Source organism: Cajanus cajan, chromosome 6 (genome assembly GCF_000230855.2).
Source record: "Cajanus cajan strain Asha chromosome 6, NIPB_CcT2T_4, whole genome shotgun sequence".
Classification (NCBI taxonomy): Eukaryota; Viridiplantae; Streptophyta; class Magnoliopsida; order Fabales; family Fabaceae; genus Cajanus; species Cajanus cajan.
In genome coordinates, this window is record NC_138522.1 from 63724400 (window position 1) to 63785493 (window position 61094).

The 61094-nt window shown below is 31.7% G+C and overlaps 8 protein-coding genes across 10 annotated transcripts in view; 4 read left to right on the forward strand and 4 right to left on the reverse strand.

The window, feature by feature from the left end:
- Positions 1-2569, reverse strand: part of LOC109808880 (transcription factor UNE12) — a 4484-nt gene extending 1915 nt beyond the window's left edge. The window contains exons 1-3 of the mRNA XM_020372047.3: positions 2063-2569; positions 924-1043; positions 738-803 (exon numbers count right to left, since the gene is read on the reverse strand). Coding sequence (XP_020227636.1) covers positions 738-803; positions 924-1043; positions 2063-2554 — 678 coding nt within the window. The 5' untranslated portion in view covers positions 2555-2569. The remainder of the gene's footprint in view (positions 1-737; positions 804-923; positions 1044-2062) is intronic.
- A 4764-nt stretch (positions 2570-7333) lies between these two features.
- Positions 7334-9106, forward strand: LOC145958813 (uncharacterized). The gene is made up of 4 exons (XM_083076361.1): positions 7334-7649; positions 7722-8396; positions 8472-8819; positions 8991-9106. Exons 1-4 carry the CDS (start codon positions 7334-7336, stop codon positions 9104-9106), a joined length of 1455 nt encoding a protein of 484 aa, XP_082932487.1.
- Positions 9107-14575: 5469 nt separating this feature from the next.
- Positions 14576-19646, forward strand: LOC109809372 (tryptophan synthase alpha chain). Its single transcript, XM_020372658.3, has 10 exons — positions 14576-14742; positions 15127-15326; positions 15649-15795; positions 15868-15933; positions 16812-16920; positions 17302-17378; positions 17741-17818; positions 18944-19021; positions 19219-19278; positions 19374-19646. The coding sequence occupies exons 2-10, from the start codon at positions 15141-15143 to the stop codon at positions 19506-19508; spliced, it is 936 nt and encodes a 311-aa protein (XP_020228247.1). The 5' UTR covers positions 14576-14742; positions 15127-15140; the 3' UTR covers positions 19509-19646.
- Positions 19647-20077: 431 nt separating this feature from the next.
- Positions 20078-26177, reverse strand: HAG1 (histone acetyltransferase of the GNAT family 1). Its single transcript, XM_020372473.3, has 13 exons — positions 25473-26177; positions 24932-24996; positions 24464-24544; positions 24258-24329; positions 23621-23789; positions 23291-23334; positions 23034-23133; positions 22555-22623; positions 22182-22230; positions 21194-21312; positions 20897-20990; positions 20590-20731; positions 20078-20519 (listed from the first exon to the last, which is right to left on the reverse strand). The coding sequence occupies exons 1-13, from the start codon at positions 25992-25994 to the stop codon at positions 20450-20452; spliced, it is 1596 nt and encodes a 531-aa protein (XP_020228062.1). The 5' UTR covers positions 25995-26177; the 3' UTR covers positions 20078-20449.
- Positions 26178-38767: 12590 nt separating this feature from the next.
- On the reverse strand, positions 38768-40513 carry LOC109808330 (uncharacterized). Its single transcript, XM_020371283.3, has 3 exons — positions 39905-40513; positions 39620-39815; positions 38768-39531 (listed from the first exon to the last, which is right to left on the reverse strand). Exons 1-3 carry the CDS (start codon positions 40289-40291, stop codon positions 39050-39052), a joined length of 1065 nt encoding a protein of 354 aa, XP_020226872.1. The 5' UTR covers positions 40292-40513; the 3' UTR covers positions 38768-39049.
- Positions 40514-49180: 8667 nt separating this feature from the next.
- On the reverse strand, positions 49181-50095 carry LOC109809027 (uncharacterized). Its single transcript, XM_020372246.3, has 3 exons — positions 49740-50095; positions 49528-49644; positions 49181-49452 (listed from the first exon to the last, which is right to left on the reverse strand). Exons 1-3 carry the CDS (start codon positions 50070-50072, stop codon positions 49375-49377), a joined length of 528 nt encoding a protein of 175 aa, XP_020227835.1. The 5' UTR covers positions 50073-50095; the 3' UTR covers positions 49181-49374.
- A 217-nt stretch (positions 50096-50312) lies between these two features.
- Positions 50313-51615, forward strand: LOC109809028 (histone H2A variant 1). Its single transcript, XM_020372248.3, has 2 exons — positions 50313-50481; positions 51122-51615. The coding sequence occupies exons 1-2, from the start codon at positions 50368-50370 to the stop codon at positions 51416-51418; spliced, it is 411 nt and encodes a 136-aa protein (XP_020227837.1). The 5' UTR covers positions 50313-50367; the 3' UTR covers positions 51419-51615.
- A 63-nt stretch (positions 51616-51678) lies between these two features.
- LOC109806945 (beta-carotene isomerase D27, chloroplastic) lies at positions 51679-59528 on the forward strand. Of its 3 annotated transcripts, none has more exons than XM_029273400.2 (8): positions 51679-51817; positions 52757-52956; positions 53037-53176; positions 53763-53855; positions 57262-57323; positions 57731-57837; positions 58941-59125; positions 59232-59528. In XM_029273400.2, the coding sequence occupies exons 1-8, from the start codon at positions 51753-51755 to the stop codon at positions 59415-59417; spliced, it is 1038 nt and encodes a 345-aa protein (XP_029129233.2). In that variant the 5' UTR covers positions 51679-51752; the 3' UTR covers positions 59418-59528. The 3 variants fall into 3 exon arrangements, with proteins under 3 accessions (XP_029129233.2, XP_020225065.2, XP_029129234.2); XM_020369476.3 differs by having other exon boundaries at positions 58941-59033; positions 59232-59418; XM_029273401.2 differs by lacking the exon at positions 53763-53855.
- The last annotated feature ends 1566 nt before the right edge of the window (positions 59529-61094 follow it).

Consider the following 61094-nt stretch of genomic DNA (forward strand, 5'->3'; position numbering starts at 1 on the left):
AAGCAAGTTATCCTGGATTAATAATCCTCCCATTCGACAATAATGCCTACGTCAAAATTCCTAAAATGAAAGGGGGACAAATTGCAAAGGGTTAAGGGGACAAAACTTGTACAAAATTGTTTCAGCTTTAACAAACTCATTACTTTAACTAGACCATGTAAAAAACAAAAAAGCTACTTGATAAGCCAGAAGTGGTCGAATTTATGAATTGAAAGCAATTTTTCCATGAAAAGAACAACCTATTTTGTGAAACTTAAATTCGTAATAAAGTTAAAAAAATAATGACATCTGCTTTATTTTGTGTCTGTTTATTGTAAAAGGTAGACAAGGTGTACGAAATTCAACAGTGTAAATGGAGATGGTGAAGTGCTAAACAAGTATGTGATGAACAATATCCCTGAAGAAAGAAGACAGATCAGTCACATGCATGCCTTGAAAAAGTCACTTTTAGTAATGTTTTTGCTTTTTGCAATAATTGTGGAGTAATATCATTTTTGTTCACGAGAAATTTATCTACTGAAACACAAATGATCATTAATTGTGTTATTATCATGTCAACAGGCTGAAAACTAAAGGGAATGGTAATAAATACACATCTTCTGTAAATGTCAACTTGGTACTCTTTTCTTTTCTAACAAGTCATACCATAAATCCTAACTTCTCTAAAGACGATTTCTCTAGCTAAAAGACAAATGTAAGACCAAAATTAATAATAAAATGCAAAAGAAATCACATACCTTGTTGACACTAGGAACCAGTTCTTGCAATGCCCTGATTCTTTCTGCTATTCTTTCCCTGCGTAACTGCAATCCAACGGTAACATGGAAGACAAAATGAGCTACAGACTTAACCCCGTTTTAAAGGTCAAATATCATAACCAGCAAACAAACAGTCTGTATCCAAGCAAATATCTTAAAACTCACCCGTTCAGCTATGCTGTGTGGATCCGTAGCCTGCCCTCTTCTTGCCCGCACCCTAGGACGTATTGTGGGAGGATGTGGAGCAGAAGGCATACTAGTAGGCATGGGTTGCCCATGATAAACCTGCAATAGGGTTATGAATTATCAAAAGTAGAACAAATGCTGAACACTCCCCCTCTCCCTCCCAAAGGCAGAAAAACCCAGTAAGAATAAAAACAGCGTGACAACAGAAAACAATTTGTTAAAGGATTACTCAAAGTCAAGTATAGATATCCTGCATGATTTAAGAGGTTCAAAGATCATGGACAGTAACCACAACTGTCGACCCAAACGCATAAACAACCTAACTCACTAAATCACAAACCCGAAATATTCAAACCAATCAACGATAAGTATAACACTCCCAACAGTTCACTAAGCACAGTCCAGATCTAATCCTTATGCATAATTCATTCATCGCAAACCTATGCCTCATGTCAATTTACAAAGTTTGTAATCCAACTCACCCCCAAAGCCCCGCATAACAGTCCACACACTCCAAGTGCACAATTTCAGCGAGACATATTATTGATGTCTATAGCAAGTTGACTAGGATCAACAACCACACACGACTAAAATATCCATCCATATGAAACATGACGAATCTCATATTATAAATACTTTAATTTCAAATAAATCACCATTCAACTGCTTGTGAGCTTCTTAGGACCCCCAATTTTTCTTTTTCCTTATAAAATATATATAATCTTTAAAAAAATATTATATTATATAAATAATTTGAAGCATGTGTATTTAATTAGTTTGGCCACCTCAAAATATTTTGGGAAGATCCGCCACCGTGCTAGGTGTTGTGTTCATTAACCTTGGAAACGTTTCGTTTTGCTATATGTAAACGAAATGGTGGTAATTTGAACCAAGCAAAATGTAGTGGTGTTGTTTTTATTTTTGGTTTTGTCTTAACGTTTTCTGAAGCATCGAAAAAGAGTAAAGTAATTGTAAGCACATAAAACCTCTTCCTGAAGAAAAAGGTCTCAAGTTAAACCAAAACAGTTGAAGCAAAACACAAAGCTGAGGGTTAGAATCGAAGATCATATGGAAAAGAGGAAAGAAAAGGAGAATCGAAAAAGAAGTGGTTGCCTTACATTCTTAGCTCTAGCATCAACGACGTCGTCGCGAAAGCGCTTTCCGCTGGCGGAGGCTTCCTCGGGCTTCATGAACGCTCCTTTGCCTTGGTCCAGGCTCAACCCTAGCTGGTACACCGGCGCGTGGAAGGCGGCGCCGGCGAGGTGAGCGTTGGCGTCGGCGGAGTTGAGCTGGAGCATCATGGGAGGCGCGGCGGCGAGGGCGACATCGGCGGCGGCCAAGGCGGAGTCGGCGGAGGCGAAGGTGGGGAGGCCGAGGATTTGCTCGAGGAAGTCGTCGGCGGGAGCGTCGGAAGGGTTATTCGCCATGAGGTTGGACTCGGGCGAGTGAAGGGTGAGTTGCGAGAGCGAGTTGCGAAGGAAGAATCTACATGAAGAGGAAAGTGGATTTTTGAGGGTTTGGTTTGGTTTGTTTGCACCTTGCTCACTCGCACGTGTGCCTTTATCCTGCGTACAAACAACTTCCTTTTTTTTCTTAAAGGGTCTCTCCATTTTTGGTATTTACACCCAGGTCCACTCCTCTTTTCTTTCTCTCCTTTCCCATGTTTTTTTGTTCCTATTAACAACAACTACGTTTCTTTCCATTTTCTCTCTGTTACCTGAATTTATTTCTTATGGACCAAATTGCGTATTTCTTAAGGATTTTTATAAGATAATGATAAAGATTTTACTAAATTGCTGAAAAAGTGGTGAATATTGAGGTAAAAGAATAACAAAATATTAGAATTAAAAAAAATATTAATACAAAGAAAAAAATTTAGATCATAAGTTTACATTATAACTTTGTATTAACCTAATATTTTTAACTTGATAGATAGATAGTTAGCCTCCCAAAATAGACGAAAAAGGATGGTATGATCAACCCACCAATCCATCACAATTCACTTCATTAGCCTGGTGGACAAGGTGAGTTAGTTCGTCGAACCATTTTTTCTACTTTTAATATATGAAATGTGTAACAAATTTGAAACTTGAGTATTATGTATTAATGAACAGTCAACCATTATTAATAAAATGTTTATTACACACCTAAAAGTTGGTATAATATTAAGAAAGAAAACCTTGCATATAATAGATTATAAGTTTTTGAAAATTTAAAATAGTTATTTTTTTAAAATAATGAGATAATATTTTTTTTTCTTAGACTAAGTGCAATAGGTTTTTAATATGTTTTAATCTATTTAACTAATTTTGCTAATTTTGATTAGTATAAAAATGAAAAAAATTTGAATTTTCTTTTTATAGCCCACCTTTAAGCAAAATAAAATGGGATTTTCAACTTACTATCATTAGGTGAGTCAATTCGACTTATCTCAAATTTTAGCAAGTTAATTATATAATCAAGACTGTCAAAATGGGTCGACTTGGCCAATTTGACTTGACCTACAACCCATTTTTTAAGTTGGCTAACTTGACTCAACTTACTTTTAAAAATGTTAAAACTTTTCCGGCCTAACTCAACCCATCATGGGTTGGTGATCTAAAGGAGTCGGTCCATCAACTCATTTAATTAAGAAAAAACTTTAATGTAAAATAACCTCTATTTTAAAAATAAAAATTGTCAAATTAAATATCATACATACAACATTAAATTTAATTTTAAAAGTGTATAACTTCAAATAATCAAAATAAAAAGATAAAAAAAAAGTATTATCATTAAAGTGATTGTCCATCGATCTTAAATTTCATTAGAAACTTGAATAGATAAATTTATAACAATTTTATTTTATTTAACACCAACTTTATTTTTATTTATAAAAAATTCCTATTAAAATAATACAAATATAATAACAACCGATGAATTTAGTTAATAAAGGGTGTAAGTAGGTTAAATGAATAATCCTGTCCACGAATTCAACCTGAATGAGTTGGATTGAAACTTGAAAGGGGAGACAGGTTAAATTTTATGACTTAGTATAAATATATATTTTTTTCTCGATTTAACACCATAATCCACTTTAACAGTTTTTGACAAAGCCAGCAAAATGAAGCGGACAGGATAAAAACGGGTAGCCCAACCCTCTTCACCACCTTTACATACGGTGGGCTAGTTTTTTTTTTTTTTTTTTTTTAATTGACAAAATAAATGATTGTTTACTCCTTTTTCTAATTGATCCTACTTTTTTTTTTTAATAATTCGAATGGTATTAGCTTTTAATGCTACAATTTTTTTACGAGACTGGTATTACAAATATTTTTCATTAAAAACCTCCTATTTCATATTCATAATTATTTTTTTTGCAAGAATATTTATGTTAAAATTGGTTATTTACCTAGTTTAAAAAAAACTTGATAATATTACATTAAAAAATGAGCTTAATAGACACGTGATATCTATAAAAAAAACCTGTACTCCGTAAATGAATCAAACATTGTTTTTCGTATTTTTTTTAAGATGTGTTATAAAATTATAAGGCAACAGATTCTGTATACAATGGTTTATAAATTTTGTAATTTGTTATTAATGTAAAATATTATCAACTTTATTATTAAAAAATTTGACTTGTTACTTATACCGGAGTATTTCTTTTCAATCTTTTATATATATATATATATATATATATATATATATATATATATATATATATATATATATATATATATATATATATATATATATATATATAAAAAGATGCAAAGTTAAAAGAAGATCGATAATTTATGATTTAGTGATTATACAAAATAAGAATATAAAAAATTTATTGTTATGAAAAACAATATAAGAATATATTATTTATTTTAAAATACATTAAAAATAAGAATTTAATTAAAATACGTAAACAATATAAAGAATTTTGTATTCATATGAACCATCAAGTGACATGTATAATAAAATCATTAATGTCATCATAACTATTCTAAAATTCATGCCTAAAATATTTTTCAATTAATTAATAATATAACTTAAAAAAAGTTTAATTGAGAGAATTCTTATCCAGCATTAATTAAGTTAAATAAAATATTTTTTTTATAATAACAAGAACAAGATTTCAACATTAAATTTTATAGAAATTATTTAAATTTTTCGTCACTAAGACAATGTTAACGAGTAAATAAAAGGGATCGACATTTTACAAATGTCAATTTATGATTGAAATTCTATGAAAATAATAGTTTATATTTTATTTCTAACCATAAATCGAGTAAACTTACTTTGATAGAAAATAAAATAAAAAATATTAGTGTTTTACATCTATTGATCAAGGGCTTTTTGACCAAAGGGGGGTCGTTGACCAACTTATTTACGTAAATGGGGCTCTTTTGAAAGTATTTACGCCTTTGGGGCTGTTTATAACGGTGTCACTATGGGTCATAGCGACACCCATGCCACGTGGCAATTTTTTTTTTGGCCCACAATGGGCTGGACTGAGCCACATCAGTGTCGCTATGGGCTGGACCACCATAGTTGATGGACCAACAGAAATGATGTAGCCCATAGCGACACCATGTAAGAAAAAAAAGAAAAAAAACAAAAATAATTTATATGTAACTTAAAAATAATAAACTGAGTTATTTATTATATATTTATAAAAATAAAAATAAGTTGTTAAAAAACGTAATTTTAAAATATGTATTTTAATTATTTATAAGAGTGGCACTATGGCCTATAGCGACACTGTGTCGCTATAGGCCATAGCGCCACTAATTTATTTGTTTTTTTTTAAATTAATAACTTATTTAGTTTTATAATTTGTTTATTCTATATTAGCAGTTAAATATTTATTTGTAATTATAAACTTATTTTTTCTCTAATTTCTTTTGTTTTCTATATAAATTTTTTTCCTTTAAATTATTTTATCACGAATTAAAAAATGTATTTAATTATTTATCTGAGTGGCACTGTGGCCTATAGCGACACTGTGTCGCTATAGGCCATAGCGCCACTAATTTATTTGTTTTTTTTTTAATTATTAACTTATTTTGTTTTAAAATTTGTTTATTTTATATTTTTTCTCTAATTTCTTTTATTTTCTATATAATTTTTTTTCCTTTAAATTATTTTATCACGAATTAAAAAATGTATTTAATTATTTAAAAGTGGCGTTATGGCCTATAGCGACACTGTGTCGCTATGGCCCATAGCGTCACTAATTTTATTTATTTATTTTTAAATTATTAACTTATTTTGTTTTAAAATTTGTTTATTTTATATTAGCAGTTAAATAATAATGTGTAATTAAAAAGTTATTTTTTCTCTAATTTCTTTTGTTTTCTATATATATTTTTGTCCTTTAAATTATTTTACCACGAATTAAAAAGTATTTAATTATTTAAAAGTGGCGCTATGGCCTATAGCGACACTGTGTCGCTATGGCCCATAGCGACAATATCAATATATATACCCCGTCCTAGCTACGGTTTTTTCGCAGTTGAAATCATATATTTATCAGTTACGTTTTGGTCTGATTTAAAATTCTGAGCCAGTTACGTTTCTTTCTGATTCGGTGAGTATATTTTTGTTTTTGTTAAGATATAAATTGTAGTTATTTGCACTAATTAATTTTTTTTGTTGCAGATATTATGGATCAAATGATTGCTTATATTTACACTGGAAAGATGTATGAAGGTGCTGAAGGTGTAACATTTGATGGACCAAGAAAAGGAATGTATATTAAACGAGGTATCACTTTGGATATATTAAAGAGAAGGATTCACAACAATTTAGTCTTAACTCAAATCAAGTGATATTATCTGTAAGTTACAGATTTTTAGTTTCACAAGGTGATAACAACATATATTCTTCATTGGAATTGAGTGACGATGATGATGTACAATGCATGATAGAAGCATTTCAGAGCCAGAATGTGATGCCAATAATAGAGTTATATGCTGAAATAGGTATGCAATAATCTTCTACTTTTTCATTAGAAAATTTGTCAATTGAACGATCACCTTTGGTCACAAGAGACGAAGATGAAGATGACGAAGAACATGAAGACTATCATGTTTCATCATCATATGAAAGCATTGATGAATCCAATGAAGATGAAATTGATAATTGTGAACCATCTGATGATGAGGTGCAGCCGGATGTTCTTGTTAATAGTCCAATGGTTGAACCAATTTCAATGTATCCATCTACTGAAGGTAACATCTGAAAATTAAATTTGTCAATAATTTTTTATTTGTTTAAAATAAATTGTTGAAATTGATTTTATTGAAATTACTAAATTCATTATTATTAAAATAGGTGGAAGTCAATTTTGGGGTAATTTACCCCACTACACTAACATCAATTGGAATCATCCCGATGAAGAAGATATCCCAGGGATGGATGTCGGTAGTACTTGGTCAATTGGGCAAGATTTATATGTGGGGTTGGAGTTTGAGAATAAAGATGCAGTCAAGCAAAATGCAATGAGAATGCATCAAAGTTTTTATGTGGTTGAGTCGAAAAAGACTAAGTGGGTTGTTAGATGTCCAAATGCACATGATGGATGTGGATGGTACATGAGAGCCATTGAGTCAAAGGGATCTGATAAGTGGAAAGTGACTCAGTGGGGTGGACGTCATACGTGTTTGAACATGTCTTTGTCCCAAGATCATGCTAAGTTAGATTCTGAGTTAATTGCAACATTCATACAAGGTAAGTTATGCAAAGTTTATAGTTTATATTAATAATAATTTATCTTAGTGATTACTAATATTTAATATGTAGGAATGGTTAACCAAGATCCATCAATCAAGATTAGCCTTATCCAAGAGAGAATAACATCTCAAACTGGGTTCAAAATATCTTATAGAAAGGCTTGGATGGTGAAACAAAAAGCAATTGTTAACGTTTTTGGAGATTGGGAAGAATCGTATGCTTATTTACCTCGATGGCTGCAATACATTAAAGAAATTGCTCCAGGGTCATTTTACGATCTGTGTCATGATGAATTTTTTGTTGGTAATCGTTGTCATCATGGTTACCGTCAATTTCACAGATTATTTTGGACATTCAAGCCGTGTTGTGATGCCTTTAATTTTTGTAAACCGTTGATACAAGTTGATGGCACTCATCTATATGGCAAGTATCGAGGTACATTGCTCATTACTACAACACAAGATGGTAATAACAACGTTCTTCCTCTTGCATTTGCTGTGGTTGAAGGAGAAACATTACTTGCGTGGTCGTGGTTCTTGTCTCATTTGCGGTTACATGTTACAAACAAAGAAGGGATATGTTTAATATCTGATCGACATCGTAGCATTAAATCGGCCATTGACAATGAGGCAATTGGTTGGAGATCGCCAAATGCATATCACAAGTACTACATTAGGCACATTGCAAGTAATTTTAATACTCGATTCAAGGATGTGAAACTTAAACAAAAGCTTGTGAAGTTAGGTACGTATTGTTATTTTAAATTTTTTAATCATTTTAAAAAAAAATTATTGTGCATTATTTATAATTTCTATGCAGGGTATACACCGTGTAAGCACATTTTTTATCGCAATTTGCAAAAGTTTTGTGAATCTAGCCCTGATGTTGAAAGGTGGATAGGAGCGATATCAAAAGACAAATGGAGCATGGCATATGATGCAGATGGTCGAAGATATGGTCATATGACAACAAATTTGTCTGAATGTGTTAACAAGGTGTTAAAGGATTGTAGAAATCTCCCTATCACTGCATTAGTTCGGTCGACTTATACCAGGTGTGTTGAGTATTTTAGTAATCGTGGTAGTCGTGCTTTAGCCGATGTTTCATCTGGGAAGGTCTTCGTTTCAAAGTTGGTTGAAGCTTTGCAAAAAAATCAAGAAGAGGCTTGTTCCCACCAAGTTTGTAGATACGACATTCAATCTTCAAAATTTGAGGTTGAAGAGGCCTTTGATCCAATAACACAAACACGAGGGAAGAAATGGGTAGTCAATTAAAAGGAACGATACTGTCAATGCAGAAAGTTTACAGCATTTCATTATCCTTGTTCTCATGTTATAGCTGCATGTGGTGTTGTTAGCATTGATTACTACCAGTTTATAGATCCTGTTTATACCAATGATTATGTTTTAAAGCCTACTCTGGTCCGTGGGAACCAATCGGAAATGAAGACTTAATCCCTCCGAGTAATGAGGATTGGATACTTGTCCCAGATCCAGCATCGGTGCGCGGGAAAGAGAGACCAAAATCCACAAGAATTAGAAACGAAATGGATTGGGTTGAGAGCTCACAACGACGACCAAAATGTAGCATATGCAAACAAGAGGGTCACAACAGGCGCAATTGTCCATCTAAGTCTAATATTCAGTCGATAAGTTTTGAAGATGTTTAGAATTTTTTAAAGATAATGTAATTACTAATGTGTATTCATCATGGTCATTGTACAACATAATGCGGTTACTATTGTCTATTCATAATTATACAAAATCTATTCATCATCGTCTTCCTCATCTTCCTGATGATCATGCCCTCTAACAGTAGCAGGAGTTAGAATACACTGTCGTCGTCTTTCCCTTGCAGCCCTTTGAGGATTTCTTTGAACAGGTAATTGTTCTGGCTGCGATGGTGGATGACTAGCCTCCGCAGAAAATTGTGGACGCAAATCAACACCTGCAACGTCATATTTGACACAAATTATTAATATTCATGTTAATTATAAGAAGAAAAGAATAACAAAATAATAAAATATGACTAGACCTGATGTATAAGCACGAATGATATAATCATGATCATACGGAATATGAAAAGGTGCTTACTGACTCGATTGTGTGGCATCCTGTGGCATACTTGGCTGTGGAGTCATTAAAGGGGAATGTCCAAAAATATGATCCATCATTTCTGATGACATAGTTGGTTCCAGTGATGAGTCTAAACCAAGTGACTCACAGATATGTGTAGTAGTCATCGGAACTGATGTCTCAAAACCTGGTGGGCGAGGTGGAGTGTACCAATATGTAGATTGGGATTGCGATGGATAAGTGGGCTCTTGAGAAGGAATATAATATAACCCTGTTGCTCTGTCTGGCACTGTAGGGTACATATGATCCATCGCCTCAACTGTCGTTCTTCGTCTAGGTAACCCTGCAGCCTCCCTTGACTGTGGAGGAACATTGAAAGTCCCCACGTCATATGAACCAGGGGGAAGGGGTGCTTCCTCAGATGGCTCAACGAATCTAGACCTATAATCATCAGATATTGATAATAATCGATTAGTCTGCTCTGTGACTGCTTCCACAGAAAAGTCTGTCCTGCCATAAGGAGATGTCAAGTATGCCAAGCATTCAGTTACGTCTCCCTACATATAGAAAACAAAATAAAATTAGTTTACAACTTTATAATTTAACAAAATAATATATTAAAATATGAGTTGTAATATGCACATACCACAACTGAGTCTTTAACTTCATCAGGATCAATGTACAACTTCCCCTTTCTGCGATACCACCTCATGTATTCAGAATTTGGACCTAATAGTCCAACCTGTGGAGGAGTAGGTGCAAAGTGATATGCATATCGATTGGCCCAGTGCTCAAGTGTTGGACTTAATATTGTAGTCCAATCATCATCAGTCTTTCCCCGCAGTGTCAACGCATGCACATGAGCAGGAGTCACCGGAGGATTTGGAATTGGTTGTTGGCAACCAAATTGTCTCATCACCCTATCAGGCTGATGCCATTCACAAATACACAAAGAAAGTAAGGGGATTACAGAACCCCAAATACGAATCCCCTGTGTGCAGTCCTCGGGCATATGTTCCAAAGGCGGATATGGTTGCCAAATAATCTGTAAATAAAATAATTTAATTAGTTTATATTATAACTTACATAAACCCTAAACCATAAATCCTTAAATTTTAGTTACTTACAGATTTCCTGGTCAAACGATCAAAGAATTTGCGATAAAATTTAATATCATCGCTCATGCTTATTTTAGTAGCTGTGTTGGACCACCTGAAATCAAAATGTAAACAATTAATATCTCTAAAATTTATTGAATAATTTTTAAAATGTTAATATTTGAATTTGATCATACCTTAAACCAATAGGACTGGCTGGAGGAATAGGTGGGAAAGGAGAAGACAGAATGGTTGGGAATCGTTCCCATGCCCATAACTGCAATAAAAGTGTAAACCCACCACAACTTGGCGTTCTATAATCAGTAGAGGTGCATAAATTGCGATACAAACATTCAAGCACAGCTGCACCCCATGCATACGTCTTAATGGTCTGAAAGTCACCTAAGAACGCCAACCACCTCAATGAGACATAACTGGAAGATCTATCAGGAAACAGAAGCCCTCCTATAAACCGTAGTATCCAAGCTCGAGCATAAGGAAGCAACTGATGTAGCTCCTGTAGATCATCTGCAATCTCATTAAAATATGTTGCCAACCAAGATAGTTTTACCCGATGTCCTTTAATTTCTGACTGAGGTGGAACAACACCTAAAAAATCATGAGCTGCATAAAATAAAACAAATTATTTACCGATTTTTAATATTATAAAACACAATTACTGTAACAAAAAAATAAGACTTAAAGTATAGTTATTTTAGTACCCATTTCGAATATATTAGCACTGCCTCGACTTAACAGTGCTTCACCATCAACTGGAAGACCAACAATCATACCAACATCTTGGAGAGTAATTGTGCATTCTCCAAATGGCACGTGGAATGTGTGTGTTTCTGGTCTCCATCGTTCTACCAAAGCAGTTAATAAACCAGGACTAACTTTGATATAACTTAACCGAGCAATCCATCCAAATTTAGCCTGGTTTAATAACGGAACTATTTGATGTGGAATTCCGTCAATTCCATTGCGTGTTGGAGCAGCACGTCGTGCTAATAATCTCCTCTCATATTCTCTATTCCAAACATGTTGTGAAACATGTATGGATTGCAATAACAACAAATCATCCTCAACGGGTCCACAACTCACACGCATAGATGTAGAAGATGATGTTATCTATAACAAAATTTAACAACATATTATTTATATAAAATTAATTTTTAAATAAATTTACATTACATAGAATTAAATTAAAACAATTTATATTTTAAATCATTATTTAAAAAAAAAGATAAATTACACACAAATAATATAATTCATTTTAAAATTTAAATAAATTTTTTTAAACTAAATTTAAAAAACACCTTATTAAATTAAATGAATTTATAATTTAAATTAATTTCTTTTCTAAATAAATTTACATTACACAGAATTAAAATAAATAAATTTAAAATTTAAATATCATTATTTTTAAAATAAAGATAAATTATACAGAAATAATTTAATTCATTTTAATTTTTAAATATTTTTTTTAAATAAATTTAAATAACACGTTATTAAATTAACTGACTTTATAATTTAAATTAAATTATTTTGTAAATAAATATAAATTAAACTGAATTACACGAAAAAAAATACAAATATAACTAAATATATTACACAGATTTAAATTAAAAAAATTTAAAATTTAAATATAAATTTGTTTTAAAATTAATTATTTGAAATGGTATAGGCTATAGCGACTTCACAATGATTAAAGAAAAAAAAATATACTTATAACTAAATAATTACAAAAATTAAATTATAAAATTAAAAATTCAAATAAAATCAGTTTTTACATAATTTATTTAAGATGATATAGTCCATAGCGACTTTATAATTAAAAAAATATATACTTATAACTAAAAAATTACAAAAATTAAATTATAAAATTATAAATATAAATAAAATCAGTTTTTACATAATTTATTTAAGATGATATAGTTCACAGCGACTTTATAATAATTACAGAAAAAAAATTATATCAATGTAACTAATTAAAAAATTACAGAAACTAAAAAAATAAATATAACAAATTAAATTACAGAAACCAAAAAAAAAAAATTACCTCAACACGAATAACCCCTGCAGATATCCTAAATAAAACCGAAATAACCTGAAATAATAATTTAAATTAATAAACGTTACAAACAAATTAAAATAAATAAATAAATTAAATTTAGATTTAACCCAAAAAATAAAACTTACCTTCGGATGCCTTGTGGAGCCTGAACCACCGTGAGTGAGTGAATGAAAATGGGTGAAGGAGTGTGGGGACCAGAGGTTATATAGAGTAAAATTTGGGTCTTTTTACTGTTTAGGACCACGTGTCAACCTACAATTGACTGGATTTGCGGTAAATTGACACGTGGCTAGCGTTAATAAATTTTCTTAACCACCACCAGTGTCGCTATGGCCTATAGCGACACAGTGTCGCTATAGGCCATAGCGCCACTTATTTTTTTGTTTTTTTTTAATTATTAACTTAATTTGTTTTAAATTTTATTTTTTATTAGCAAATGAATATTATTTTCTATTTATAAGCTTATTTTCTCTGTAATTTATTTTCTTTTCTTTATATATATTTAATTATTACGAATTAAATCTATTTATTTATTTTTCACAGTGGCGCTATGGCCTATAACGACATAGTGGCGCTATCGCCTATAGCGACATAGTGTCGCTATAGGCCATAGCGCCACTTATTTAACGTTTAATTTTTTTAAATTATTAACTATATTATTTTTTTAATTATTTTATTTTACATTATCATATACATTTTAATTACTATTTTATAAACTTATTTTTTCATTTATTTCTTTATTTAATATATTTTTTACTTTTTTTTTTTTTAAATTTAAAATATGGGGCGCTATGGGCTATAGCGTCTTCATTTAAGCTGTTAGTGTTTGATATAGGAATTTCTGGGGCCTTGTACGAATGGGCTAACCTTTTCGTAACAATGGTATCAGAGCCTTGTTTACGAACCCGGTGTCTCGAGTTCGAACCCGGAGAGGGAAGTTACTCCTGATATTGGGGGAGTTCCGACTTCACCAAGCTGCCAGGTGTCAGCTTCTGAAGAAGGGGTTAACCTTTTCGTAACAATGGTATCAGAGCCTTGTTTACGAACCCGGTGTCTCGAGTTCGAACCCAGAGAGGGAAGTTACTCCTGATATTGGGGGAGTTCCGACTTCACCAAGCTGCCAGGTGTCAGCTTCTCTGAAATCACAAAAATGCCACGTGTCACTGGTGTCGCTACGTTATAAACAGTCCCAAAGGCGTAAATACTTTCAAAAGAACCCCATTTACGTAAAAAACTTTCCAAACAACTCCACTTTAGTCAAAAAGTCATTGATAAAGTCTTATCCATCATTATTCATTAATCACTTGAGAGAAATACAGAATAATTTTTTTTATAAGCTATTTTAAATACACTTTTTTGATTGATTAAAATTTATTAAGTCCGAAATTCTAATTAATAATTATTTTCATAATTTTAATTAATATAAAAAATGTGTTATATCATGGCCCCTGGTTTTCACCTACCGAATTAGCTGCATCATGTACATCACTTTGATCCCATTTCTAGCAAATTCATTCGCCGGCTGAATAGAGACAAAATAAGTAAAAGAAAATGAAATGCAAGGAATGAATGAGATTTAATTTTCCTGAAAGTGAAAAGGGTGAAGAACCTATCCATATTTAATTATTTTTAAAACACATTAATATATACCTTATTTAATTCCATATGTTTCAAAAACAGAGAGAGAGAGAGAGAGAGAACTGAATATTATATATATTATTAATCAAATTCATTAGGGAAAGGGGTGGGAAGTAGGAACACAATCACAAAACAAAAGAGAAGAAACCCAATCTTTGACTCTGCGTCTTTTCAGTTTCTCTTTCACTTATTTCGATTTTAAGGTACGAAGATTCTGCTTGTACGTGCGTTCATTTGGATTCCCTCTTCCCTTTCGCAACACACATTTTATTTTGGTTAGCATAAACTCTGGAAATGAAGTTTTGGTTTTTATTTGCTTCATTGCTTTAGCACTTATCTAATGGGTTATGGTTTTGGTGAAAAGCTTTGTGATTGTTCAATGGGGTTTCTAGAATGTTCTGTTTGTTTGTCAAACCAATGGCTACTGGGATAAACTGTGGATGTTGATGGATTGGGTGTGGGTGCATTGTTTTTTTTTTTCTTTTTCTTTCCATGGGGATTCATTTTCTCGTTCTCGGCAATGTAGTGGTGATGAGTTTTTCTTCAATCGGAAACCCTTATGCTTAATTTTGCATGTAAAATTTCAGTGATTCTCATTTTTATGGCTCTTGCATTGAAGTCAAGTTGCTTCTTGCAATTGAAGAAGCCTGAGGTTGGTTTCCAGGTTTGTTTTTCCTCCAAGAGAGCTATAATCTCTGTGAAAAGATACACTCCAATGGCTGCTATCCGGACCATGCAACCAGTGGGACTCTCTGAAACATTCAACAGACTGAAGAAAGACGGGAAAGTAAGTGCTTATTTTTCTAGTTGTCTGGTTCCATGCTTGCCTTGTTTTCCATTGTGTCACATTTCAACTTGAATAGCACTGTTTTGCTGATGCCTACTTGTTTTTTTTAGATGTGATTAATCTAATTTTCTGATTCCATTCTCTATGCTCTTTTAAATCAATGACCTTTCTCTGCCTGATTATAGTGGATTGGTAATTATCTTTGTATACGGGTTGGTTGGTTTTTTTTGTACCATATCAACTTTATTGCTAAGAGATGTGAGTCAGAGTAGTATTCTTGACTTCCAAATGATTAGTTTCTAAGAAGTATATTTGTGTTAAGGTGGCTTTCATCCCATATATCACAGCTGGTGATCCTGACCTTTCAACCACAGCAGAAGCGCTGAAAGTGCTTGATTCATGTGGGTCTGACATAATTGAGCTAGGTGTTCCATACTCTGATCCTTTGGCAGATGGTCCTGTTATCCAGGTTTGGTGCTTTCTTCTTTTTCTTGTGATATCTAGTACCGCCTGATTCTCACTGATGCATTTTTCTTCCCAGGCTGCTGCTACAAGGTCATTAGCAAAGGGGACCAATCTTAATGCAATTCTTTCTATGTTGAAAGAGGTGAATTTGCGCAACTCCTTGTCATTTATTAATGATAACTGTCAAAAGCTAATGAGTAATGAGCTCTACTGCAGTGATTAATTTTCATTTCTTCAGTTGACCAGTTAGCTGTGCAAATATCCAAAGTTGCTATTTGTTATGAAATTTGAATGAGTAATGCCTTTCCATCCTCTACCCCTGTTTTTACTTGAATAACCTGTACTGATTCAATTGACTTAAGCAATGCTCTATGGTACATCAATATATAGATACTGGAGATAACAGAAAATCAGGAAAGAATATCCATAAGTCTAGGAGATATGATACGCATATTCAAGTACAGCTAAATTATAGCTATTAAATACACATTATTTCGGGTACTAAATCAATCAATTGACCAACGGTAATCTACATGCTTAAAGGGAAAGGAGATGCTGTAAGACCCTAAGGTCTTTAAGCTCTTAACGTTAACTTGCTATTGGAATTTGTTAGGAAAAACTAACTTGATTGAATTTTACTTTTCTAATTAGCAATGCACTTATGTCTCAAACTGGTATAAATAATTTTTTTTTTTTGTATAAGATGATAGATAGATAGTTAACATCTGGTGCTGTTTCTCATAATGAGCTGCAAACATTTTTTATATTATACTTCCTGTTGTCTTGCTTGCAACTTTTCATTTCATTCTATTCATCTTATTTAAATTCATGAAAGTATGAGGCATTCCATCAATGTGAACCTTTGGAGGGATATCTTTTCTGTCCATTGTTACCTAGTTAAAACAATTATTCCTATTAATATGGAAGGGTAGTTCTAAAACCTTTTCTTGTTGCTTTGTCAAGTGTATCTTCTCTTGAGCTCTGTGGACTGATGATCCTTTGCAATGGTTGATTTGGCAGGTTGTTCCACAATTGTCATGTCCAATTGCACTGTTTACATATTACAATCCAATACTGAAGCGTGGTACTGAGAGATTTATGGCCACCATAAGAGACAGTGGCGTACATGGTAAGACTCAACTTCATTAATGTATTTCCTAATAGCTTAGTATTATGTTGTGCCATACTGCCTAGGGTCTATTTTCTAAACTAGTTCTATGATAAAGCAGTGTTGTAAAATGCATGGACATGATAAGGAAGCACTGACGCAGTTCCAAATACTTGCACTGTGTATTATATTTGAAGTTAGATTTTGTGGGTTTGCTAGTTTAAATCTTTATCATTATAAAAGAAAATGTCTCTTTGCTCTCCTGCCTAGTCCTGGTTAAAGCTCCTATATCAGCTTCATTGACATGGAAAATTATGAAATAAGATCTTGTTTGTATTTTGTCCCTTTTTCCTGTAGTGTGGTAATGTGGATAATATTATTTTCTTTTCCATATGTATGCAGGGCTTGTAGTCCCAGATGTCCCTCTGGAGGAGACAGAAACTTTAAGGACAGAAGCTAAGAAACATGGAATTGAACTGGTATGGTTACCTTTAAAATGATCTCTTGCTTTAGTTCTGGATTTCAATTGAATATCCTTATACTGTTCATAATGATAGAAAACTAGTAGTAAACCGTTTTTACAATAAAAATTTATAAATATGAAATCCACAAGTTAAGTGCAACAAAGGAGGCATGGTGGTGACTGTGGAGCCATGGAGTTTTGTTATGACTAACATGAATCTGTTCTATTGCTTATACTTTTGCAATATCACATAAATTTGTTAGTATATACTGGTTAACATTTTCTCTGTTTTATGTTTAATTTTGTTTGGGTAAATTAATCTGTGTACATGTATATATCTAGTTGATTTGGTATATTTGCTATTTTGATATCATTAAGGTACTCCTCACAACACCAACAACTCCAACAGACCGAATGAAAGCCATCGTTGATGCAGCAGAAGGATTTGTGTATCTTGTAAGAGCTTTTTTCAACCTTAATAACTTCTGTTTTGGGGCTCCTCTTCATAGTTTTCATATAACTCCATTGACTTTGACGTGCTAAGGTCTTGATTTAGAGTATGTCTGTGATTTTCTTTATATTTTCTTTCTCACTATTTCCAGTAACATAAATTAAATCCATTATCTGCTTATTTGTGTTTCATTTTTTCCAAACGGTTTATTATTGTACTTTGTGGATTAGAACTTAGAAGTTAGCTATTTACCAACTGGCTGCTATCCTGACATTAGAAAAGTGTATTTGCTTCTGCGTTTAACCTGATGAAATCAGAATAAATTTTAGATTTTCCTTTCTTGTCATGCATTAGGCACTTTGCAAGAACTCTGGACCCGTTATTGTTGGCTCATCTCCAAAGATACCAGTGTAGAATCCAAAATGCCATTGGCTTTAATTTGCATCTTTGTTTTATTAACTTCCTCTTTAGCCCTTTCTCTTTGCACTCCAAGGAGACTAAACTATTGTTTGTTTTGAGTTGGTACAGTTGCTTGTGACAGTATTTGTCTCTTCTATTTGTGTGGTTTAATCTTAACTGTTTTCTTGAAATCAGTATATGAATTATCAAAAGTAATGGTCAAAAGGTAAAACCCGGCAAAATCTTTTAGGATGATTTTGACTCTTATTTTGAAATATGAAGGTTGCTTTTTGAAGTATTCACTAGGCTGGATTAGGACTTTTTTTTTCAGGTAGTTAGCCAGTTATAGAAATTGATGATGATTATTTTTTACCTTATTTTGTGAATTTTTAGTGTTTTCTTATATTTTAGGTTTGTTTTTTATAATTATTTTTTAAGTTGTTCAAGTTTGGTCATATTATTGCATGTTGAAGTTTCCGAACATTTGATTTTGATATATTTTGAGACTAGAGCTTGCAGAACGCATATTTTTTACACAATTTATTTAGTTCACATGTCAAATTGGGTTTGAAAGTTGACAATGACAAGAAGTCACCTTCATCCCAACTTCTTTGGAAATAGGATACAAATATACAATGATAGTGAAAACAGAAAATGTCTTGCGTAACTGTCTCAGGCCAACATATGCTAACAAATGTCATTAACCATTTGTTAATTTAAATTATTTATAGGTGAGCTCAGTGGGGGTCACTGGTGCCCGAGCATCAGTTAGTGCTTCTGTTGAGTCTCTTCTGCGGGAAATTAAAGAGGTTTGTCTTTTTTAATCTTGGTCTCCACTCTAGTTGTATGATGTGGGTGTCTTCTGAAAAGTTCTATTCTCTTTCCTTCCTATTTTAGCCCCCACTCTGGGCCTCCCACTTCTATTCTCTTTATGATAAACCCATTGCATTTGGTTAATCTCAATATTTATACTTGCTGTTGAGTGTCTTTATTTATTGTTATTCAGGCAACAACTAAACCTGTGGCAGTTGGCTTTGGAATATCCAAACCTGAGCATGTGAAACAGGTTAGTTCCCAGTCCATATGTATATGATGCTAGTATGCTTCTACCTGAATTTGGTTAATAATCAATCAAATCCAAATCATAATACGTTGTTACAGGTAGCAGGATGGGGAGCTGATGGTGTGATTGTTGGCAGTGCTATGGTGAAGTTGCTTGGTGAAGCCAAATCTCCTCAAGAGGGGTTGAAAGAACTCGAAGATTTTACCCGCTCATTAAAGGCGGCACTTCCTTGAAAATAAGCTATTAGAACTCGAACTTACTGATTTTGGAATGAATAAGAATATGTCGTTCAATTTTATTTTATGTTTATGATATAGTTTTAATTTCTTAGTTACTGAAATAAATGTCCAATGTGGACAAATTTCGTTCAATTTTATTTGTTCTAGCTCACTTAGAGCGTTTTTGTGATAATTTTGAATAAATTTCGTTCATTCACTTAGAGTGCCCATTCACTTAAAACACTTAAGTAAGCCACTCTAAGCAAACTGATATGATCAACTAAGGATGTCGCCCAAGTAACTCACTCTAAGCGAACTAGGGTGATCAACTACGGCTGTTCTCCGACTTTGCTAATTTCAAGCAATGATTTTTTTAGTTCAAAGTGGTCTTCTATGTAACTCAAAACTATAACCCCCTTTGAGATTTGTAACTTCAAATTATTTCCCCATCTTATATTTCAACAAAGAAAAACAAAAATATCTAATATTTAAACAATTAAACCCTAAAATTGAAATTACTTATTGACTAAGGATTTTGTGATTAAAAAAAAAAAAAGATTTATAAACATAGAATATATTAATAATTATCTAAATTAAATAAAATATGTATACATATTTGACAATTATCATCTAACAAGTATCAGGTTACAGAAGAACATTCGGAACAGGGACAAGGATTAAATTTTCTGTTGAAACAAAATTCCAACGAAGAAAAATGAGAAAATGCAACTACTGCGACAAAACCAACCACCGGCTTATCACCTAGTTTTATCCCACGATAACGGTTCGCCCAAGCACAACATTAACAGGGTAACGCAATGTCATTGCTGCAGCTACACTAAATAGCATTGGCTAAATTAACAACTACTATAAGATAATACATTAGTTTGTCACAACCATGGGAAAAAAAATTAACTATACAAATAAATAACATTTGTGTATATTTTTAAGTGCCCCTACGGAATTTTAGAACCAGACTGAGACTGAAGACCTGCTTGCACTTTGCTTTGAAAGAAGTTGTCTAACCTGCACAAAAATCAATGGATGTAAGAAAACATCACAGGTAAACCAGAGAGGTGGAAGCACGAGCACATGCCTTGTAGCACATTTGAAATAAATGGTATCTGGAGAATTATAAGTGCGTGCATTCGAAATCATTCTTCTGACATCCGCAAGAAACATCTCAAATGTGACGTAATATTGCTCTGATTCCACCCTCTTAGACATCGTCTTCAAATCTGCGCTCACATTATAAACATATTATAGACATTAGACAATAAGACTTTTCATTGTTATATATAAAAATCTAGGTTTGGATTCAAGCTGTTGGTCATATGGATGAAATAATAATAATAAATATATATATAGGTGAATTTAACATGAAACATACAAATCATTCTCACCGATTGGATCTTTGATGATGTCATAATAATCAGGAACATCCCGTGCATCAACTGGTTCCTTGAATGGCCAAGAATCAGCGTGATCGTGCAGTGCCTGCATAAAAAAGATAAATCCGACAGTAAGAATTAATTTCTCAACCTTGTAATTATTCTGCCCACATGCATATTTTGATTTTGCCAAGAATAAGAATCAAATGATCAATGTGTGGAGTTTGCAGTGTTTCCAGTTGAAATTATGCCGAGTTAAATGAATGAACGGAAATTAAAGCAAATGTGAAGAACATCTAAGCAACTTGCCTTTAGAAGTGAACGCATAAACACAGACAAATGTTTTTGATTTGTAGCATTGTCGGCAGAACTACATAAACTTCTGAATCGTGAATGACCCCACTGATCAGGAGTCCATCCAGCCTCCCCTGTGGTTGCATTCAGTGATTCAACACAAACATTAACCAGCAAATTATCAAAGTAAGCGAAAATAAATCATCTCACTCATTAGAACAAAATTGATCATTTTTTTTCACAACATCCCTGTTGATAAATCTAATATGCTGTTATGAAATAATTAAATAAGATGCTAACAGCTGTAGTTAATTGAGGGTCTGTTAAGTTGTCAATTTAGAAGTTAGTTTCAACTGTTAGAATACTATAAATAGGAAGTTGTTGTTAGAATTCTCTACGGAAAAAAACTTGTAAACTCTCTGTATTTTTCTCCCTCTCATTAATAAGAAATTCAGACTCTTCGTGTTCTGGTAGCACCTAGAACTATTTCTATACATATCATATGCCATGTTTGGATGGAAGGTAAGGAGTGGGACACAGGGAGAACGAGATATGAAAAAATACCTAACCCTTGTTTGGAAGAATTTTAAGGAGGGAATGAGAGAGGAAGGGGAACTTCTCCCCATCCTTACTGCCAGAATTAGGAAATACCTAGCACAGGTTTCCTAGATCATAAGATCACAGGAAAACTGATCTAGATATGCAAAATCTAAAACAATAACAATTGAAGCTATCACAAATTTATGAGACAATGAAAAACATAAATAGTGACATGCCATTGACATTAAAGGGCAAAAAGGTTAGGCACAATGCATAAGGTTTTGGACAGAAGGTTGAAACCTTGCCATATATCAGGAAGTGTTAGCAAACCGAAATAAGATATGAAAAATATTTTTACACAAAGCACACTATCTTCAAAGACAGGTGATGCATAATTTATCCCAAAAGAACCAAAAAGAAAATATTGCAAAATTATTGAACTCATTAGAAATTAAGTACTTACTCAAACCAGGGATGTCAAGAATAATTTTTTTAGGAATACCAGCTTCATTCTGCATTTTGTGTTGATCAGGAGGGGAAAAAGTTAATATTCAACACGCTCAACGATTTTACTAATATATGAAATAAATAGTAAAATGTAACAATCACCAAAATAATAGATGATCCTCTACCTTTAGCCCCACACGATTTTAAGTAATAGCGAACATGCATGTGGTAAATGCAGTTTAATTGTGCAAATATGTCAAATACTTAAAATGCAATCTGCATTGAGTTGACCAAATTTAACAAAATTCACTTTATATAGGTAAAAAATTCTAAATTCTATACATGAATGATCAATGATGTAAACTCTCAAATTTGACAGTGCCTTGTACCTTCTGAAAATCAATTCCAGGATAAACGATGTGACAGTTTGACAGCTCCCTGATTTTTTCATCAATTGCCTACAATAATATGACTTAACAAGTCATGACATGGCAAAAATATGCGAAAAATGAATGACGAAAAGCAAAATAAGCAGAGAGATGCCTAAACAGCAGATAGAAATGAAGATAATGCATGCAAAAGCAAAACAAATATTATTACTATTCTACTATAGTTCTTAGAGGCAAAGTTTTTCACAACCCCTACACACCCTTTAGCAGTGGCTGTGCATAGGTGGTTAGATAAAAGCATATAACAAAGGACGAAAAACTCAAATTAAGTGAAATAGGTTAACACAAGTTTGCTTTAACTGAAATAAATATACTATATGTTCTAATACAAACTTAAATTAATACATCTTATCATGTGTTAATCTTGAGAATATCTCAAATAATGTAAAAAAATAACTAAAAAATAGGAATTATTAAACCTGTCTTTGACGACGGATCATAGTTGACAAATCAGTGTAAGGGAGCTTTGGATCTATCTTGCATTCCATGAGAATTCCTCCATCATAATCCTTTATATACCTGAAAGGACAATTATTTAAAATGAATCCTCAAAGATTATATACAACATACACAAATAAATAGTGAATGATATAATTATTATTCAATTGAGTATTAAAAGATATAAATAAAAATCCTTGAAATAAATTTCAGCCTAGATTATCAAGTACATTCATACCCTTGCCATCGATCTTTATCCAGGTGAATCTCTTTTGTAAAACCCTGAAAATCGAACTGAGCATCATTCCAGTATCCAAAACAAAATCTAATTAATGGAACAGATAGGCATAATCCATGTGGCCGAGTAGGTAAATTATTTGAAAAATGTATTTTTTTGCAATAAGTTGGAAAAAAATGCACTAAAAATTACTAGAAGAGTTATTTTAAAACCAAATAAATTTGTTTTCAGAAAGTAACATCTCTCAGACTTTTGCTACAGGACTCTGACTTATTACGTAAAAGAACCAACTATCCAGATGATAAGGAACTTAAATATAAATAATCAAACCTGTTTGATAAAATAGCCAACAGCATTATTGTCAGCATATGTGAGAAAATGTGTCAACCCATCTAAATCACGTGCAAACTGCTTTAAGTAATTCATCAATCTGGTACCATAACCCTTGACTTGCTCATCAGCTGTAATTGCACAAAAGGCTATCTCACCGAACTTCTGACTATCAATCATAATGGAAAACAGTATTAAAAGATAAAACCGTACATTAATCTAGCGAGTAAAGCTTTGGAAAGGGAGCAGGAGGAAGAAGATATCATATACAAGCAGGAAAGAAAAAATAACAAGGCAAAACAAGGAAATATAATATCTATTCACAATTATGGTTTTTCAATAAAAATATTAATCAGGCTAAATATCCCAGATTATTCGCTTACATCGACTTTGAGAAGCATTTTTACCTTATGCAGTCACTGTGGCAATTTATAATAAACAATGTAAAAACAATAAAAACAGACAACAGTTCCCCTATAAATTAGTTAATCTTTGATAATACCTATCGTAAGATTTCAGTTATCAGATATTAATACATTAACAATAATGAAATAATGACATAATATATAACATTTCCAAGACAAAAAAACAGAGACTTCTGAATCATGAGGAAAAGGATATGAATACAAATTAATACCTAGCATATGGACGATATGTAATGCCTCCAACAACATGATTACGCCTTATAACCATTACAGACTTGTGGCTCCTACAAATTTAACATAAAAAGGATTTGTGATGTTAAAAAGAGAGAGAAAACTCAAGTATAACGTAGAAAAACAGTTCAAAAGAACTTGTTCAGGAAAAAAAAAAATCTAGAATACAACAAATTGTTAATGTTACCTATCAAAAAGAAGTCTGACAATGTATTCTTTGGGCATATTGGGAAGTTGTCTAGCAAATATATTCTTCAATCCAATCAGCCTAAGGAACAAATAACAAAAGCAAGTATGGAGCTTGTTATTATTAATAATCATCTTGCCAATTTGAACATAAAAAAGAAAATTGCCAATGCGAATAAAATCTCATTTAGGCAGTTCCTATGATAAAGTATGACTCATCTGCAGGGATAGATGCAACAGGAGTGGGTAGTAAGAGGGGAAACATAAAAAAACATAAATTCTATAGAAACAGAGACTAACTTATATAAGCGATTGTTCTTATATAAAAACTGTCATGACAAATGCTCCAATAGTGAAACTGCATAAGAATTGTTCCTTAAATTTAAGAACTCCATAAGCAAACCCCCATTGGAGATCAGCGACACAGGCAGGACAACATAAATGTTAAAGAGAAAGGAGAAACACATACCAAATCATATGATCATCAACACCATCGTTCGAAATGCATACAAATTTGAGCCTCCCAGCTTCCTCCTAAAATAAGATCAACACAGTCACATCCCTGAGCATCTATCATCTTAAAAACAGATCGTAACAATGTATCATCTAAGTCACATCCATTGTTTGATTTGTAAAAATAGGAATCATTCGTAATGATAGAAAGCTTTTAGATTATAAAATGACTCTTTTATGTTTGTAAATTTCATCTTAATCATTAGCATCTTAAGGATAATATATTTATAAATAAACATAATATGGGAATTAAAAGTTACTACTGAGTCCGTTCTGTTATAAAATATTCGAACAATAGAGTGACATTCCATTTTCTACCACCAATGCAAACATAACCTAAATGTGAAAGCCCCCGAATACGAAACCATCATTTACATTGAACCAAATAATTATAGTCACTGAGAAGCAAGTAAATAATCATCGAGTCTGAGAACAATTCTAAAGCATAACATACAAATAATCAGCGATATTTTTTTCCACGAAAGCAAAGTGTTTACCTCCTTCTTGAGACTCTCTTCCCTGGCGGCGTAAGCCCCACTTGCTTGCATATTGTCAGTAAAAATCTTAGTGGCGTCCTCCTTGATCACAATCCCGGGGACGGAACCCGCAGTGGTAGTTCCGGCGTCCTTGGTGGCGTCGGAATTCTCAATTTTGACGGCGGAGTTATCGGACTTGAGCTTAGTGTTGCGGGGAGCGGAGGGAGGGTTGCTGAGTCTAGAAGCAGTGAAGGTGCGCATGGAGGATTCGTTGTCGTAGTCGTCCTCGTCGTCGTCGACAACGGCATCCTCGGAGTCGTCGTCGTCGTCGGAGTCGGCGCCGCGGGCGGAGATGCTCTCGAGGTCGTCATTGGAGGTGAGGGCGCCGTCGCGAGTGTCGGCGGAGAAGGAAGAGGGAGGGAAGGGAGGCGCGTGGTCCTCCGACGCGAGCGTGCGCTTGTGGATGGATGAGGTGGCGGAGTGGGAAGGAGAAGGTGACTGGGAACTGCGGGAGCGAAGGGGTCCTCCACCGTGCGTCTCCATTTTAGGGTTTTGCTCTGATCTTCCAATTTCTCACTCTCTTCCACGCCGGATTTATAGTTTCGGATCGGCGGAGTACTATATAAATATTTTTTTCATTTACTTATACTTTATTCATTGCTCTCGTGTATACAATACATATCTTTAGGCTCCGGTACTGAATTATGCAGATAGATAGATCAATCGGTAGAGAATATCTGTTACAATATTTATTTATTATTTAAATTTTTTTATACATAAAAATTATATTCAACATAATATATATGCTATCTCAATATTAAGATTGTGAGACCCGTAACCCTTTCTCTCCCCCTCCCCCTTCTCTTATTTTTCTTTTTCTTTTTCATTTCCTTTCTTGGCCGAGTTATGATTTTGGTGGTTGATCTAAGAGTTTGAGCTGATGAGAAGTAAGGAAAGTAACAAGGTTATTGGAGTCTTCCTCTTGAAGCATCTTTATTTCTTCTTCTTCTTTTTTAATCTTAGAGTAGTTCGGAGTTCGTCGTTCACTTCGTTTCGAAATAAGGGAAGTTAGAACTAGAATTTGTTGTACATTTTGGGTTGCATGTAGTTGGATCATTATCTGGGTTGTGATTTAGGGGCTAAATAGTTGAGTTGGGTGGGTTGCATGTTATTGGAGTTGTGGTTTTCTTGAATGAGTTGGGTAAAAATGGGTGATCATGGAGTTTGGATGCATGCATGTCAAAATTTTCGTGGTTTCTGGGTTGTTTGAACGAGTGTAGTAGTAATCATGAGTATAGATCATGTTTAAGGGGAAGATTGGTAAATAGAAAGAGAGGATCAAAGGTGAAATCCAAGGAATTTCAAAAAAATTTGAGACTTGTAGCCATGGTCGTGGTTCACAGCCATAGCCGTGGGAAAAAATGTGGAGGTAGAAACCTACAGCCATGATCGTGGTTCACAGTCATGGCCGTGGGGAAAAATGTGGTGGCAGAAACCTACAGCCATGATCGTGGAAAGAAAACTGAATTGACAGAAATTCAGCGCTAAAATGCTTATTTAAGCGTTGCAACGGTGATGGTAGATGACCGAATTTGGTCTTGAGGTCTTCATGAAAGTTGTAGCCTTGGATGTTATGCTAGAATTACCCAAAAATGAGGTCTAGAACTCCAGTTATGACCTTTTTAGTGAGCAAAAGTCAAGTTGTCAGGATTTAAGCTAAGTGTTGCGGTGTTGTCAGGATTTAAGCTAAGTGTTGCGGTTTTTATAATTTTTAACAAGGTTGATGATGGAATTAGGACTTGGTGTCTTCAAGAGAGTTGTAGGAAATCTTTTTATCTTTCATATGAGATAAGGATGAGAATGATAGGAGTATTATAACTTCATATATGTTGGTTTATGTGAAGGCTGTCATTTCACAATAAGTGATTTGGTTAAGTTGAAAGTTGTTTTAGGTACTTAGGTTAATTTATGTTATTTATGTCTGTAAGTTAGCATGATAAATGAGTTGTAAATATGTAGTATGAGTTGTATTACGTGATAAAAATGTTGTGTGGTGATATAGAATGATAAAATATTGACTAATGATGTTGTTAGACGTTAGTGATGATTTTGTGATGAAGATGGGATGTAAACGACATGTATGAGTAGCTATTATGTGTTGTGAATGTTGTAAGTGGTTAGAGATGATTGCATAGCATGGGTTTATGTATTTTGTGTTGAAAGATGATGTTGTGTAGCATGATGAGGATACTTAGTAGTGAGATGTGAGATGCATGTTGTAGTTAAGTTGTGAAGTTGTGTAGTTGTGTAGAGGTGCTAAATGAGTTGAAAAGTTATGTGTTGAGAGTGCAAAATAAAAATGTGTTGAATATGTGGTATGTTGTTGAAGTTGTTTACAAGTTGTGTGTTTACTATTTATATGTTGTGAAATATGATGAGATGATGTAGTTGAGATTTGTGAAGTAAATGATGATAATTTTGTGAGTTGTGAGAAGCATGATGTGGAGTGTGTTGATGTGTTAATATGATACAAAAGTTATTAGTAGACTGTGTTCCTAAGTTGTTAGATGAGAGTTGTATATTGTTATAGAGTTGTACGTTATACTATGTGTTGAAAAGATATTACTTCGTGATGGTTGAGCTGTAAATTATGAGTTGAGCTATTGAGTTATTAAGTTGACCGTGTTGTTTAAAGTTGAAATGAGTTAATAGTTGAGTTGATGAGATGATAACTGTGTTGTTTAAAGTTGAAATGAGTTGATAGTTAAGTCGATGAGATGATAACTGTGTTGTTGTGCTGTGATGATAAGTTGTTGATCATTAGGACTAAGAGAGATGTTTTCGAAGTTACTCATCCCATTGTGCGGATTGAGATATTTGTGGTGCTCTAATAGCCCAATTTGTTGAAAACCCTCATTGGAAAGTTATCCGTTAGAGTGGATGATGTGTTTTTCTCCTCTATGACTTAGTTAGTCCCGTGTGTGCGCAAGGTCGAGGCACACGTGTATGAAACGACCATGGTACAGTTACAAGTGGTCTATTAGAGTAAAGTACAAAGTTGAAAACTTAGTTCCTAACCAAGTATCAGAGGGTTGTAGTATTTGGAGGATAGTCAGAACCCTAATCCCATAGGTGGCTTAGTTGAGCTAGCTAATATTGTGGTAGGCCTAAATCCAGTTGTCTTATCCTGACATAGTACTATACTTCATTGTTTAAGTGACAAAGTCTGAGAAATCATTATTGTGTTATGGATTTTTATCCAAATTTGTTGTTTACCTAGCAAGCCCAAAAAGGTTTTGTGTTGTTGGTTTGGTAAGACCTAGCCACTTAGACTGCTCACCTTGTATTGTAAGAGATCTTTGAGTTGAAATGCGTGACGACGCATGTGTTGATCAGTTGATATTGTGATGATATGAGTTGCACGTGTTGATGAGTTGAAATTGTGATGATATGAGTTGTATGTGTTAGTGTGTTGTGAAGGTGATGTTGAGATGTATGTTGTCTATGTGTTGTGTGTCACTTGATGAATAAGTTGTTATTGTTGGTAGTGACTTTGTGTTGCATGTTACTTTTATATTCATATGTTATTTTAGTATTATATGTTGTATGTTGAACAAGTATGATGATGATGATAGCGTTGCTAGATTACCTGTGTTGTAAGTTACTTTTAAATATATGTGTTGTTGAGATGTATGTAATACATGTGTTGTTTATTGTTGTGTTGAATATGGTGACTATTATGATGAGTTGTATAATGGTCTGTGTTCATGCTTTAAACATATGTGTTGATGTGTTGATAATGTGTTGATCATCGCTTAATATGTTGGAATTAAGTTGAAATGACGTTGAGATGTGTGGTATATGTATTGTTTGTTACTTATGTTGGATGTGAAGACGATTATATAGTTGTTGTGTTGCATATTTAATTATTACGAGTTCTTTATTTTCTCTAACTTACCCTTGCATGTTTTCATGTGGTTTGGACTGCGACGATCATATAATGTATGTGAGCAGGGCAGGGATAGCTGGAAGATAAATGCTAGAGGCAACAGGAGATACCTGAAGTGAATGTTTCTTTTGTAGGCTACCTTGTGGTAGCATGTTTTGTTGTTTATAGTTGGATTTTTTTTGTTGATTGCTTAGCAACTTGTGTTATAAATATTCTCACTATAATATTTTAGTATATATTTCAGTAATGTATTGTGTTATTCCGTAGTGTGATGATGGTGGATCGTTACAAAGATGACACATGAATAAATTGAATAATTTTTTAGACGCATTCTAATAAATTGAATAAAAATAATTTATTAATCTATTTACATTTATTACACATTCACATAAAAAAAATTCATCTAATCTATTCATTAATAAATTTTGATGAATAGATTTGACATTCATCTATAAAAGTAATATTTTAAAATTTTAAAAAAATATATTTTTTGTAAGACCCCGTTCATATATTCTTTCTCCCTACTCACTTCACTCTTCTCATTTTCTCCCTCTCAACTCACTTTCTCTCAATTCTCATTTACTCTCTCTTTTCCCTGTTTCCTTTTTCCTCTGATCTTGGGTGGCAGTGGTGATCTTAGGAGCTGAGTAATGGTGTTGGATTGCTAGCTGAACCGTGCGGAGCTCCTCTTCAAGCTTCTTCTTCTCCCTTCTCTTCCCGGAGCTCGGAATCGTCTCACCGAGGTAAGGGAAGTTAGTTTTACTGCGTTTTTGGCTGAAATGAGTCTAGGAACTCATTGTGATTGCTGATGATTGATGGTTCTTGGCTGATTTGGTGAAAAATGGGTTTTTAGGGAATTTCGGGGTTTGAAGAAATTTTGGGGTTTTTAATGAATTGTGTTTGCATGTTGGAAATGAGGCATTTTTATTGATATTTGATGAGAATGGAAGCTTTTGGATGGTTTGCATGTTGGATTCCTGGTATTTTTCGCAGGTTTTGATGAGATTTTCAAAGTAGGTAAGGGTTCCTGTTTGAATTTGCGCCGGGCGCAGTTCTTCGCGTCGGGCTCGAATTGAAAAGGGGAATCGCTAGGTGAATCGCGCCGGGCGCGGGTAGAACCACGCTGGGCGCAATAGACATCTGTAGGTCTCTGGTTGGAATTGCGCCGGGCTCTATTTTTAACGCGCCGGGCGAGCATTTGATTTTCAGAATTTGACTTTATATTCTTCATGAAAGTTGTAGCCTTGGATGTTAGTTTTCCAATGGCGCTGGAATCACTCAAAAAGGAGTTTTAGAACTCTAGATATGGTTGTTTTAGTGAAGAGGGGTCGAGCTGCTAGCTTTGTTTATAGCTGTTGCGTTTTTATCATTTTTAACATGGTAGATGAAGGAATTAAGACTTGGTGTCTTCAGGAGAGTTGTAGGAAATTTGATTATCTTTCATATGAGATAAGGATGAGCATGGTAGGAGTAGTATAACTCCTGATGCGCTATTTGCTGTGATAGTTGCCATTTCACATTTAGTGATTTGGTTAAGTTGAAAGTTGTTTTAGGTGCTTAGGTGTACTCTTGTTGTTTGGGTGAGTAATTTGACAAGATAGATAAGTTGTAAACAAGATGGTTGGGTCGCATTAGGTGTTGATCATGTTGTTTTAAGCTGTTAGTGATGAATGATTATTGAGCTGAATGATGATATTGATGTGCTGCGCTGAGCGTGGCCTTTGTCGCGCTGGGCGTGAGACTCCTTGGGAGTCTCTGCCTCGAGGGCTCTGGGCGCAATTGGATATTGCGCCGGGCGCGAGAGAGCTTTGGACTCTCTGGCTAAGTCTCGCCGGGCGCAGGCACGCTTGCGCTGGGCGCGCTGGCCCCTGAAGCCCTCTGGTTGTGCCACTCCAGGCGCAACCATGAGTGCGCCGGGCGCGTATGAGGATGTGAAGTTATATGTTGAATTTGATGATAATATTGTTTTATGCTGAACTAAGCCGAAATTGATGAATATGATGTGATGACTAGTTAAAATTGTTGTTTGATGATGTTGAGCTGTGTTAGGTGTATATTGTTGTAAGATGCTTAGATGTGCTGTAAGACGATAGGTTGTGCTATTAAGCTGAGTTGTGTTGTGTGATGCTAATGCTGAACTTTATTGTTTGAGTCGAGTTGAATCATATGCTGATAGTTGTTGAATTATGCTGTAATTGCTGAGCTGAGATGTAATTGATAAATATGTTGTGCTGACTAAATGTAAATGCTGAAAAATGATGTTAAGTTGTAATGGATGTATATCGTTGTGCTGAGCTGGGCGTTATTTATGATTTAAATGCTGATATATAATATGGTTGTGCTCTAGAATGATGAGTTGAGTTGTGAGTAGTAAGCTGTGCTGAATACTACTTAGCTGTGCTGTATGCTGATTTTATTGTGCTGTGCTGTGAGCTGTTTTGCTGTGCTGTTTATTGCTGAGTTGTATGCTGTGTTTAGCCACTATTGTGGTGTTGTTATAGCCTCTATGTCGGTGCTGTTAGCCACTATTGTGGTGTTGTTATAGTCGCTATGTCGGTGCTGTTATAGCCACTGTTGTGGTGCTGTTATAGCTGCTAAGTCAGTGTTGTGCTTCGTGCTGATAGGAGCTGTTGTAGGCCGAAAAGCTGAGCTGTTGTAGGAGATCTCCGAGCTGATATGCGTGACGACGCATTGTGTGTTTACTACTATTTATCGATGTGTACTGTTGTTATTGTTGAATGATGTGAGATGTGTGTTGTTATATATATATATATAGCTGATGTTGTTAAGCTAATTGATGTTCTGATAGTTGTAGCTGTTTACTATTCTTAAATTTATGTATATGTATGTTGTTTATTTCACTAGCTTACCCTTGTTGTTTCCATGTGGTTTGGACTGCGATGATCATATACTATGTATGGGAGCAGGGCAGGGATAGGTTGGTGGCTTGTGGCAGGTCTGTAGCTGGCAGATAGAGCTTACTTCTTATGGATGTTTTGGTGTTTTTGCTACTTGGTGTAGTAGCTCTAGATGTATTTTTGTACATTTTGAATCTAGTCAGACTTGGACATATATATATGTATATTCTAGACACTATATGTATACACTTGTTCTTTTCTGTCCGGTTTCAGGTGTACGGTGTGGTGTGTAGTGACCAGCCGGGTCGTTACATTTTTGAAACTTTTTTTTATAAGATTATAAGTTTTTATATAATCTTTTTAAATTTACAAGATTTTTTATGTGAAAATGTTTGTTTTAATCTCAAACAAATAAACATCTCACATTGTAATTTAATAATTTATTTAAAAAAAAGTAATTAATGTCCATAAAATTAAATAAATGAATTGAATTCAATCTAATATTTATTTTTATTGTAATTGATGAATTAGATGAATTTACTTATGAATGAATAATGGATAGATAGATTTATTTGTATCCCTACTCAATATCACCACTATTCTATTATGTTATTTATTATTGTCATATCATTTATATCATTATATATTTATGAATCTATGAATAAGTTTGGATAACTTGTGTCATATTTACATAAGTTTGGATGACATCTATCACGTTTAGAAAAGCTTAGATTAAGGGTGAATAAATGGATTCAGATTTACACACCAATCTGTTAAGCTAGTACATAATGAACTTTTTCTTCTTCTTTCTAATTCATATAAATTATATTACATTTTTGAACCCATTTGCAGACTTAATTTGCGAGTTTGTGGGATAACCTACAAAATTCAATAATTAATTTTTTTAGTTATTAAGATTTTAATATTTATTTACGTATTTAATTTTTTAAATTATTATAACATTAAAATCATATTTAGTTGATATGTATTTGTCAATTACGTCATTTTTAAGACATTTGATGTTTTCATTATTGTAAGTTTGATTCTATTATATAAATATTAATAATATTTATTGTACTAATATTTTAATGTTTATTATTTAAAATTATTTTAAATATTAATAAATTTTAATTTGATGGATTTTAGTTTAAAAGTAAAAGGAATTTTTCTTTTTCTAATTTTATGCATTTTTTATTTTTTTAAAATATTCTTTTTTCAAATAATTATTTATACCCGTTTATTTGTGGATTTTAACAAATCAAAATGTCAGATACAGTGATACAGTAAATAAATTTAATAATTATATAAATTATATTATTTTTTTAACATATATAAATTATATTATGAAAAAATCAATCATCATTAATTATAATATATCTTTGTAATAATAGCAGTTATGATATTCAAATCAATCACCCCTTGGTCTATCTATTTTGGCCTCCATACCTTCGTCATCCCTTTCACCTTCTGCATCCCCTCTCTTCTTCTCTCTTATCCGCTATTTTAAAATATTATATTTTACACTTCTAATTTTATATATTAAATTTATTTATAATTGTTTTTAGCATTTATATTTAATTTATATATATATATATATGATAATTATTATTAATTTTTATTTTTAAAAATATTTCCACTAACCTAAAGTCTTGAATATGTGACAAATTATACCCGTAATGAAATTGATCACTATCCTATCGGACCTATGATTATGATCTAGAATAAAACCAACACTAACGACTAACTAATGAAAACCCGCAATATAGTTGACAAGCATAATTTTGGTTGGATTTGGAAAATATGCTTTAGTATTACTTTAGATACTATGAGTGAACTTGCTGAGTGCATTCATTGTACTGATGGAGAATAATAGCTATAGTTGCCATTTTAGTACTAGTAGTTGAGTTATTCAGTATACTTGTCATCGGCCAAAACCAGATATTTGGAGGGTAATATGATTGAGTTATTTGAGTGTTGTTGAGTCCACTGAATAACTGATCTTGCTAAATTCATCTAAATTTTTATCTTGCATAACCTATTTTGGCACTAGCGGTTGATCATGCATTCGTTTGTTTTGTTTTATTTTATATAAAAAGTTTTTTTTTAATGAAATAAATAATTCATACTTTTTGTTTTTAATGTATTTGTCAAAGTTTTTTATTTTTACAATCAAATACTTATCTATTTTTTTAACAAAGAATCCTATCTACTTTTAAAAAACTCATTTTTAATTTTTAAAACATTATTTTATATATATATATATATATATATATATATATATATATATATATTAATTTAAACAATATGACTGTAGTGTTGAAATATGAAAAGAAAAAACATACATGAAATCGATGTAAATAAGACTAATTCAAAGATTGTTTGAAGGCGTAACTGTTTAAGACTCGTGTATAAGAGAGACCACAAATTTATATATATATATATATATATATATATATATATATATATATTATAATTTAATAATATATTTAAAATAATTTAAGATTATTATTTTTATATTTAAATATAAAAAAATATGATATGATTATAAAGTTTTATTATCTTCATGGTTAGAGGGTTTTTTTTCCAAGCTATGCATTTATAAAAGAATAAAATATATTTTTGTTCCTCTAAAGTTTTTCAAATTTTGGTTTTAATATCTGAAAAAATTTACTTATTTTGATTATTCTAATGTGGAAATGTACTATTTTTGGTCATCAAAAATTATTTATATAATATTTTATAATAAACGATAATGTAAAAGTAAATTAAATGAAAAATGTAGTTTACTGTCTTAAGATTTGTTAGCATTATTTTTCTTAATGTAATAAAATATATCATTTTTAATTAAAAGGTTTAATGCATCATTTAAACTTTAAACGTTATAGGAGTAGGCATGGCAATCTAACCCGCCCCCATTGGTACCTGCCCGAACCCGTCTCGATTTAGATGGGGAAAATCCATGTTTATCGGGTTCGGGTTCGGGTTCGATTTTTCCCAATTGATAAAATCGGGACGGGGATGTTAATACCTACCTCGCCCCCGCCCCGCTTAATAATATAAATTAAAAATTATTTGTATATATATAAACCAAAATTATAAATATTTATATGTAAAAATTTATATTATTTTACCTTTTTTTTAAAAATTGTTCATATTTATTTAAAAGAAAAAAAGAAAAAAAAATAGAAGCGGGGGCGGGAAAATCCGAACCCCGCCGAGAGCAGGGATGGGGACCTAGATTTTATCCCCGGCGGGTATCGGGGGCGGGGGCAGGGGCGGAGGCGATTTAAATTTGCAGGGATGAGGGTGGGGAACGTAAAACCCGCTCCGCCCCACCCCGTTGCCATGCCTATATAGAAATATTTTATAAGGTCCCCAAACTAAAAATAATCATAATTGAATCCTTCAAATTTTTATATTTTGTAAATTATTTCATAAGTTTAAAAAATTGTTTACAAATCATAAAATATGACATAATTATATATATATATATATATATATATATATATATATATATATATATATATATATATATATATATATATCATACATGCACAACCATATTTGTTTAGTATTCTATGGATCATCATCCATGTGTAACAAATTATAATCTAGTAATGAAAATCAATATAATTTCCTTAATCATAAGAATTTTGAAATAGTAAAAAATTTTCACAGATAAAAAATTAAAACTCAAACACATGAATGATGAAATAAAATAATAATTTAGTTACTATAACTATCTAAGTATGAAGGTACAAAGAATATTTTGTCAAATTTTTAAATAATAAACATATCTCTAACATTAGAAACTAAATTATAAAAATATGCAAAAAATAATAGACTTTATTACAATTTTTTAAGTTTAGAAATCTAATTAAAACTTTCTAAAAGTTCAGGGACTAAATAATAAATAAAACTTTAACTATATCATTTATTGTAAATATTTATATATAAAATATTTATGTATGAAAAACCTATATTTTTCGTTTCTGATAGGCCCAGGATTGACATTGAATCATTAGTTCTTCTGAACAATACCTTGTCAAAAGTGTATTTAGAATAGTTGTACTTGGTATGGGCTTCGGGCTTTTCTGTTCAGAAATAATTAAAAAAAACGCACTTGGTAGAATATTTTTAATAAGTTAATTTCAAACAAAAAATAATAAAATTTAAAAATACTATACTAATTACGAAATTAATTTAATTTTACATTATAAATTGGAATAGATAACATTTTGGAGTGATATTCCCTCAATTAAATATTTTTATCATTTTCTAAACGTATTTTTTTTCTCACATTACTTCTTAAGGGCATATCCTTTTCAAATTACTTTTTTTTTAAACTTTATATTTAATTTAAATTTTACTCAAGTAGACGAAATTCAATTACACCATGTGTAATGATTTGTTAATAAAATAAAATAAAAATTAGATCAGTAGTATATCGGCTACTTATTCATAAATATTAACTTCGTACTAAATTATAACACTCTTTTAATTAAATTACAATTTTTTTAAAAAAAGTTAGTTAATTTAGTTTAAAATATTAAATTTATTAAAAATTAAACTATTTTTTCTAAAATTACTATTAATGTCTCTTAAATTAACCTCCACTCTTTTCATTTAATTATTTATTTCTTAATTAATTAATGTCAGGGGAGTGTTATTTATATATTCATTTATCTTCTTCATTTTTAGTAAAAGAAAGAAAAAGTTTATTCAATTAATTTTAAACAATTATCATCTTATTAAAAAATTATTAATTAAATAAAATATTATAAAAGAAAATATAATTAATATAACCGATAATTAGAATAGAACCACATAAAAAAAATAAGTAAAAACATGAAAAGTATCTTGTATGTAGAAACAAAGATAATAACCATTTTTATCTCTTATATTTTATCAATAATTTGAAAACAAGTCGTTGACTCGAGAACCTCCTTAAACAAAATCTCAAACGTAAATATTATAAGTAAGAAAAAATAATACCAAATATACAACAAAATATTAAAACAATAGAAAAAGAAAAAAAGAAGATATACTTACTTTAAATAGGATACATGTGGTAAAAAAAAAATGCAATAAAAGTGTGGTAGCAGAGTGCAATTTCCGAGGCAGTACGTGGATGTTGAGAGTTAAGTTAGGTGCCTCCAAAACGACAAAATAGGTTGCCTCAGCAAATACTTTGTTTTGTTTAAAAATGAAGAAACGGGCCGACGAAGTAAAAGCAAACAGCAATTTAAACTTTAAACGGTAAAAGGTCGCTAATGCTTTGTTTGACTTGATGAAAGTGGGAAAAAAAAGTGAGGAAAAAAAATGGAGAAGAAAAAACTGAGACCTATGAAAAAAATATTTCTATATATATATACTTATAAAAAAAAATATTACTACTTTCTTTCTTATAAATAAGACTCTTTTAATTAATTTATAATCTTTTTAAAAAGTTGGTTAATTTAGTTAGTAATATTTTATTTACTCTTTTTTTTTTTTTTAAATTAACATGTTAAAATTAATTATTTTCTTTTTCCCTCGATTACTTTTTACCTAATTAATTAATATTTATTAATTTCAACACCAAAAAAAAATAATATTTATTAATCGTCTAAAAATTATATTTACTCAGTTTCTCTATATCCTTAATAAGAGAGAAGAAGAAGTTTATCTCATTCATTTTTAACATTTATCATTTTTTTCATAAAATTGTTAAGTAAAATATTATAGGAAAAATAACTAATGTAAGAAATAATTTTAAAAAAAAAACTTATAAAAAGAGTCATTCAATAGTAATAATTATTTTATTTGGAACAAGGATGAATCTGGCTATTTCAAAAAGAAACCGATAAAAGGTGCAGCACAGGACCGAAGGGATTGAACACAAGTTTCCACAGACCGACAACTTTTTCATTGCAACCAAGAAACACTACAGTATGTATGATTCCCGGTTTTCTGTGCGAGTGTTTGACGCTATCACTGTTTATTTACAGTTTACAATCAGCATGAACGGAGCCAAATTTGTTCACAATGTTTGTCAGTGTGAACAATAGGTCATGTCATTTTTGCAGAGATGGACGATTCTGCAAAATTTGATGGACGATATAGAAGCAACCTGTGACAGAGACATATTTCCTCAAGTACAAAAAGAGAAAAAGCATCCCAAACCAGTGTTGCAAGCTTTTGCGGGTGTAGAATTGAATGATCCAAAATTGGATTACAAAATACTCTTCATATTTCAGTGTGTTTGAAGGCATATACACACAACCGCACCAGCAGATTTGTTTGTCAAGGTCCTTGCTTCTTCTTGAAGGAAAGAATCAGAATCAGAATCAAGTTTCAACCAGAGGAGTAATTTAAAAATTATCTATCTCCCCCGAATCCCCCTTCCCCAACACACCGAATCAAATTCAAACGATTTATCGGAACAGAAGATAATTCAAGCCAAGAAAACAAGAAAGCAATCCACAATATCTAATACGTAAAGAATCATCTTCTCACAATCTCTTAAATAACTAAGAATACAATATATTTCACCTTTAATTTATTCATATCATAAATCCCATCCCTTACAATAAAAAGCAGAAGGGGTTCTGGCAATCTCCCAAATATCTAACTAACAATATATTTCACCTTTACTTTATTCATATTAGTAGAACTCATCCCTTACAATAAAAAGCAGAAGGGGATAGAGCAATTACACAACTACATACACAGCCTTTTTAAATCCATCCTCACTCCAGAGAATTAAAACTTAATATAAAAGAAAAAAAAATATATAATATATCAAAATTTCAGGGGTTTTCATGGAAGACAGCTGCCAAACCGGATTGTGAGCTCTTGGGTTTCATCTCGGATGGCTTCTGAACCAGGAGCTTTGACTTAGACTTTTCATCATCGCACTCACACACAGTTAACATCAACGGTTGAGACTGGTTAGCCCCATTTCCCATGACAAAGTGGTTTTTCTCTTGGGTTTCCTCCTTGACTCCACGCGAGCAGGTGTAAGGGGAGAGCCATTTCGCTCTCACGTATTCGACTTTTCTCCAGGGCGGCACGTGCATGCCCTTCTTCTTCAGACTCAGCTTAGCCGCCTCTGACGCGATGGCAACGATACTCTGCAACCGATCACACGTGCCAACGAATACACAAGGAAGGGTTTGGAGGATCGCTTTGTATGCCTTGGTGGGTCGAGCAATCTCGAATTCTGATCTGAAGTCAACGTCGACCACCACCCTCTCCTTTCCCATTATCACATCAATGTATTCGTATTCCCCTGCACAAATACAAAAACAGAAGATTAATTAAATTATAATTTTGTGTTTATTTGAACAATGAAAAATCCCTTTTGCTAACTTTCGTACCAGCGGGGCAGAAACTTGATTTTTCCCAGCGAGATTTGCAGACGGAAGCATCGTATCCGAGACCTAACAACCCTTCCGTAACGATCTTTCTACAACAATCGTCTTTGCGTCTGCACGTCGCCTTGTTCTTCTCAATGATCTTAGCAGTGTCCGCTAGCAAATTCCTCTCATAGACACTGGCACACGCCACCAAACCCTATCCAACATCACAAAAACAAGTATTATCCAGTGCCGAAAACAAATTACAGAGCAATCTCTCACGGATCAATCAAAAATCCAAAATACCTTGAGAACTTCGTGCGCTTCACCGGACAAAGAGTAATTAGACTCGCCGAAACCACCGAGCGCGTGCGTTTCGGCGTCGGAGCTGTCGTCGAAGCTGTTGTAGCGGTTACGCGCACACTTGACGGAAACGGAGTTTTTCTCGTGATTCTCTTCCAGGAAATTCTGCACCATTTTCGCTAAACACGCCGAATTCGGTTCCAAATCAGCGGAGCCGTCTTTAGCTAAATGCGGCTCCTCCGGCGGCGGCGGATTCCTAAGGACGCCGGAGAATTGGCGCTCAAAGAGGCGCTTCAGGCGCGACTTCACCACCGACTTGACCGGCTCAAGCCTAGTCCCCTCCCGAGGCTCGTGCAAATCAATTGGCTGAATCTTCATCGTGAAAGGCATGACTGTAACAGCAGCAACAGAAGTAGAGTATCTGAAGTCTCAAGTCTCAAGTCTCAAGTCTCAAGTCTCAAGTGTCGTTCGGTATGGCGTCATGTGTAGGGGCGGAGCATTGGTAACCTCCGGCAGCGGCGAGAGAGATTAAGATTAATGTTTGTTTGTTTGTGTTGCGCGTGGAGCGGTGAGGAAGGACAGGATAAGGAGCGGATCAGAAGTCAGGACTCAGAAGGGATGGGCATATTTAACAGCAAGGAAGAGAGAATGGAAAGTTGCCACGCGTATGTCCACGTGGCAGATAGCGGTGGCGAATGCCGGAAATGCCCTTCGTTGTATGCCAATTGCCAATGGGACGATGTTGCTTCGTTTTTTGGGTTTGCCAAGAATGCCCTTCCTATGTTGCCAAAGGATAAGTTCATGTGGCGCAGAATGAGGCCCAGGAGGAAAATCAAATGAAGGATGGTTTTGTCTCTGTAACTCAAGCGTCAAACGGTGGTTAGACTTCACGGAACACACCTTTCGTTGGTTTAATGTCAATTTCATGTTTAGGAAACTTTTCCCCAGTTACGCACCTCAACACAAAATTAAAGGGAGACTTGCCTCACTAGATTAAATCATTATTAAATTAACTTCTTTTTTTCTTTTTCTTTTCAGTTTCACAAATATATCATTTTTGTTTCCCATTATTTTTATTACAATTTTCACTCTTTAATTTTTAAAATTAAACATCTTTAATTTACCATTAAAATTAAAAATAAAATCTTAATTGAAATAGTTTTAACATTAACATAACAGTACTCATAATTAAAAATGAAATTGTCTTAGTTGAATGAAAAATAAACATAAAATATGATTAGTAAAAATCAATATGTCAATTTTTTTTTTGTTTCATTTGGAATGTTAGAAGGACTATATTTGGGACTAAAATTATATATTTGTGAAACAATGGAGGTTAGAGGTAAATTTTTTTATAAATATCATTTAAGTCTTATAATAAACTATTTTTTAAGTTTAGCAACATATTTTGTTCCCTAGGTTTTATATTTGTACTAATTTTAATATTCAACTATTAAATTTATATATTTTGTCACAGAATTTTAAAAAATTTACACCTATCTCATTAATTGAATCTCTAATTTCATTAATTAATCATGAATGTGATATATTGATTAAGGGACATAAATTGATGAAACATATAAATGTTGATGTGATATATTATATTACATTAATTATTAATTATTAAAGTGATAAAATTTTGAAATAAAATGAAAAATGTCCAAATTTGAAAAATTAATGGACAAAATTGTAAAACTTTAATGACAAAATCCATAAGTTTTCTTATTCTTAGTATTTTAGGTTGTTTTGGAGAAGAAATAGTATATTTGATTTTATGTAGTGGTTGCATGTTGCTTGTCTTGATGAATATGGGAAGAGTAGATAATATTTGAGTAGTATTACTTGTTGCAATTTCATGTTTTGACCCAAACTGGATACTACTTTAATATATAATTAATTTAAATCAAATTTTATATAAGACTACAATATAGGATAATTTTTAAAAAAACTGTAATGTAATTGTACTTATGAAGGCTTAACTTAAATATTTTAATTAAATAAAATAACCCTAAACAACTCATAAGATTACAAATGTATTAATGAAGCTGATTAAAATTAAAATATATAGAAGTCACGCAAAAGTCAATCGATTTTGAAAGCTGATAATTCATTGAAATAATAAAAAATTAATTATAAAATAAATTTTATTCTTTTTTATATATATTTTTATTAATAAGATCAAGATATTTCGTGTCATTATTAAAATAAAAATAAAATAAAATAATAAAAATATATTAATATAATTAATATTATAATTAATTCATTAATTTTAAAGTTTTAAATTTGATAAAAACATTTTTTTTAATTTTTAAAAATAAAAAAATAATAATAAACAGAAAAAGGTGATTATTAAAAAATATATACCTCTTTAAATATTAATATAGCAATCAAACATATATAAATCTACTTTATTTATATTAATACAAAAAAATACTTTGTACCTGTATTGTATTTAAAATAAAAAAAAATTAAAAAAAAAGTTACTCATAAAAAAATAATTATTAAAAAATAAATAAAAATAAAATAATTTACTTAAAAATAAAAAATAAAAAAAATTATTAAAAGTAACTATCTCTTTTATATATTAGTATCTCCTTTATATATTAAAATTTATTTTATTTTTTAATAAGAATAAGAAAGAGCATAAAGTTTGGAATTTGTGCAGTTGTGTTAATGTAAACTGTAAAGTGGCGTATAAAAAAGATTATCCTATGATAAAGTCCATATATTTTCATTTGCCCCTTCTTCGCATCTCATGAATTGACACTCATTTTCTTCGTCTTTGATTTTTATGCCAAATCAATTATCTTGCCTTTCGCAACACAGCAAATATAGAGTGTTCTTTCCCTATCCAGAGCAGCTAAAGCTAAATTTTATACCCTGTTTATACCGCTTTAACAAAAATAAAGTCCATACATATATTTTCATTTTGAAATGAAAGATCATGTGTGTTGCGTTGCGAATCTAGTCTAGTCTAATGGGGTAACGAGGATGTATACACGTGACCAACCAAAAGAAATTGCAACAGTAATTAATGAAAGTGGAAAATGTTGTCATTCTGATTTTAATTAACATGGTTTGTATTGTTATGTTTGCATAAAAGAATAGAGTACTGCGGCAATTTGAAAACGAATTAATGAGAGAGTAGTGGAAACTGGAAAGTGTGGAACACGGAAGACTAGGTAGATTGGGGGACCCATTATGAAATGTTGAATGTGGGTGGTATGGAAGTGGTGTTAGTCAAGTGCACTATCTATTGCACGTAGTACCTAGTTTTCTAGTGCAGACTACTTCTCACTTCTCATTCTATTTCTTTCATTTCATTTTCATCACTTGGGCCATTATAGTCAAAACCTCTATTAAATCCTTCATCAATCTTATTACTCCTCTTGGACCTCATGTGTTCACTTCCAAGTTTCAATCAATCAAACTCACTTTGATATTTAATTCACCAAACTTCTCCAGGACGTTGCCCAATAGTAAAAACGCTTTTAATAAATTATAAATATCGTGCTTAGGATGCATTCAAAATTACACTAATAATACATCATTGCTATTTTTATTTTATTTTTATTCGTTCCTGGAGTATCCACCGCCGACAGCAGTGACTAATCTCCTCGCTACGTTGGAGACACTTCAAAGGGTGGGATAGCTGGTCCCAAGATTTAACGCGGCTGCATACACAAGGCGGGATTCGAACCCCTGAGCTTTTACTAATACAAATATTAGGATCACAAAGCGCTTTAGTACGGTTCCTCTACTATTATACTGCTAAAAAATGAGATCGGATCAAACCCATCCGCCAAATAAAATCGGACTGGACGCTGTAACTTATCTTCACTAAAGGTAGGTTGGTGGGTAGTCAATTTTTTTAAAGAAAAATTGGAAAGAAGAAAAAAAGTATATTTTTATTTTGGATTTTTTTTTTACATATTTGTATCTTAATATTTAAAAAATTCATATAAATTATAACAGAATTGATTTGATTTTCTACACAACAAATATTAAATTTATTATATAATAAAATAAATATGTAGTAATAATAATAATGGTTCTTTTAATAAATTTGTTGTATAAGAAATTTCAAATTATATATAATAAAATAAATTAAATATACAACATATTTGTACCACAACAAATTACGAATTATTTACATAATAAATTTAGTGTGACTTATTTAAACTTGATACTAAAATAAAATAAATAATAGGTAGGCCAACAAGTCAATCGTTATTTTGCTTCATAAGTTGATAGATTAAGTGAGGTGGATAAAGAGGTTACGATGTTTAATTCAACCCATCAACTTTGAGCTTATTGATAGATTGAAGTTCAGTTTGTCATCCTTAATAAATATTCTAATTAATACTACCGTTCATCAAAATGTTGATTTGAGTAGAATTGAACTCGATTTACTTATAAATTTTTTCAAGATACGAATCTTATAGATAAACAAAAATATAATTGAAAAAACAAATTTTACTTAAAGTGATCAATTAAATTTTTTTACCATAAATATTTTTTCTAGTAATATTATTATAAAAATAAACAATAATTAATATTCATGTTTTTCCTTAAATTGTTTATATTGAAAATTTAAATGAATTGAAGTCGTTAAGTCATATTACGTACATAAAACTATTTCCAGAGTTACTAGTTTTATTAATGGTTACTGTATGATCCAATTAACATGTATAGTTTTTAGTTTTAAAACAATATATTTAAACTACTTTTTTTTTTCTTTTAAGATGTCAAAGAAAGTTTTAAGGTGTTGATTACAAGTATTCGACATTTATAAAGCTCTATCTGATTTAGAAAAGAAAGGGAAGGAAAAGAAAATAAACTGAGTGTACTTACACGAATCTTCTTACATCCCTCCAAAACCCAAGCGTTTCCTCTAAACCTCACACATCCCCACGCGCCTGTCGTTTCCTATTTGACACCCATTTATTGCAACCCATCACTTTTCCACCACGTGCACTGAAACAACACGGCCCTTTGGTCATACCGAGATCATAATATAATATGTCGGCCAGTGTAAGCCGACATAAACCCCGAGATCAACGAAACCGATATCTCAATATATAAACAACATCAAATATATGACACGTGCCAATAGCGATCAACCTAATCATAGTTAACTCACCTCGGACAACTGCTACAGCAGTTACATCGGAAAAATGCACAACCCAGGTAAAGGATAAGTATGAGAATACATAATGGTTGATGACTAACTTGATCGTCGGAGTCCTTTTTGCAGGTACGTCCGAGACGCCCGAGCAAGGAGACCGGAGAGAAGAAACTCAACATGTTGATCGATTTCACACAACCTCGGTTGAACCCAACAGAGAAGATGACTTATCCGAGTTAGGGAGACGACCTGATTCGTGTAAGTACATTTTCTCTGTTGGGTTCAACCGAGGTTGTGTGAAATCGATCAACAGGTTGAGTTTCTTCTCTCCGGTCTCCTTGCTCGGGCGTCTCGAACGTACCTGCAAAAAGGACTCTGACGATCAAGTTAGTCATCAACCATTGTGTATTCTCATACTTATCCTTTACCTGTGTTGTGCAATTTTCCGATGTAACCGCTGTAGCAGTTGTCCGAGGTGAGTTAACTATGGTTAGGTTGATCGCTATTGGCACGTGTCATATATTTGATGTTATTTATATATTGAGATATCGGTTTCGTTGATCTCGGGATTTATGTCGGCTTACACTGGCCGACATATTATATTATGATCTCGGTATGACCTCGGTGCTGGTACACTGAGAAAGTGAAATAAAAGAAAAAAAAAATGTAAAATGTCATACCAATCCTAAATATAATGGATATTTATATAACGAGTATGGATATTATTATTTGTAGTTATGCTAAAGGATGGTATCATTGCTTAAACTACCTTGGTGTAGTTAGTCTTTAATAGTAACTTAACTAATAACCTAGGTTTATAATTTCAATTTTAGATTATTGTGTGTATATATGTATGTATATATAAGATTGTAATGTAGTTTTTTTGAGGAACATTTATGTTTTCAAAGGATTATTTCTATACATATATTATTGTATGCATATTTAAGATTTGTTTGCACTTAGATTATATTATTTATGTTTTTTACTACTAGTTGCTAAGTTGTAAAGTGTAATGACTTGACATGTCGTTATAAATAATTATTTAAAATTTAATGATATTATTTTATTTTTACTAATTAATAAGTTTTTTTCAATATCGTATCAGATAAAATATTTTAAAAATAGAATTAAAATCATACTCACACTTTTAAAACAATTTATTATATTTCAAAATTGTTTTAAGAAATTAATAAAAAAAAAATATTTATTTAAATTAAAAAACTATTTTATTTATAAAAAAAACAACTTGACTAACAACATTTTAATTTCAAGGCATGTATTAATAAATTTTATATATATATATATATATATATATATATATATATATATATATAAATAAGAAATAAAAGATGTTTAAAATAAGAATAAGATTATATGAGTTGGTCCGTTGAGTCTAACCCATTTTGTGATCTATAATTTGAAATAATTATTATGCTATTTTTATTATAATAATAAAAAATATTTAATTATTGATATATTATTATTTGTCATGCTCAAGACTCATTTTATCTTCTTTTTAATTTTTTTTTTAGAAACATGATAAACAACATCATAGTTTTAAGATATCTATTGATAAATTATATATATATATATATATATATATATATATATATATATATATATTAATTTTTAAATATAAATAAAATTAACATGGTATAAGATCATAATAAATTTCAAATTATTTATTTTTAATTATAGTAGAACTACATATTTTAAATATGATGATGTTATAAAATAATTTTTTAATTTTAAATATAAAACAATTATTTTGTTGTTCTTATTATAATAGTGAAATATTAGTTATTATATATTATCACTTACGTTGCTTAGGTCTCTTGTTAATAAAAATAAAATAATATTATAAAGTTATTTATAATATTAATATAGATATGTAATAACATTTATAAATGAAAAGATTACTATAACTTTAAAACGGACTTAAAATGAATAAAATCAATAATAATTATAAAATTTATGATATTAGTTTATTATTATTATTTATACTATAACAAATTTTTTTAAAATATTATAATATAAATTAGAAAAGAAAAAAAAAGGTTTTGGTTTGAGCGGGAAATGTAATAGCTGAACTTTTTATTATATGTAATAGATATATTTTTTTGAAAGGTACTTTGCCTGTCAAGGTGGAAGCATGATTGTGGACAAGTTTCTTCTAAGTTGTCAATCTTCAGACAACATGTGGTGACCGATGTATATGCAACGCACTGTTCTTTTTCTAAACAACTAACAAAAGAATTGTAATCGTATATTTTTTTTCTTTCTTATCTTTTATCTTCACAAGTCCATCTGGTAGGTAAGAAATTGGGAAAAAAATAAAGACGAGAAAGAAAATAGAAATTAATGTGTTAGATTGTTAAGAAATACAAGAGTAAATAAATAAAAAGAAGTGGTTCTACACCTTTTTATTTTTCTACAAAATATTCATCTATATATTAAATACAAATGATTATATGGAAATTCTTTTAAAAAATTATTTTAATTTTTGATTCAATTCAAATTTTAATGATTATATTTTTTTATAAAATAAATTTTAATATCTTTTAAAATTATCTATATTTAAAAATAATATTGTGTCAAAATATAAAATATTTATCATAAATTTAAATATAATTTATATGTTTACAAATATTTATTTATATAATTTTAAATATTTAAATATTATATATAATTTATTATAAATTTTAATTATATATAATAAGCATTTAATATGTTACATGAGCTAAAATACTGATTATAAAAATACCGCAATGATTTTTTTTACATAAAAAATAATCGATTGCTGGTGGTTGATAACCAATTGTCATGATTTTTATAAGTGACAATCCATTGTTTTTGAAAGAAAATATTTTATCGATTGAAAAATTTGAAACAATTGATTTCAAATTTTTTTTCCCCCAGTTTTTCCCTTCTATTTCTCCCTTCCTTAGTTATTTATTTTTTCTTAAACCAAACATGTATATTTGATATATTTTGTGGCCCACGATATTCCAGTATACGTGGTTGTTGTGAAATAAAATAATATGTATTAATAACTCTTTTGACTTGAGTTATTTGTTGAATTTAATTAAGATTCAATCTTGGTCTTAGTTCCAAGCTTACGTGGGTAGAAATTTAATGTTCTTTTCGGATAATTTCCCCTAGTCTTTTTAATATATTTCCTTCACCTAACAAAAAAAAAAGAAAAAGATGCACAATATTATAAACCTACTCGTTGGGCAAGTTATAAGGGGATGTAGGCAAAATAACCAAAGGCTCTTATTTCATTGGCTGTTTAGCATTTTCTTGGCGTCCTAGGTGAAAATACTTTTTTGACTGCCTCAATATTTTTCCCTAATTCTCTCTTTCACTGTTATTTCAACAACTGATAATCCCATTTTTTTTCCTCACATTTCTGCAGCCAAACAATAGCGACTCCAAAAGCTTCTTTGTTGGCTAGAAAACCCAAATAAACATTTAATTACTGCACGAAAAATATGAACCAAAGATATGCCGATACACTTTCCCCAACTACAGCGTAATTAAAATTCAGCAAGGAAGGCAATCGATATTTTAAGAAAATTGTAGGAAAATATGGAGCTAGAACATGTCAAAATAAATGGTAATAGTAATACCATGGTAGAGATGTTGGACTCAGTGGATACATTTTTTTTTTTCGAAAATAAGAAAAGATATACCACACCACGCAAACATACGTCCATTAGTATCGTGGACAAGAAAGTCATAAAAATGGTGTGTATAAACATCATTAAAAAAATATTAATGATAAAAAATAAGATGACATCATTCTTTAGAGTAATTTTCATGTGGGATAAATAATTTGAGTTACCTAGTAATATAAGCGAGTGATATGAGGTGTGTATAGTTTACATGAAAACTTCAAACATTGCTGACACAAAATTGAGTTGCATTTATAAGGGTTGGGGTTAAATATTTACAGACTCTTTTTCCACATAAGAGTTGCGAAATTCTGATCCACCTTCTTGGGCAGATATGAAAGTAACCCTTTACTTGGAATTGGAACTGTCATGATAGAGGGGAAAATCAAGCATTTTCAGGAGATTTACAAGACAACAGCAGCATATACCATTTTCAGTTGACAGAAATTACGCAGACTATGCAATGGCATGATATTAAATAATAAATATGCTATCGTACTACTCTCTGTATTCATACACAACATGAATATTCATATTCACACTCAATTGTGACATACAATACAACATGACATTATGTGGAATTTCCTCATGTAACTTACAATAACATAACATGGTGGCATTGTGTTGAACACAGAAGCAAAAGTTGTGGTTGCAGAAACACTAGCACCCTATGAATAGCCATCCCTCTTGTCCTGTTCCTCTGCTTCCTTGTTAGCTGCTTGAACAGACTTGAACCACAGGAAAGCCTGAATTAAACATTAAGAAGGCATCAATCAAAGAGTTTCTATTACTATTAATGGATTGTATGAATTATTAATTACCGAGGAGGGAATGCCGGTGAAGACAAAAAAGCCAAGCAACGGAGCATAAAACACGCTGTCAGAGGACAAGACTCCGAAGACGGGTCTTTGGTTCACATATTCGAAAATGGAACCAACCTGTGCTACCAAAAGATATACATATAAATAAGACTGAAAAGTAGGAAATAAATAAATAATTAATTAATTAAAAAGAAAAGCAATATTTTTATTACAGCGGCGATTGCGGTGATAGCAGAGGCAAGCAAATAAGCATAGAACGGGATTTCAAATCCTTGTTGCGAGTTCTTGTTATTGGGCTCATCCCGGGCCCACGGCGGTGGTTCATTGGAGTCCGGTTTGGCCCAAGAAGGGATTTTTTCATCGGACTTGCTTGATTCGGTAGAGCCTTGAGTCACTGCCACCACCACTAACCTACGCGGTGGTTTTATCTTGCTCTGGTGGAATTGGGAAACTCCGAACAACGTTGTTGGGTGGGACGCATGTTGATTTGGCACCGCACCTGCACACGATAATGTTAGGAAGCTGCAACCGCCACTGGCTGCCATGAATACAGTTTTGCGTTTCAGATTCCGCTAGTGAAATCTTATCCTACATTTGGGCCTGTCTCGGCTGATGGGCCGCCTTTAATGGGCCGGGATAGTTTTGGAGTGAGGAAAAGGGCCGCGCAAAAGAAAAGTGAAAAGTCATTTGAAATGGAAATTCCCACGCGAGCGAGCGCGCTTTGGTTTGAGAAGTGGGAATTTAAAAAGTGCTTAAGATATATAACGCTCACATCCACGTCTACTATTCATCAATTTCATTGCATTTGGGTTTTAGGTTTCTCTCTCACTCTCTGTGTCGATGGCGGGAAAGGGAGGGAAGGGGCTTGTGGCTGGGAAAACCACGACAGCCAACAAGGACAAGGACAAGGATAAGAAAAGGCCTGTCTCTCGTTCATCCCGTGCTGGGATCCAGGTAACCCACCTACCCTTTTTCTCATATTTCCTTCTTCCTCCTCAATTGCCCTGCTTTTCAACCTTAAACATCATCAATTCAACCCATTTTCGCTACCTTTTCATGTTTCTCATATGTTCCATGCAATTTGTGTTCTTGTCGTCGTCCTAGAACCTTGTTCCGGATTCCGCGTTCTAATCTCAACCTAAAGCAACTACCTTTTTGTGGTTTTTACTTCGAATTCTCTCCGTCGGTTATAGTAATCGGTCGGAATTGTACCTCATCACGTAAATTAACACCCCCCCTCTTTTCCTGAGAAATCATTTTTTTTTTGGTCAATTTCCTGAGAAAACTCAAAAGAATAATTTTTTTTACCGAGTCCTAATAGTTCAAGTATATATTAAGTCTCAAATTTGAATATTTTGAAAGGATTTGCCCTTTAGATGCCCGGCTTGTCTCAAAATTTACAAGGATGGAACTCTTTAGAACGATGAAGATGTTTTTGGGTTGTTGGAATTTTTTGTGTACCACAATAAAATTTAGATCTAGGATTTCATGTAATATTACTTGGATCTCTTATCACTAGGTCGACCTGGTAGGTTTTGTTGGATTTGGTTGATGAATAGATTTGATTATTTAGGTTCTGTTTTGTTGGTTGTAGTTTCCAGTGGGTCGAATCCACAGGCAGTTGAAGCAGAGGGTTCAAGCCAATGGGCGTGTGGGAGCCACTGCTGCAGTGTATTTGGCTTCAATTCTGGAATATCTCACCGCTGAGGTTCTTGAACTTGCTGGGAATGCGAGCAAAGATCTGAAGGTGAAGAGGATCACACCGAGGCACTTGCAACTCGCTATCAGGGGAGATGAAGAGCTGGACACCCTCATCAAAGGGACCATTGCTGGTGGTGGTGTTATCCCCCACATTCACAAGTCCTTGATCAACAAAGCTGCTAAAGAGTGAAAATGAATGGCCTCTTTGCTTTTCCTTTATGTGACTCTTTATCATCATGTAGTCTAGTGTAGACCTTTTATGTTTCTCAAGAACAGGTGTTATATGTTAGTGTGTAAATGGTCATTCTATCCGCTACTTTTATTTGCATGTTGTGCTGCTACTCCTGGAATTGTAATGCTGTTGGATTTTATGAGTTCTTTGTTTTAGTCTCGCTGTGTGATTTTGGTTCTTTTTACTGCTTATTTGGCTCACTCATATTGGCTTCTTATATTCTGATTAATCTTTGCAATGTAATTTAACTATCAAAGTTCAGATGTTCTTCGCATACTGACTGTCGTGCCAAATGCCGAACAAGTTTACTTGTAAGACACAGGGCTCCACTTTTCGGTGCTGTGGTTTGGTCACAAGGTGTGCACAAATTAAAATTTTATCTTTGGGGACAGTTTGGTGTACTTATTTTGAGTAAAAAATTGAGGGGTATTGTGAATTAGTGAGTGTCTTCGTTATATGTTATTAAAAATTACGAAGAATATTCATTGGTAACACAAAATATGATATATATTTTTAAAAATATTGTTGACTTTTTCAAAGATTCTTTTAATACTTTATTAGCAATTCTTTATTTTTTATAAAAACTATTCAGGGGACTTATTTTAACTAACTATTATTGTTATTATTATCGGTGTAAAAAAATTATTGTGTTTTGGAATATTTTATTTAAAAAGTAATAATTAGATACAAGTTTTTTTTTTTAAAGAGTATAAATTATATGTTAAAACATAATTTTGTACATATTATTTCAATTCATATCACTAAGCTTCTGTTAGAGATTAAGAATGAATTATGTATTTGTTTACTCTAAACTAAAACATATTTAACAACATTAAAATTGAGCAATCATTTTGATGACCCATATTTTTAAGCACTTTTCAGTTTTTTTTTTATCACATTTTATTACCTGTCTTATTTTTCTTTCTTTTATCTCATTAGATGTCTAATAATATCTTGGTTGTCCAAATATATTTTTTCATTAAAATTTGACATGATTTTATCACGTGAAGTTTTGTGTTTATCTCTCATTTCATTAACATCGAATAAGTGTGATTCTCAGAGTGTCATAACAAATTTAATATTAGAGGATGTTTTGTGTATAGTACATAGCCCGTAAGCCGACACAAGAAAGCATCTAATATCCTTACCAACTGCCAAGCCCGGAATCTCGAGCACAAACTTTGTGTGAACATCCCATTTTCATACTCTTTCTTATATGTGCCTCTCACTTCTTCCCCTGTTACCATTCCTTATTTCTCTCACTTAATATTCACACATGGATGCAAATTCTTTTAGGCTCAACAAGGGTTCACCACTATGTTCAACTCACTTGAACCCCATCAAACGCGAACCACAACATCCTTCTGTCGTTGCAATGCTAAGAACCACACCTTCAGACCACGTTACTGCAGAAACAAAAACTAATGCCTACAACGATAACTTGTTTGATCGCTTAGCAATAAACCATCTATCAAAAAGTGTTCAAGCAGCCACAGGTTCATACCCTTTTGTGATCACTTTGTTGTAGTTTATTTGAAGGAGAAAGTTTTATTATGGTCTTTTGATTCCTTTGCAGGACTCAGCAACAATAAGAGTGGGTTTGAGAGCTTGGTTGAGGCAGCTACGGTGGCTAAACACAACTTTGACCCTATTCAGCAGCAAGAGGTTGTCATTCAAGCTCTTCACAAAGCCTTCCCAAAGCCCATACTTTCATTCGTGAGTTCATTACTCATGCTATAACAATTTTCATTTCCTGTCTTGTCTTGTGTTAGTTGTGATTGTGTTTTAATTGTACCTCTATTCTTGAAATGACTAATTATATGATAATGATTTGTTTTCATTATTTACTGACATTATATGTTGTCCTAATTATAGTAACTAGGAAAGCAAATGATTATAATGAATCAGGGAAATAAATATAGTTTGTAATTTTGAGACGTAAAGTATAACTAAGATATCAGAAATTTTCTCATTAATTTGGTATTATGGAATTATAGAAAAAGTTAACATAAAATTTCGGCTTGGGTAGTAGACTGTAAACATTCTTGGGTTTGTTTTCATGTTTTGCTTCTTCCATTTTAAGGAATTTTGAAGTTTAAAGAAATCAAAATGGTATTTTTCGAGTTAAATGGGAAGGAGATTTTGGGAGTTATTCTTTGCTCTGTAATTTTATTAGATCCCTGCTATTTTGTGCCGAATGGCTTGTTCAAATTCTTTTTTGTGCTTTAGTTTTATATTTTATTGCTTGAGCATTGTGATTTTCAACGATGAATATGTTGTTTGCTGTATATGAGAATGGCAGATAAAGACAATACTACGACCATCTAAACTCTCAAGGGAATATTTTGCCGTTTTCACGACTTTGTTCTTTGCTTGGTTAGTCGGACCTTCCGAGGTAAACAATTCAAACATAACCTTTTTTCCTTTGAAAATTACTAGGGCATCATTCATCACTATATATCTCTGATTAATCTTTATATACTGTGTAATAAATATTATTTTTATGAATTAAAAAAGTTAAATATATAACATGTAAAATTTTTTTACCTTATATTTTATTTTTCTTAGAAGTTAGAATTTTTATACATTCTATCTAAATACAAGTTTAGAAGTGTTTTTCAGAGTTTCTCTACTAAAAATAAAGAGTAGAAAAACTCTCAAAAACATTTTTAACTTATATTTAAACATACTCATAATTTGTATAAACTAAGGATTTTGTGTTTATATTTTGTACTCTCACATGAGAATCTTTTATAAATAAAAAATTATTTATTTGTTTAATTGGAAGAAAAAGGAGAAGTAAATAAGGTATAAAGGAAGTATTTGATCAAAAAGTCAATACGAATTGTTTGATATTTGTGTTCTTTAATCGAGAATTAGAGTTTGATCTCTAACTTAAATATGAAGTTATAATTGGAAGTATTACTTTATTTTAAAAGAAGTCGATCCAGTGAAAAAAGGTATTGAAAAATTAAGTGTAAAAACAATGATATTACAAAGAAAAAAAACTTATTTATTTGATCTTAAATTTTAAATGCTAAAATAGAATTTTGTTTTTTATTTTTATTTATGGTTTCAATTTAGTTTGTTAAGTTAAAAAAGTTTCATTTTATTTCTTAAAATATTTCTATTAGAATAAGTTGGTCATTATGTCAATTTGTCACACTCATTTGAACAATTTAATGTTACATGACACACAAATCAAAATTAACACTATGAATGCAGAAAATTAATAAAAGGACCAATTTGATTAATAAAGACAATTTAATAGATCAAAGTGAGACTTTTTAAACTTAAGAGACTAAACTAAAATCTAAAATAAAAATGAGAAATCAAAATTCTGTTTTATTCAATTTTGAAACAACAATAATTTTCGGATATTCAATTTTTTCAAATACCTACCAACATTCACCCTTTTTTTAATCACTCTTCTTCTCATATAGTATGACTTGTAATACTTATATTTTTCTTTTATCTCCCTCTCACCATATGTTTAATGCTAACATTTTAAGTGTTTAAATATTATTTTCTATTTTAGTCTTTCATATCTACTCTTTCACTTTATGATATACAAGATGATAAAAAAAACACATTAGTCGTTTTTTTTTATTGTAAAAAGATACCAAAACCGTACTTTAAGTTATGTGAGATTTTTATAACTTAATAACTTGAATATGCAATTGTATTAAAATTTTGAAAAAATATTTTATTTTTTTATAATAATATTACTCGACTTAAATAAAATTATAAAATCATTATATCTTGTAGTATGTGATACATGGTATTTTTACTTTAAAAAAAAAGTCATTATAAAGTGTGGAAATATTTATTTTTAAAGAAAGGGTAAATTACAGTATCATGGTTGGTTTGATAGCATACTTATACTATAAAATGGATTTAGATTTTTGATGGCGAATACAAACATGGTATATCGCTTCCACTAGTGACAAGACTGAAATTTATAGTAGCCTTGGTATGGTGGTGACTGACGAGTGTAGTGATACCAAATGGAGTCCACTCAAGACTGGTGTGTTTGTGTTGACAGAATCAAATGATTATTGAAAATGATTGGAATATTGAAAATAAATTGTAACTTGGCTAGTCGGTAAATAAGGCAAGCATACTTGGACAAGATCCTGTCCCTACCTTATACAACATTAGAAAATAAAAATGCAAGAGATTCCCCATCCCATATAACAGAAAAGCGATATTAATTAGAAAGGGTACTTGCACTGCATGCTTTTTATTTTATTTTATTTTATTTTTTCCCCCCTTTTTATCTCCTTCCTAGTTAATAGTTATGAAAAGGAAATTAATTATATATCCTCTTACGTAGTTTGGAGCAGTGTTATCTGTTAAGCCATCCACACTTAGCTCATCATAATGTCATCCTCACATGGTGCCCTATTTCTGTTTCATTAGCAACCATCTTGAGAGATCATTGAAAATGGATATTAACTACCAAGGGATAAGAATCATTTGCTGATACTCTACACTCACACTCTATGGATCACCATACACCACATGTGCAACCTTTAATAAAACACAAAATGGTTAAAAATATTTTCAAGCATCTAACAAGAAATAACTCATGATTTCATGAGCACTAATAGAGACATCCCGAGTGATTCAAAGTTGATATGTATTATATGATATTCTCTACCTTTGAATAGATTGTAATACAAAATCTTAATTAAAAACTGAAAGGGACAATTAGCTTGACTAGGATGAAATTATCAACGTCATTTACATTAATGTTTTCCATATTAGAATATATATTCAAACTTATCATCATATTCAATTGCTCTAATTCAGAATTGATATACCGACTGGTCTCCAGAAATCTTATTAATTTTAGAATCGATCAAGTTTCGGCCAAATTAATCGGTGAAATTTGTTGGAAAAAATTAGTTTGAATTGAACTATTATTTTTTTTATAAAAAAAAACCTTTATTTTATCTAAAATATATTTAAATTGTTTCGGTCTAAAAAATACACCAAAGATAACGTAGTAACTTGTCTAAAGTTAGAGTATTGAAAAAAGTATTTTATCTATCTTTGTCTTAGAATGAAAACTTTATATTTAATTATTTTATATTTTTGGACCTCAAAATTACGTGATTTTATAAGAATTTTATCATATTTTAATACTTAATCATCATCATTCATTATTAGATTTCATGTGCAATACAAATTCTTAATCAGAAAAATGGTGAATTATTCTAGATAAAAAAATTAAGTTGATTACAAAAAGTAATTTCCTACAAAAATTTCTTGGATAATACATCTTGATCATCGAGATAATCCAAAAATAAATAAAGCTACATGTTTTAGAATTACAAATAAGATTTTAATTTATTTTATCAATTGTTATCAAAATATTCGCATTCATATATATGTTTAAAACCCAAAATAAAATCCATGTATAATTTAAATCATAAAACTGTTTAAATTTTTTGAAAAGTACATAAAGTTGAATTTGAATTTAATTAACCCGTAAATCAATTAGTGAAAGCCCGTTTTAATTTAACTAAGTTTTCAGTCCGATTTCTTAAATATCTAGTTGTATTAAATTTTAGAGAAAGAGCTTTCGTGTATGTAATGATATCCTATCTGATTTGACTCTGATCTAGAATTGAATTGAATATGATAACATAGCAGTGATCTTAACATAAAATAAAAACTATAGATTAATAAATAACCTACTTGATCATAGTATGGGGATACCCTTTTACTTTCCGACCTACGATTAAAAAAATCATTTAAAAGGATTAACCTAATTAATTTCACCGTGGATATAGGTGAGAGAATCGGAGGTCAACGGGCGAAGGGAAAAAAATATAGTCTACGTCAAAAAATGCAGGTTATTTTATTTTATTTTATTTTATTTTTTCATTTATATATTCTTTACATGTTTAACAGAAAATGGTCCCCAATTCACCCACCTAAGCCACATTCTGGCGACGCACAATCTACTAATATGATTGAGCTTCTATTCTCTATTCCCATATATCATCATTGTCCCTTTTTTTTTCAATACCAAAATCATGATTATTATATGGAGAATACTAACCAATACTACTAATTAATGAATCAAAGTAAAATGTTTTTTCAAGCATAATTTTTAATATTATTAATTTTTTAACTAGTATTGTTGAGCACTTGTTAGCTAGTATTCTCAGTATATCTATCATTTCAATCTATATTTCCCTTTCTCTCTTCCTCTTTCCTCTTTTAAATTTAGTTATAAATAACAATTAAGATGTGCAGGTTTTTAGAGGAGACAAATTGTGTAGGGATGTGTATTAATCTCTGCAAAATGCCATCTCAGAAGTTTATAAAGGACTCTCTTGGTATGTCAGTCAACATGGTCCCCAGTAAGTATCCTCACTAACCATACTATTATTATTGCATTGCATCAGCACAGTTCTACTTTTGACCCTCCAATTTATTTCACTTCATTTTCATGTTTCAACCAGTTTCTGCTGCAGAATTTAATTGTATTTGAAATTATCATGGAGACACATTTTGAGGAGAAATTATTATATATACTTCAGAATCACATATTTTGGCTAATCAATTTCAATGTGACATGTAGTTGACTATCATCAACTCATTTTTTTTATAAATTTAAAAACTCAGTTGCATATCGTATAAAAAATTGACCAACAGCATGGACTTGTTGGTTTTGTATTATATAATAGTATTTTCCCTATTTTGAGATGATTTATTATATTCTTTTACATGAAATGAATTTCTTGATTAAAGCAGGGTGTATTTCAGATGTTGGCAAAATGTCACCTGCTTTACTATAATAAAAAATAAAAAATAAAAATAAAAAAGAGAGAGAGAGAGAAAAAAAACTAAATGGAAAAGGACATTGCTGAAGAAAAATATATCTAAAGTATCTCTTTTTTTGGTAAGGCCATCAAAAAATATGAACAAAAAGAAATAGATTTCATACTTGAAAGAGTATGATGGCCTCTACAAGCTTCCACTAGAATGTGGTGGTCAGACTCATCATTTCAATGGAGGACCCCATGCACATACCACTCAGATGCAAATTAAATTGCAAATCAACACACTGAGGCTTTTGAGAAAACCAGAATACAGATAAATGAAATATGTATTGCATGTGACTTACAAAGAATTATACCTAAATATATATATAATAATAACCATAAGTCAGACTTCAGTGTTCATTATCGATAGTGTTATTTCCTATGAATAACATCTTGATTCTCATGAACCCACCATCTGTTAACCAAAAGCATTGAAATTGTATATCATGATGGCAATGTCAACATTAAATTAATGATAGTGATTTCTGTATGTATATGTGAATTAGTTGGTGAAATGTACAGGACCTCGTATTGGACAAGGGAAATTCCTACAACTAAATGATTAAACAAATCCCACTAACGTCTCCTGAAAATGGATATGTGCAATCTGATTGTTTTATTTATCTTTTGATTTGCAGATTTTGATGACATGAGTTGTGAGATGATATTTGGACAGGATCCTCCAGCACAAATTGATGATCCAGCACTGAAGCAACCATGCTATAAACTATGTAATTATTTCATTGCAAGATTGATCGCATTTATTCATGATCATGTTATTATGGAGACTACCAATTCTATTTTTGGTCTGCCAAGTGTTAAGGTTATTTAAGAAACTTAAAAAATGTCCAAACTGCATAAGTAAAAAGATTATAACTTGTTTCAAACAGTGGAATGTAACTAACATTGTATGTTTATGTATTATGCAGGCAAGGCATATAAAAACCATGGAACAGACTGCCTCAGTAGTTAATGCAGAGGGAATGGAATATAGAAGGACTGATTTAAGAAGAGAACATCACTCTATACACCATTATCAGTTACGTTATTTGAATGTACTTTTTTCTTCCCTGGATGATAAGCAGTTTTTTTGGTGTGCACTAGCCAAATTTTGATTTGAATATCTGATTTAACAATGTTAGATAATGGGTGTATGTCTATTAAAACTGAGCTACTATTTATATTATATTAAACAATAAATAAAATAATGTTACATGTTACTGATCCCTCTCCAGTCTTCTTTGTATATATCATCTATATCTTTACTTTCTTTTTATTTCTTCATCATTTATTTTGTGTTCCGTTTTTTTATAGCTCTTATTTTAAATTTTGCGTGCTAGAGAAGCACGAGAGGATCCAAACATGTTACATCACACACACACTTATGGATAACGATAGATATATATTAACAATATCAATCATCTGTGTACCCATACAATATGAGAAATGAGTCATGCACAAGAGAATAAATTAAATATGAAATATTAGTGACAACTTCCAAAATGAATAACTCTCCCTTCCTTCTTCCAAAAAAGAAGATTGGATTATGACTTGAAAATTCAGACAAATTAACAACAGGCTAAGATTCAATTCTTTTTCGAAGTGGGAATTACCTTTCCCCCTTGAATGTGACTTCAGCAATGTATTCAAACCAACAGTGATCCTTAGAAATTTCTTTAGTATGTAATGACTAATGGAAATATATATATGACCTCATGAGTATCCTTTCCTCTATTTGTGAATTGAAAACCAAATATATAGTTTCCTTTTAGGGGAAGAAGTGGTTTGACTGAAGATTTGTTGTAGGGTTTCAGGTGAACAAGATTGTCTCCCACATTCTGTATGCTGCCAAAGCTGAGACTCATCAGCCATAGTTTCTCTCATTAAGAAAACAACCAAGTGCTCCAACGCACTTTCAACCAATCATTTGCAAGTACATTTTCATCATTTTATTACTTAATTTCAAACATTTTTTTTTCCGTTTTCAAATTTATAAATAAAAGCATACGTAGGCCAAAGTTTTATTTATTTGTATGATCCGGATTAGAGTCAGCGAAATACGCATTTAATAAGTTATAAATTTAAGTAATAATATCTAAAAATAAAAATAAAAGATATTTGATTTGAGAAAAGCCAAGTGCTGCATGAAGAGAAAATAGAGCGAGGGTTCTTATTCTGAACTCATAAGAATAAATATACGTGTGTATAGGACACTAAACATCATTATTAATTTTTTGGAGACGTTAAAATAGGAAGTAAAATATATTTGACTAGTAACAGGATGGTGATGTCTACGTTGCCTGAATAGTGGACAGGCAATGGGTTGCATAGCATCAGAGTGATGTAATTGACATGGAGAGTATGGGAAATTAGACATGTGGGATATGTAGAATAGAGCTTGCAAAGTGGGGGTATCTGCTTACAGTGCAAGGAGAAGACTACCTAATAATACAATAATAGTAAATTGCCTCCAATTTGTTGTTGCTTATCATGAAATTAGCAATCATCAAGTAATCCATGCAGTCAATAAAAGCGAAACAAACATCGGAAAATGTATATTTTTTTTATTGATTATTGTTTTTTTTTTCGATAATGGTAGATTAATAAATAATAAGTCATAATTAAAGACAATAGTTTAAGTGTTAGTTTAAAATAGAACACGTAACCATACGATGAATGGTAGTATGAAGCGTAGAAGAGAAATTTTTAAAGAAAAGTTAAACAGCAAATTTATTATGACCACTCACTAATATTTCTATTTTCTAGGTGGCAGCTTGTAGATGCATACAAAA

Coding starts and splice junctions, on each gene's coding strand:
- LOC145958813 (XM_083076361.1), top strand. CDS start 7,334: ATGGATGTCGGTAGTACTTGGTCAATTGGGCAAGATTTATATGTGGGG. Junction 7,650..7,721: donor AATTGCAACATTCATACAAG/GTAAGTTATGCA, acceptor TTTAATATGTAG/GAATGGTTAACCAAGATCCA. Junction 8,820..8,990: donor AAAAAATCAAGAAGAGGCTT/GTTCCCACCAAG, acceptor CTCATGTTATAG/CTGCATGTGGTGTTGTTAGC.
- LOC109808330 (XM_020371283.3), bottom strand. CDS start 40,291: ATGCCTTTCACGATGAAGATTCAGCCAATTGATTTGCACGAGCCTCGG. Junction 39,816..39,904: donor AAGCGCACGAAGTTCTCAAG/GTATTTTGGATT, acceptor GATGTTGGATAG/GGTTTGGTGGCGTGTGCCAG. Junction 39,532..39,619: donor ATCAAGTTTCTGCCCCGCTG/GTACGAAAGTTA, acceptor GTATTTGTGCAG/GGGAATACGAATACATTGAT.
- LOC109806945 (XM_029273400.2), top strand. CDS start 51,753: ATGCCGAACAAGTTTACTTGTAAGACACAGGGCTCCACTTTTCGGTGC. Junction 51,818..52,756: donor TGCTGTGGTTTGGTCACAAG/GTGTGCACAAAT, acceptor AAATTCTTTTAG/GCTCAACAAGGGTTCACCAC. Junction 52,957..53,036: donor AAGTGTTCAAGCAGCCACAG/GTTCATACCCTT, acceptor ATTCCTTTGCAG/GACTCAGCAACAATAAGAGT.
- LOC109809027 (XM_020372246.3), bottom strand. CDS start 50,072: ATGGCAGCCAGTGGCGGTTGCAGCTTCCTAACATTATCGTGTGCAGGT. Junction 49,645..49,739: donor CTATCACCGCAATCGCCGCT/GTAATAAAAATA, acceptor TTGGTAGCACAG/GTTGGTTCCATTTTCGAATA. Junction 49,453..49,527: donor TCACCGGCATTCCCTCCTCG/GTAATTAATAAT, acceptor TGTTTAATTCAG/GCTTTCCTGTGGTTCAAGTC.
- LOC109809028 (XM_020372248.3), top strand. CDS start 50,368: ATGGCGGGAAAGGGAGGGAAGGGGCTTGTGGCTGGGAAAACCACGACA. Junction 50,482..51,121: donor CATCCCGTGCTGGGATCCAG/GTAACCCACCTA, acceptor TGTTGGTTGTAG/TTTCCAGTGGGTCGAATCCA.
- HAG1 (XM_020372473.3), bottom strand. CDS start 25,994: ATGGAGACGCACGGTGGAGGACCCCTTCGCTCCCGCAGTTCCCAGTCA. Junction 23,134..23,290: donor GATAAAGATCGATGGCAAGG/GTATGAATGTAC, acceptor TTGTCCTTTCAG/GTATATAAAGGATTATGATG. Junction 22,231..22,554: donor CTGGAATTGATTTTCAGAAG/GTACAAGGCACT, acceptor CACAAAATGCAG/AATGAAGCTGGTATTCCTAA.
- LOC109809372 (XM_020372658.3), top strand. CDS start 15,141: ATGGCTCTTGCATTGAAGTCAAGTTGCTTCTTGCAATTGAAGAAGCCT. Junction 15,934..16,811: donor TTCTTTCTATGTTGAAAGAG/GTGAATTTGCGC, acceptor TTGATTTGGCAG/GTTGTTCCACAATTGTCATG. Junction 19,279..19,373: donor AACCTGAGCATGTGAAACAG/GTTAGTTCCCAG, acceptor ACGTTGTTACAG/GTAGCAGGATGGGGAGCTGA.